Here is a 71,309-nt window from a genome sequence, read left to right on the forward strand (position 1 = left end):
TACGTGATATATTACTGACTTTGCATTGGCTTCCTCTTTTTCTGAATACCTGAATGGTTAGTAGGACCTCCATCAAAGGTCATCAAACCTACAGCATTACATTTACCAATTATTAAAAGATGTATAATGAGACAGTCTTTCCTCATTAAATCTGCATATAAAGGTTCAATATGAAACCTCAGTAACTTCCTTCAAGAAAAGCCTTAAGTTGTTTCTTGTTGCCTTGCTTATATTCCATTGCAATATTCCATTTACTAATGTTTTATTGCATTTTAAATTGTTTGTTTGAGACCTTTAGTTTCTTTTTAATGCAATCTTATGTAAAGTACTTTGAGGTGCAGCTCATGTATGAAAGGTGCTATACAAATTGTTTTGTTATTGTCTTCATTTGCAGATAGTTTGCCAGTTATCATGGAATTGCTGATGATCATAAGTCCAGTTATTTAGTGACTTTGGAAACAGCTACTATATTGACCTTGTGGTAAAACTGTCAAGAATGACCATTGAATCTTAGTTCCATCTTCCCTATTCAACACCCAGTATGTGAATGTAGTACAGAAAGAGTAGATTTCTTATTCATGAATATATTTTAATTCTGTATGCTGCTGGTAGATTATAAAAGGTACATGAAATGGCCGTAATGGAATCTGATGACCTTGAACACATCGGGGCGTCTGTCAAGAGAACGCCGTTATACTGCAGTGGGCGAGTAACGTCTGTAACAACATGTCTTGAATGAGACGCTGCCATAGCTACAAGGAGTTCATATAAATACAACAAGTAGATTAATTTTCAGATTTTAGACATAAAACAATCTTCAGTTCACATCCGAGGTGGTGGAGGGACAAATCCTTACATCAATTAAGTTTCCAAGCTTAAAGATATAGTGTGGCTGATTGTCCTGCTGTTATTAAGGCCTGTTGTTACGGTCTGAATTAAATCCAACTAGTCTTCATCCATAAAAAAATAATTATACAACTATAAATTATAACTAAACACATATCCAAAACACTGATTATGGTGCCAAAACTACTTAGACACATTTAAGCAAACAAAGGACAACAAATGCTGACATAAGATGAACTTGGTGAACTTAAGTTTGTAAGACTGTTTGCAGTGTAATAAAATGATACTATTGCTTTGGTGTGTTTCCACAAAGAAGAGAAGAATTGTCCATGTGAAGAGTGCAACAACAAGGTGAAGAGAGGCCAAACGTTATCTCACAGTTCTGCACTTATTCCCTTATGGACTTACTGTAGCCTCATCTTAAATACACAGTGATACCTTGTTATTTTACAGGAAGACACTAAGACATCCCTCCTCTCCTTAGTTGTTGTCTCTCTCTGCTGTGTTGTGGTGGTCAGAAGCCGAAGATATCGTCCCCAAACGGGCTGAGACCGCTGGGAGTGTTTCCGTTGGTCCTGTCCCAGTCAGGTTCAATGAGCCAGTCCTGGGGCGTCACCCCAATGTCCAAGACCTGGGGGTTAGTACGCGACACTGCCAGGCTGAAACAGACGAGAAAAAGATGAATGGGTGATTGGAAAAAAAGAGAACTCATAAGAGTTCTGTTCCAGTTTAAACAATGTTAAAAACTGATGAAAGTAGAAGGCTTGCATTATATAGTTTTCTATTTGTCACCAAATCCCATTGATAGACTGAAACTAACACTTTACTAAGATCGGTAACCCTGTTTGTGCCACCCAAAGTCAATCAGCTCCTGCTGAAATCGTTACACATTTACAACACAAATAGGAGTGAAGAGTGCATTTTTGGGCGACTAGTTTTAGCCACAGACCGACTTTTGGTGTGCTAGTTGAGTATTTAGGATTTAATTATGACGGTTTATATGTTAAATACACGTGTAGAGAAATACAATGTGGCGTTCTGCTAAGGCAATGCTAAAAGACAAGTATGAAACATAAGGATTACAAAAAAAAGACATAAAAAAGGTATAAAACTTCTAAATACAAAATGATAGATATATGTAAAAAGGAAAAATTCCATATGACAGAAGTGCAGATTTGCAATGTGTAGAGTAGTGCAGTGGAACATAATGTACTGGACAAGGATATATAAAAATGTCAGAGTTCATCACCCTGATGGCCGGAGGCAAGAAGCTTTTTCTGAGTCTCTCTGCGATGGCGTTTTCCAGAGCACAGAAACTGAAATAATCTATTGCAGTGGTGGTGAGGATCCTTCATAATTCTACTTGCTCCTGTTCAGCACCTCACTCATGCTTTTATTTCTAGTTGTTTCCGAAAAGTCCATACAAACACTACAGCTAGTTCGTTTACAACAGCAGGACGATGTGTGAGGAATTGACTCAAAATAAACTACTGTGCCACAGAGAAATATGATCAGTTATACACGGGTAATACTTGTTAGTAAGATCAATTCATTGTTCATTTTAGTCTTTTCTAGGATTTGTTGACAAAAAGAAAAATATAGAATATCACAGTCGTATCCTTAATGACAACAGAATTAATAAAGTTATGACATAATCAAGATTTTAAACTTGCCAAAATGGTGTGAGATGAAGTAAATCTAAACATCCTCTAGAGAACGTGTGAAATGTAAAATGTTCTGCACAGAAACCTAAGACTGAGACTTATTAAGACAAAGTATCATTTTTGCCAACGAGGGTCATAATGAAGGGGCCTGGGATAATGATGAACATAATAGAAATATTTCCCAGAGTACGAGCTGCACGGGAGGCGGGTGGCGTCTTCTTGGCTGAGTTAAAGTGGTATCAAATAATCAAATTACTCAATAAATAGAAATAATATGCTTTTTTCAATTAGTAACATAAGTACCTGATGTCTTAATATTACCTACTTCTTCTCTTACCCCAGTGCTTTTTTCTGGACTTTAGTAATAAGATCACTTAGCTTAAGGTATGTGTTGCTCCTTAGCTTTTCCCTTTAAAGTCTGGCTCAAATAGTGATTTTAATACTTCCTCCACAGCAGTCTGAGCCTCCCAGACCTGTCTGTATGACTAAAGCTTCAGTCTCTCCTAATTAAGATCCCTCAGTTTGGCTGCGAACTGCCTTTTGTCTCTGGGATAATAATATACACAAAGTCCGGGCAGAGGTCAACAGGATTACTTCAAGACATTCAATTCATTTGAGTCGTGGGATAAATGGGTTGACGTGACCCATTGCTCCACTTTTACACCGGTGACCACTAACTGAATAACCACACAAAAAAGCGCTTGGCGTAGTGGAGACACATTATTCCCTCTGATTCACTCCATTCATAGAAAGACAACTAAGACTATAAAGAAAGAGCCATGGGGGGGGGGACCCAAAACAATTTCTAGTGATGTTGGGATGGGAAGGGACGAGGACATTTTTCACTTTGACTGAAACTCAATACTTTGAATCAGCTTTCTTTTCCGAAACCCAGTCGACAATCTTTTCCATCTGGGAGGAAATGGAGGACACAGGAAGCTGTTTCACACCAACATTACTGACCTGTAAACAGTGGTATTGGGTTTGGAGGTGATTGAATGGAATGGATTATGGTTAGGTTAGTAATTAGGACTACTACACTAAAGTAAGGCTTCTAACAGTTGACAGTAGTACTCAACTTTACCTGGAAATGAACCATAGCTATCCAGAGCACAGCTGGAGACACAAACACACAGTAAATTGAGGACAGATAAAGGTTTAGCTATCAAATTATTTCTTAGTTATTGTGTAATTTCTCTACATTTATCCCTTCATTTCCTCACTATCTATACAATCAGGGACTGGAGGATTTGTGTTCTGCAGTACACAGAAATCATCAGTGAGTGGCGCTGTAATGCCAAGCAGTATGAGAATGAACTACAGTATACTGAAGGATTTGAAAAGGCAGAGTTTGGTGGTGGGGTATTTTATCTTAACAAGCAGCAGAGAAAATCAACTAGGATTAATTTCACTTTTTCTGCTTTCTCTTTCTCACTATTAAAGGTAAATATCTCACCTGGAGAAGGCATCATCCAAACCATCTTCTATTTCCTGGAGGAAGAAGAAGAATCTTTGCTTAATTCACCCAGTTCATACGTATGCAGTCTGGAGCAAACAAGTTACTTCATATAACTGCATGTAAGACTGTATGTATGACCTATTAAGACTATTTTAAGTTTTAAGCTTGTCCATAGATATATAGAACCAGAGGAGGATCTTACCCAGGCAGGGTTATTGTTGGCCTCAGATGGCCTGTGGTTATCCAACTGATCCTCCTCTACATTCCCATTGGTCTCCACCGCCACGTTCCCACTGTCCTCAAAGTCCAATAGGTTGTCTGTGGCAACATCTACTTGAGAGGAGAAGAAAAGGACAACTCATTTATGTTGTAGTATACACAGGTAATCAGTCTACAGAATGACAAAAAGTCTATAGCCATGCCAGTTAGCTGTCCTATAAGACAACTAGCTGGCATGGCTTTAACACTAGTGGAGCAAAATGTTTAAAAATTGGCTCATGGGAAGAAAGGCTTCTACCAAAAATCCTTCATTTTTCTAGCAGGTGGGATAAGATAATAATGACAATGGCATGGCAAACTTTTATTATTTCTTTCTTTTCTGCAGTCATGGTATTTTATACGTAGAAGTGGAAGGTGGCTATTGGCTTTGGGTCTGTATTTGTGATAATTTCCTGTTATTTAAGGTATTTTATTGCCATATTATAAAGAACTAAGACAGACATGTTGGCAAATATCTCTGTGTTTGATGGTTGTGTGTGTGTTACATGTGTGGACGCTGGCATTCAAAAGAAAAAAAACATATAAAAAGATATGTGTACACATCGATTTTTGTGTACACATATCTAGTATTTTGTGTATGTGTTTTTACCGGTTCCCTTCAGGCTCCCCAAGCTGTTAGATCTCTCTGAATGGGAACTGCTGCTGGCATCTCCAGCTGAACCAGACTTCACTCTTTTTCCTTTCTCTAGAATGGAGAGGAGATGTACAAAGACATAACACAATTATGTCAAAAGCTATTTACTGCAACCTTACAACTGATATCTACGTCCTTGGAGCATCAAGGCAGATTCAGTACGAACACAAGCACACTGATAAAACAACTCCTTGAGATGGTCTGTGTGTCATTTCCAGAACTTGGAGGGTGAAGAGTGCAGCGCCTACCTTCTTTGGCTACTTGCCAGAGCTCAAATGCTACTGTGAAAGCCTGGGCTACTGTCAACGCCACTGCCTGAGCCTGGAGAACAGAAGAAAATACACTTTGTTACAGAGCACAGTTGAAAAAGAGTGCATTAGTGTTTACCAACCCCAGTGACACTCGGATAAGACCAATGATAGGCATGATGAAAGACTGAAGAGCTGCTATCGCAGAGGACAGAAGGAGGTCATCACCACTGTCTTCGTAACCATGATGAGACAGAAGCGAGTATTAAGGAAGTAGGGTATTATCATGCTATCCTGGGAGAACAGGGGATGAGTGTGGAAGCAGGTAAGATGAGAGGAAAAGTGCCCTTCTGTTTTTCAACACACAGGAGCACAGGAGGATGACAGACGCCTTGAGGGGCTTGCCTTCTAGGGTTTCCTCTTAAGAACGGGGGATGAGTAGAAAGGAGAGCTACAGAAGAGAAAGACTGAAAAAGAGCAGGATGAACGGTGTCTATTCCAAAAAGTCAAAACTCACTGCACTGGATTTTAATCCAGCTTCATCTTAAATTAAACATAAAACGCTGAGACTGTAGACCAACAACTCACCACTTTCCTCTTAGAGCAGAGGTAGGCGTGGCACTCCAGGGTCCCATTGAGGGTGTTTTGAGCGATATAAGCAAACACTTTATCATGCAGTTTGTCCACTGTGCAGTAGGATATTCTGCAGACCAGAGGTGACAGGTTAGAGAAACAGCACATGAAGAAGTCAAGGAGAGTTCACAGGGTGAGCCCCATGCCACATCAACAACAGCTTCAGAAGAGCAACAGCACATTTATCTTGGACATTTATCCGCCAAACGTCTGCTGCTCTGCACATACCTGTATATGGAGACATTTTCCAGGATTTTATTGGTCAAGCTGTCGCACAGGACGATTCCCTGAGGGGACACCTTGAGAGCAACTTTCTGCGGCTTCTTCCCACTGGCTTTAGCCTGTACAGATACAATTATTAAAAGAGAAGTTTGTTTTACAGTTAGTGTGTCAAACTATGGGATCAATTACACACAAAGAGTGGCTTCAAAATTATTTAGACCAGTGTGTAGGATTTAGTGGCATCTACCAGTGCAGATCACCTCTTCCTTCCAAGCGCAAGGGAGAAACCACAGTGAGTGTGAAATGAGCGAAAAACATTTAAGGCCCTATATCTAGTGCCAGTGTGGTTTTTCTGTTCTGAGCTACTGTAGAAACATTGTGGTTCAGTGTGGCAGACTCCATGGAAGGCAACCTATGGCATCTGAACCTCAAAATCAGATCCGTGTGGAGTGATCACAAGATTCTGTTAAGCTCTTACAGGGTTCCCACTCTTAAAAGAAATCCTTCTCCAGGATATTTTCCACAAGTTTTTCTTGACCATACAGGACAGCACTTACTCAAAATGGTGGTCAGCTTCTATGGGACACACTTTAGTGGCACACTTGGCTGTTCGGTGTCAGCAGAGCATAAATAACATTTGAAATCGAGTAGAATTTATTTTACTTTAAAGAAAATGTATCTTCTCACCTATTAGCCTATTAAAAGATGAGGTAGAAAGCGTATGACGCATGTAGTCAACCACAACAACAAATGTAAATGTGATCATTAATAACTGGCTGTAGAGCGTAGATATGATTGTTCAGCATTTCCAAAATATACTTGAAATGAAAAAAGGAGCATTTCTGCTTTGTGACCAATATGGATGGGAATGTACATTAATTCAAACTAAGAAATGACATGATCCTTTGTGATTTGGGAAATTCCACAAACCCTCGGCTTATTTAACATTTGAAAACCCACTGGATGAGCTTTGAATGTGATTAGGGGGATTAATATAAGCTGTTCTGGAAAAGTATGGATGTTGTAGAGACACAGTCCTCCAACAATGGCACTGTTTTATGTGTGAAACAAATGCATGTAGATTTACAGATAAATTAACATGTACAGATAGTTAAAGTAGCAGTAATCCTGTTGACTGTATGACATCCTGAATGACACCATCATTGTTACTCCAGCTCTCACCGTGGCAACAATCCTCTTTACTGCAGCGGCCGACAGCTCCTCTCCCTTGGGCTGGTCCACTAGTGTCATGCCCAGGTGACGGAGGTTAAACGTCATGCCCTCCAAGATGGTCTCCCGTGTGTCAGTCCAGTTCTCCGGAAGCTCTACAGAGAAAAACACATTTTCAAGGAAAAAGTGGGTCAACACATTGATCAACAGTAAACTGTTCTGATAATCACGTTCTTGTTGTACCCGTTCGTCAAATTAAAAGACATGAAACATTTGTGGGTTATTTGCTGCTTTTCCCCTTCCATTTCATGTTCCAAAATAAATAACATTACTCGTGAGAACATTCAAAGAGCTTGAGAAAAACACAAATCAGAGGAAGTGTAAACAGCCCATGTTGAACTTAAAGTTGAGCCATTTCATCTGCTCGCTCCCTGAAGTGGAAAGGCAAAACAGGATATCTAGGTCAGAGGTACTGTCGATGTAAAGTAAATATTTCAACTCAAAAAACAACTTATAGGGCCTGACAATAAAAAGGAAAAGCAGTTAGAAGCAAGTATACATGGCCTCTGACACACTGTGATAAGAGAAAAGTGTGGTTTCCCCTTTCTGAAAAGAACATAACAGATCTCCCCCAAACTAGGCCATCGATGTGTCTCTAAAAAGTGCATTACTGTCTCAAGTTGTGTTAACTTTCAAAGAGTTCAAAGGTGAGCACGCTGATCTGTTCGCTGAAAAGGAACGAGGAGTGTAAAAACTGTAACTGCTGAAGGAACAGCTGCTATCTCCATGTGGTTTCTTATCAGTTTTTGTGTGGTGCCGGCTGGCCCTGACCCTCTGCCTGTGTTTACACTGATTTCCTCTGAGTAAGAAAAGGAGGGGAGCGGGGTAAGAGAAGGCAAAAGCAGAAAAACATCCCCATTACCTAGAAATTCATCCTGCTAGCATTCACCTCCTCTGGGATGTAGGGCATACCACATACTCATGCAGACACATGTTCACACACACGTGCATGCACACTGTAAACGAAGGAGGACTGCAGCTGAAAGACGATGTGTTGTACTGAAAATATGACTGAATAATTTAATTTCATGCCAAAAACTTTGCCAACAAAATGAAACAGCATTTAGAGCCCTATGTGTAAACCTTCCATTGAAAATAGTTTTTTAAAAAAAAAGATTAAAAATTTGTTTTTTGGATGCCACTGATTCATATTCTTCATTTTGAATAAATTCTACATAATGTCCTTCTGCACTGTACTGTGAAAGCCTGGAGGAACAGGTACATGTATATTGTTTAGCTTATCTGCCATCTTAGAGTGAGTGGCGTAGTTAGCATGCTAACATTCGGTAACTAGCACTAAACACAAAGTACAAGTGAGGCTGATGGAATTGTCAGCAGTTTGCAGAAACATGAAGGAAAGACAAACAGGAGAAACTTTACTGTGTATGTATGTATGTATGTTGTGTTGTATGTATGTATGTTTTGTATGTTGTTGTTGTATGTTTATTATTATTTTTTATATTTATATTTTTATGACCTGTGCCAAAGTTCCTGAAAGTTCAATAGCAGATACTTAATGTGAACCCACCACTGACCCCCTCTCCACTATACCGCCACACTACTGCACACTGACCTGGACTATTTAAGCCCCTACACCCCAACACATAATTATACTGTCCTACTGATTATATATATATATATATATATATATATATATTATATATATAATGTTTATTTATATATGCGTTTTTACCTGTTCCCAGGGATATATCATTTTAATATATCCCTGTACATATGCACATTACTCTGCACTTTTCTGCTTTTTGCACTTCTGATTAGACGCTTAACTGCATTTCGTTGTCTTTCGTTGTACTTTGTGCAATGACTATAAAGCTGAATCTAATCTAATCTAATCTAATCTAATAGTGCTAGAGGAAAAGTCAGGGGATCACTAAAGCTGTTACGCCTCATCCTCTGGGGACCATGAAGGTCTGTGCAAAATTTCCTCACAATTCATCCTGTAGTTGAGATATTTCAGTCTCACCACATATAACATGTTCTTCTGTGCTCTTCTTCTGTAAAAAGCTTAAGCCTTGTTTTTCACGGTCGACATACCAAAAAATGCAACACTCCTCATGCCACAAGACGTAAAGTTACAAATTCGCATGATGAGAGTGGTAGAACCAGGGATTGTTTGAGGCAATCTGCGGTAATGTTTTCGGCTCTGTAATGTCTGCATACTGGCTTTCATTGTGGCTGTAACTGGTGATTTGGCAAAGCACTTGTTGCTGTGAAGAAAGAATGATTGATATTTCCTGCCAACACCACAGACAAAGACACAAACAAGTTTTCGCATAATACAGGTTTTTGCCTGGGTTTTGGACCCTAAAGCTGACAATTGCAGAGATTTTGTTTTTAAGTTGAACCACCGTCCATTACACAATTCCAAAAATGACTGAGTATTCACGGTCGATGTCTCTCAAACAGCAGAAAACATCATGGAACAACAAAAGTTTCCATTTAAACCCAAAAGAAAATCATTCTTTTAACAGCTCTTTTAAGTCGTTTGTGGAGCAGATTTAATTGCGGGTCTTACAGCCTGGTCATTACAAACCTTGTCACACTATTCTGGAGTAACTGTGTGGGGTCAAAGCCATCATAATGGAGAAGGACAGCAGTGAATGGTCCTATTTTTTTTTAAATAAAATGCCAGCACAGTTTTCAGTGTTGAGAGAAGCTGCTGTTACATGCACACTTTTATTTGATTCTGATTGAAATCATTTTGATTGAACTTTCCGGGTCAACTGTTTACATGGGATGTGATCTGATACGGCCTGGTGATCGCATGCGCCGATGCATTTGATGCATCTGTCTTCCTCAGTGGCTACTAACCCATTCAGAAAGAAATGCATGTGTTTGATCAAATTTGTTCGCTTCAGTATATACCGGCTTTGTTAATTTTTTCATGGACTTGTTTAAATAGGTTGTTACTTATTTTCTGACTTTCTAGCTGCCCAATAATGTTCAGTTCTTCAAGGGTTTGTATCAAAAACAAACTCTCCGCAGGAGGTCCAGTTAAGTTTGGAAGCTTCCATTTTCTGGAAGTGGAGAAACGTACATCCCCACGCATTTACATCAAGACGGAGGGCATGTGCAGAAAGTATGCAGCCAGAAAGCAAGTTGTTTACATGGTACCATCTTTCTTTTGATCGGGCTATGAAAAGGAAATTATTCCTCTGGCCTGTTCATTCTGATTGAGGTGTTCATACGGAGCATTTTTACTCTTTTTGGGCTTTTAAACCGCTTATATTTGGGACATTAGGCTCCATGTAAGCACAGCCAAAGTTGAGAGAACAGCTACAGTGCAGGTACCAGGCACCGCTCAGCCAGAGAATGTGGAGGGCTTTGTGATCCGAGGTTAGCAACAGCGATGCTTGAAAGGCAACAGCTGTGTGCACGTGTGAACTGAGACCGAGTGAAACCAGGTGACCCCGCTGTAAATACAGCTCGACCTCACCATCTGTTAGTGTCAAGACATTATTTACTGGGTGTGGAGAAAAAAAAAGTTTTCTGATTCCAGGGTAAGTTGAAGTGTTAAATGACAGAGGGAGATAAAGACAGAAAGAAGTGGAAGTTTAAGAGAAAGATAAAACAATACTACAGTCCTCAGCTCCTTAGTCATCGATCAAATCCAACACTAATGGATGAGTGCAAGAAAAGCCTTTGTTGAACACCGTGACAACAAAACGTGCTGATCCAAAAGGGTCCGACTGACAGGCAATTCACGTCTGGGCTGATTTGTGTGTCTACACCAAACACTGAATCACTGTGGAAACCACCAACTGTGGCCCTACAACTAAGGACCACTCCAAGACTCAGAGACAAATACACTTAAAAAAAAAAAAAAAGCCAACTTCTGCTACCATTTAATTTTTCTTTTCACCTTCACATCCAAATAATCTGTTTTCAAGGAACCCGATTTCATCTGAGTTGAGGTCAGGGTTTCTACTGATGCAGAAAAACAGAAAGACATAAATGATACTGTGTTGGTCTGGAAGTCTCTGAAGATGCAACTTTAAAACAAACATTCAGGGGCATTTAGTTCACTCAACAGGCTGTGGAGTTGATAGGCCAAATAAACAGAGCAGGATTCAAAGAAGACTTTCACTGTTTTCACAGAAGTTACTTGGTTCAATTGAATCTCATTGCTACTAGAGAATTCATATTCATAATATTTTGTATTCTTGAATTTTGAGAAGACCTGCAGGACCCTATAGGTAGACCTTCAGTTTTTGATTCTGGGGAGAGGCAATGCAAAGTTGAATTCAACTGGTTCTAGCAGCCATCAAGGATACCATCTTGTCAGTGGAGTATCTGGCTGAATAGTAGTGTGTGACTGCAACATGCCTGCAGTTGACTGAACACGGTTATCATCTCCACCGTCACGAGAACGACAGTTGGTCTAACTAACTGTTAGTCCACATAGGATGCATGAGCAGTGTGAGACGGCTGCAGCTGGCACGCCTGTGGTGACCACACACAGAGCGTTTCAGCCATATCTTTCTATACTGAGTTTGCCTTTGATACATACACTACAATAAAAGCCCTGTTAACAAATGAATGGATTCTATCCACAGAAATGTGAAAAATATTATATTTTTTTCATTCTACAGATATATACATTGCAAAAGTAGTAAAAAGTGTATATGTTGTTGGTATAATGTCGACTGCAGGCAGTGTGGCTGCTCTAATCTGTTAACATGGCTGCCGAAATAAAACGCAAGAAGCTCCGCCAAGCAGGTAGTGTGGACCGGGCCTAACAGTTGAAAACAGAAGGAGAAAAGGCCTGATGTGTAAGCAGACTCACCACTGAAGCAGTGCCATACTTTGGTGAAATAACTTCTTCATTATGGGGTGGAAATATTCCCATCCTGCCAGTGAGTCGCTATACTGAGCATCACCGTGTGTTGGCACAGTTGCATGCTTCCATTTGACGAGGTCCCCGGGAAAAAGCTTTGCTGCAGACAAGTACCCTCTGGCTGGTCCTCGACACTGGCAGCGTGCCGGTGTGGGTCGTCTAGGGCGACCAAGATGGGGCAATAAGAGCAGAGAAGTGGCCTTTGCCATTTAAAATGGGGCAGCCTCCCTGCGGCTGAATAGGTTTCTCCTCAATGCAAACTTGCTCACAGTGTGCAGATATGTGAAGACGGGTGGTTAAGCCTATAGGGGCCCATTAACGGCAAAATCTGTGTCAAACGCTGGTCCGAGGTTTCTACAACCCTGTGAGTTTTCTGTCCAGTCCGCTGTCAGCTGTAAGTAAGTCCCTGAAAAGATAAAAATGTAGGCTGATGCCGACTTGGTTCCGTAGGCCAGAGTAAGATCTGGAGGTCTGGCATGGGGGATGTGGGTCAGTGCTGGTGAGGAATGTGTGCCCTGCAGCCCAGAGAAGACCTGGTCCGAGCCCAACCAAAGTCAAAACTTTAAAACCTTTTCAATTCATAAAAGCGGTTAAACATTTTGAATTCGCTTCACGTGTTGCTTCATGATAAAAGTGATGGTGCACGTTGTAAAACCTCATTTACCAGTGGTGTGCTGTACATATATTCCAGGAAATTGTCCGTTAGATTACATTTAGAAAGAAAAGGGTTGCCCAGTGTTACCGCACGCACTGATAGCTGTGCAGAAGTAGCTACATCTCATCCATTAATACAGAAATGTGTCTGCATGTAAGAGTGTATCTCAGATTCCTGAGGCATTGTTTTTCCCCCCAGGTGAGCGACTAAGGTTACATAGTAATGGGGGGTATTTATGTAATCCACCCTGTATTTTCTAATGACCATATTTGCTTTCTGATGGGATTTAAAATAGACCAGCTAGAACTCAAGCCAACAGGGGCCGTGCACTGACTCGCAGCATTCCTGACTTATCCTCATGGTTACCGGCAGGGGAGATTTCAGGCAGCCTAAGCCACCCGGTCATTCCCCCAGAACTTTACAGCCAGGATCAAGTGAGATTTAGATTACAAAGTGGCCCTTGAGTCCTACAATGGGCTCCAGAGTGCCTTAAAGGAGGGCTTTTAGGCAAGACACAAAATCACTGTAAGTTCTAGCACTGACCCTGACCTCTGCACTTCCTCTGGTAGTGGGGATGGAAAGAGGACAGTGTCCTGGGAGGTTGGGATCATCCACAAATCCAAAGTACTGCTGTGGCAGAGTAAAACAACAGGCGATAAAGTATTGTACATAGCAAAATCGGTTTAAAATATTATTCTTAGAGCCTTAAAAGCTTTTTCTTAAAAACACGTTTCTTTCATAATAAAGTGTCATTCTTTGTTGTTGCTGTGTTCTGCCTAGTTTCAAAATAACATTTATTTCCGGAAAATTCCGGCATACAACGCATTTCACAATGCCCACTCTCCACAGGATAAAATAGTGTCATTTCCTCCGATAATAGAAACGAAGGAAAATGTCCCTCCTTAAAGTAGCAGTGTTTGTAGTGTCATTTAATGCCTTTGACAAACAAAATGAGACCTGCTCTGGTAACTTCAAAATATGTCAAACTTCATCTTTGTAACTTTGCGCCGACAGGCAACACTGGTGGTCAACATGATAATATTTTGGTACTTTTTCGCTTTTGAAAAAGGAAAAAAAAACCCGCTAAACTTTGGTAAAGTTAGTTTACAAATGTAATGTTACCTCTGCGTCATTGCGGTAAGTTAATTAAGGTAAAATGGCACAGCGGTAAGCAGAAGTCAACTTCGGCACGGTGAAACTGGCAAACGAAGCTAACAGTTAAAAACCTTATTTCTACCATTGTTTCTTACTTCTGTGTCTGCCGGCAGTCCAGGACTGTTTCGCCATACTTGGGCTCCGGATAATAGCTCTCCCAGCCGACTTGAGGGCATCCATATCGGTGTTTTAAAAGCAGAGAGTCGGTGAAGTTTGCTGGTGAGTCCTGAGGAGAAATGTTGTTGACCAGACTGCTGATGGGGAGGATGGACTTGTGGTGCCTTCCAGTGCTGTCAGAAATACCGCTATTTACCAGGTCGGCGCACGTGAACGAGCCCAACAGAGAAGCAATGCTGCATTTGTGTCAAATGGGACATTAGAGAGCGTTAGATTTCAGGTGGTTGTTTTTTTTTAAATTATTATTGTGTATCAGTGTATTAAAGCCAAATACTACTTTTTTGTGGCATAATACTGCTCAGAAAGTAGTGAGCCAAAAGTCTAGAAAATTTTAAAGTTCCCCCTCCACTCAAAAAAATAAATGTTCTTCTTGTTCCTACAGTTTATGTTTGAGCTTCACTGTGCAAAATGATGTGCGTGCGAAGTTTGACACTATATAGATGTTTTCACATTCAGCTGCTGAGAGTGAAGAGTTTCTCTGTGCTCATTAAAAATCAGATTTTTAAAGGGCGGGGCCTACAAGCATGATATGTGACATCACAAATAGTTAGGAAGTCAATTGATGAGAACAGCTATATGTCACTTTCTTGTCTTCAGAACGACCACGTCTCCTTTTGGGTGAAACAAGCTGTAAAAGTGCCTAGTTGTACACAAACAATACAAAAAAGACAGTTTAGAAAGGAAGAAAAGATCTGTGGCTTTAGGCAATCCACAAAGAGGATAAAAGGGTTACTGAGTAAATGAGGTGTGCCGATTGTAACTGTAGATTGAAGAGAATCAGTAAAAAGCCTTAGTGATGATGTAAATAGGTATTATTGTTATTACTGTTACTGACTTTACAGTGAAGTAGGAGACATCTTGTGTCCAGCAGGAAAACACAAGAAATTGAAGAAATTTGCATATTTATAGATTCTGGGATTTTTAATGAGGTAGAAAGAGTAGATGCCTTTTTAATGGTTTTGAGTTATGAAATTATACTTTCAATGCAGGAAAAAACTAATTAGAAACACATTATTGTTCCAAGCAGACTGCTTAGAATGCTATTATTTCAATAGACATGAATGCGTCATAATTGTTGAGATGTGTCACTGTGGTAGATGCAGCCATGAAAGCTAAATCACTAAATTAAAAAAATGAATATTTTGATTAAAATTTTTATTAATGCAGATTTCTATTTTCTTTGAGTTCAGTTTCAGATGTCATCCAAGCCAACAGGCCTTGTGTTGCATTATCTTCCTAGAACTGAGCAGCTTAACAGCTGAAAATATTTACCTACCAGCACATACTGACACACACAACACACACACACCCTGAAAAAAGGCTTATATAGTAGTTTTGTCTGCCTATAGCAACCAAATGCATCTTGGTCCATGATTTTCTTAAGAAATAGGCATTTACAAGGAGTACCTGAAGGCAGCATCAAACCAAAAGGCAACCACATGTTTTTCTGACTGTAACCACTGGTGGAACAAGGAGGTTTGAGGTATAGAATGTCAACAATATTAATGTAGCTGGCTTGCAGGTCTGGGAGGGGACAAGATAAACTCAATGCTTGAAACATGTATGAGCTGTATGGCAATACGTGCAACTTCCACATTATTAGTCTGGCAATTTAGAATTTTTTTTTTACAAAATAAATATAATTTAATTTGTCCTCTGACATTAAGGTTCTATATTTAGACAACCCAAATGATATAGACTACACCGTCACCATCTTGTGGCTGATTCCAGGTAAAAAGTTTGGCCTATTGCTAGTGTGACAAAAAGGAAAACTAGACACACAGATCATGACACGTACACAGACTGAACAGCTTGCGTCGCCACCAGCAAGACTTTCTTTAATAGTGATGGCCAAAGTGAAAAGTGTGACAAATTCACCATCACTTTGGGTAAAGAAAATAAACATAGTGGAACAATGAAAAGATAAAACAAAGCACGTTTTTTTTTTTTTAAAACCTTCTCTTCCTTCTACACAAACTTGTTAAAGCAACTTGAGAACTGAATTCACAACACCAGAGCGATCCACGAAAAATACTTTTTCCAGGTAGGCAACATGACAGCACAACATGGTCAAACGGTTCAGGGGTAACCTTTTCCCAACACAACACATTCACAGAATCCTTCCTGGTAGAAAATATAGGAAATCAACTGAATATGATGGGAAATATCAAGGAGGTGCCACTCAACAAAAGTCTGTAACAAATAAATAAATGAGTGCATAACACCATCAGTCCAACTGACCACCTGCTGCTTCATCATGATCAGTCCAGAACCTTGTAAACACAACACCATTCAAATATGTTCTAATGACAACAAAAATAAAAATAACAGCACTCTTCTGCAAACATTATGCAAGCTACATCGATCAAAGTATGGATGGAAACCAAACATCAACACTTGGCACTTTAGAACTGAAATGAAATAAACAAAGAAAACATTCCTCAGTAAGTTAATGTACATTGTTGTAAACAACTAAATGCCAACTCTAGGGCACGATAATAGACAATCAGTTTGGTTGGTGTTTGGCATACCAAGACTGTGTCACTATGAAATGACATGTCCAGTGTTATGTTTTCCCTTCAAGTGTGTAATATTGTGATCAATTTGTTAGAGAAAAAAAAACCGATTGAATGCATCTGAGGTGACACTTTTTAGCCTTTGAATACTGAATTGAAAGAAATCTTGAATGAAAAGCAGGAGAATCAGAGCGAGAGAGAGAAACGCGGCTTTGAGGCTTGATGCTTTTAGATCCCAGGATTGCAAAGTATGTGGTTTTTGCATCTAAAAAAGACAAACTGCAAGGCACTGTAAAATCTGCAAATAATGGTAACGACCGGTTACCTCGACATCATTAAATCCAGTGTACGATATGGCCTAACAGGTTCTAATTTGGTCCAGAGGGAGAGGAAAGGCGTCTGCAGCAAACAGGTGGACGTTAATATGACATTTTGGCAGTGCCAGGTCGAATCTAGCAGTAGCGTTTTTTTTTTTCCCCCAGGATACAACTACATCTGCTCCATCCACTAACTGATAATCCTGGAGGCTTCGCTTTTCCAGCACTAAGACAACAAATTGTATTGGAATATCTGAAGAACACAGCAAACATATCACCATTTTTTAAGAAGAAATGCACATTGTCATAACTGAACTGAAACATTACAAAACAATCACCGATTTAAGTTAATGGTGATAGCAAAACATGAATAGTTTTACATTCATGTATCTCTCACAGGGCTTTACTTTACAGGTGAGTGTCAGACTCAAATCTGAACTGAAAACATGTCTTCTGCCTTGATGTAAACCATCGTGAAAAGCCAATCGTTTTTTAAATCAAAAGTCTGGGTGTCAGTTCAATATAGAAGAAAATATGTCTGTGGGGTTTTTTTTTTGTTTTACACTGACACCAAAAGAAGACTGACATGAAGCGATGCATGATGGCTCTTCTGTAGACATCTGGCCAACAAACTGTGTGTTCCTTTCTCTGCTTTCAAACAGATCTCACTGTCTAATGGCTAAATCCCAAAACTCAAAAAAAAAAACCCAAAAAACCCCACAACCCCCTCAAAATATAATAGTTCTCATAATAGAACCAAAAAAAGTAGCCAAATACACATATGTATGGAGGGGTTGTGTGCACTGTGTGTGTCTGTGTGTGTGTCATTATGTGGTACGTTAGAGTGCACAAACTGTCAGGGGCTGAAAAACTCAAAAATAACCCAAACCAGAACCGAGAGCTTCGCCAAGATAAAGAAAGAGACAAAGTTCTGTCTGACAAAAGTGTGGGTGTCACAGTCACTTTTTGAGGGGCTGGTAAACTGAGGCATTGGGGTCCAGGGAGGAGGGACTATTGTCCATGAACTTGGAGGAGTAGTGCGGGGTGACGGGGCTGAGGTTGCTGCCATCTGATGAGTAGGACAGGCTGGGCATCACTGCCATCACCTCTGCTATCTTCTGCTTCAGCTCCGCGATTTCCTGCTCCCTCTGGTGGATCTGGCCTGGACGGGACGAAGGAAACAAAGACGTTCATATGACAGGGTTGAGGGCAGAGTAGGGGGACATTTGTTCTGAAGTGCCCTAGAAAATTAAATCCCTGACAGATCTAGGACCACTCTTCCTGTGGAGGGGGGTAAAGCGAGCCCTTCCTACATGTTGGTATAGAGGTGGGCAGAGGAGACTCATTCCACCTGTGCTTTTCCTGCTATGACAGGTCAAAATGTCATTTTCCAGCTGGGTTATCGCCTCAATATTTTGGAAACTGTAGTTCACTGATGCGTTATCACCACCATCAGTGGAGAGTTTTCACAACGCAGCAATCTAATAGAGATTCTCTTGAGCAGCTGCTGTGGTATCAACATTATAAGAGAAACACTAAACATACCACACTATTATTATCTGTTATTGCTAATATTGCATGAAAAGAAAGAGCTGAATTTCCCTTTGCCAATATGTGAAGAGGACTTTGGGAAAATGTGACAAAATCTATAGCTGAGATAAGATGGTGAGTAGTCAATTATAAAGTTTAACAAGATACTCTAATATTCACATTCAGAATTTGAATTCCTGACTTGATTTTACCTGTTGGACACAGGTGCAGGTCTGTTATAGTGTAACAAAATAGTAAATCAAAGAATAGGCAATGGTTCTATCCTTGGGGGGGGAAATCACATAATGTTTCTATGATCTATATTTCGTATTTCCCCTGCTTTTGTTTGGATTTGAAATAAACAAAGTGTGTGTGATCTCTGCTGTGAACAGTGGTGGGTAAAAGTACTGAATAGTAATCACTTGATCCCATGGGGCTTTGGCACAGAGAGCAGCCGAGAACATGGAAGAAAACACTGTAGGTGCCGCGAGCAAGCTATTAAATGGAAACACAAAGAGGGCTGCAGTGGTTGTGGCTTTGTGGTGTGGTGGTAATGGCTATGGGTCATTGATTCCATTTCCAACAGAGAAAAAAATTATGTTTAGACATTAGGCTACAATAGTTTAGAAATAGTTAAGTTTAGAATTGATTTGGTGTCACTTCTGCTTCTTTGTTTCCTGTGGCTATTTTATATTTCTTTCTCTGATTCCCTGATGTTGATGTTGACGAAGGCTTAACCACAGCCAAGCGTCCTTTACCGCCCTCTCATAATCATACAAGGATGGAGGAGCATTTACCTGTCTCTTAGATAATTTATCCCTTGCAAACGAGTGAGTTTTGACAGGCACTCCATTCAAGAGCTTTGCACCACTACTAAATCACTGCATCCCCACAGCCAACAGCTACCTTGTGCTATCTCCAGCTGCCTCTTTGCATCCCCCAGTGCAGAGAAGAGGTCCAGTTTGATCCTGGTCTCAGCACTCAGGCTGTTCTCCAGGTGCTGGGTCTTCTCCTGCATGGCCGACAACGCTGACATCAACACCTCTGTGTCCTTCTCGTTCTCTTTGTACTTCCGCAGCTCCTGTATGTGACAGGATAGGAAAGGCAAATTGAATTGGAAATGAGACATGAAAAATTACAAGCAACTGAATGGTCTTATTTTCAGGAAAAAAGCTTTTACTGTGCTAAATGGCTGATGCACTCAGAAGGCACAGGGGGTCTATTTATTTAATTACATCAATTACATGAACTAAAATGGCATATCATTTCAGTGATTACATTTGTTGATGGTACATTTTCAAGTACTGAAGCAGCATGTTAACTTCAGAGGAGATTAATCCCAGTTACAGTCACAGCATATAGATAATGTATTTTACAGCGTCTTTAATGACCTACCTAGGAAGCACCCAGATACTAACTCAAAGCATTATCTTATCAGAAAATGAGTTCATTCCTCTCACCTGACACTTGCCCTCCAGATCTCTAATCTGCTCCTCCTTAAGTTTCATGTCCATGCTGAGCTTCTTACACTCCGTCTCCAGCTCTCTGATACGACCACGCAGAGAGTCAGTCGACTCCACTCTGTCGGACAAGGGAGAGGAACAGCACTTTTAAGAGAGGAAAAAGGTGACTATGTCCAAGAGTCTACCGAACTTTCACTTCCTGTTCAAATTCAATGTTAATTTTGATGACACAAAGCTGGGCTGGTTACACTAATCTAACCAGTACCTGGTGGCCGCGGCTAATGCTACGGCTCTGGCAGCGGTGGCCTCTTCCATCTTCTTCCTCTTCCTTTCTTCGGCCAGCTGTTTCTCAGCGAGGGCGCGGGCCTCCTGCTCAGCCTTTAGCCGCTTTTCCAGCTGGGAGATGGTCTGCTTATCCTTCTGCTTGGCCTGGACGGCACTGTGGAGCCTAAAGTGTGGATATATTCAGAATATAGTCAACCTGGCTGGATCATGAGATGAACACACTTTGCACTGGCCATGAGATGAGATATGGAGTATTTGGGATGTTTCACCTCTGTGGGATCATATTTTTTATTTTGGTAGGGAGCCTATTAAACTGGTATTTTAATGTGGGAATTGACTGAATGTGGAGGGGGAGAAATATGGTGCTGTTCATGAGACACACACAGGTCATTGATGTATTATAAGATCAGTAAAGTTATTTTTACAGTGAGTGTAGTGGTCTCCGCAGCTGTGAGCATAAATGCTACAGTTTGTGTGGCTTCAGTTAGCAGAGGTACGCAGAGCTTTCCAACATCACAAACCAACTTTCACATATTCTGCTTTTACTTTTTTATAGTATCGCATCTATAACATAATATACTGTAATGTCCATCAAAATACAGCTATTAATAGGACTCAGGCAGGTCTGAAATGTGTTAAAAGAATGTATGACTCTTATAATAATGTCGAACAGGTGTCACTGAATGTATCTGGGACGAAACATCAGTACTGATGTAATTTCTAAATCACATGAGGCTCCCTTGTAATACTAGTCCTGTGCTAATAGGGCTTTAGACAAGATTAAGCTTTTAGAATACTTCTGTAATTGATCACACTCCCATACTAATGCAGCCTCTGCCCTTCTTTCTTTATTTACTTACTTATGTAGTGTCAGATCCTGCCATTCCATTTTTTGATGCAACTTAAATGAAATCATGTGACCTCATCTAAAATTTTAACAACTCTCTCTGCCTAAAAAGCATTCAGATGTGCAACCTTTTTCACAGCCTCTGCCCCTTTTCTGGCAACTCTAACTCAAACTCAGATCCTACAAGAATGGTTGTAAATCACCTCAGTGTCATCAGGGTGTTTTATCAGTGAACGTGAAGGTTAAACCATTTAAATCTAACAGAAAGCAATGTTTGTATACCAAGGCTTAGCCAGAGACCTCTGGAGAAGGAGACAGGTTATGTTGTTACACAACTTACTAGTCACTGATAGAGATAAAGGTCATAGACGCAATACCCATTCAAACCCCCTGTGCTTCAAATACAGTGTATTTCAAATAGTGTATGCAATGTGTATGTGTCTGTCTTCACTTCAGTAGTAAGTATAAGTATAAAATCAGCCTATAAAAGCACTGTTACAAGGTTAATAACTGAACAGAATAGACACATTGTTGTTGTTTCTGTGGCTTGGGTGGTTTTCGAGGAAGTAACGTGCTGTGAATCATAGCTGCGCTGACAATGGTGTTGTCAGCCACCAGTGACAGGAGCTCAACTGGTGATACCTGTCAGGTAATTGAGTATAGTCAGCTGAGTGTTAAAGAAAGATCTGATGTTGAAAAGGTGTTTGACAGGTGAAAGCAGGGTGTTCAGACACTATTCGACAAGCGTTCAAGACTGTCTCCATAAAGGCCGTCCTAGAAATGAAAGCTCTGACACTGACACACAACTTATGCCTCGGATTCAATATGCAAATCAAATTAAATACTGTATGTAAATGAAAAGCACTGTGATTATTTCACATTTTAATAACTTCTATCTGAACAACTGGCCAGAAGCAATAGCCAATTCCAGCTGGCCTATAAAAAGGAAAAATGCAGAGGGGATAAAGATACAGGAAGAGTGAAATAAAATGCTCCACCAGTTCTAGTAAAATGCATTTGTAGAGATCCTGTTCTTGCCACAGGACACACACACAAAAATCTCTAAAACCCAGTACTTGAGACCTGAGACCGCCTCAAAATCTTCATTAATTAACCAGCTACCTAACCTACCTAACACACGGTCAAGGAAATTATATTTATTGCATAACAAGTAGAGTATGGCCGTTGTCAGGGTTTAGGTGAGAATACCATACTCTCATACAACACACTGTACATGCACCCACTTGTTCTGTAGCAGCTCGTTGTCTTGGCGGAGCTGGCCCAGCTCAGAGCGAAGGCTGCGGTCCTGGCTGCTCAGAGAAGAAAGCTGACTCCGCAGCTCTGACTCCAACTGCCTGTTGGCCTGAAGATCTGCCTTCAGACGCTTCACATCCTGCTCCAGCCTTTCAGAGTAGAAAAAGGGAAAAAAAAGGCCACAAGGTCATCAAAAGGCAGTCACAGGAAACCACAACAGCATAGGCAAATGAAGAATGGCTATTTGAAACGTGTGTGTTTCTTACCGTATGAGAGCGTCCGGCTTGCCCAGCTGGTTGTTGGGGATGCAGTTCTCCACTGGGTCCTTCTGGCCCTTCCCTGCCCCCTTCTGCTTCTTCTCATTCTTACTGGTCGAGGAGCCTGGTGGCACGCTGCCATTTGAAGAACTATGATTCCGTGGAGACGAGTTGGAAATGTTACCCCCACCTCCGCTGGCATTTTTGTAGTTCTTTCCCGCCCCCCCCACTTCCTCTTTAGAAGCAGAGTGTGTGTTGGTATCGGCGTGAGTGTGTTCTCCTGCCAGGTCGTTATTCAGTCTCTTTGCCCCAACGTAGTTCTCTATGTACTCTGTCTCCTGTAGTTTGGAGTCCAGTGCGTGTATAATACTGTTGTTATTGATTCCAATCGTGTTTTGTTTTTTGCCCTCACGCTCTTTTCCAGTACTGTCCTTCCCTTTTTCCCGGTACTCCAGTTCTGGCAACTGGACTGTGGTGTTTTTCTTCCCAGGCGGTGCTCCGTTTTGGGATATTACTGAAGGTTCTACCTCTGAGATCCCTTTAGCTAGAGCAGCTGGAAGAGAGCAACAGTAGGCAGAGTTAGAGCAAGAATAAAAACATACTGGACAGAATTAACCAAATTCCAGAGGAAACTGGAAACATATTTGACCATAAACAGAGATTGAATGATGCCATTGTGAGTGATGAAAAACAGAGAAATCACGGACAAATTTCATAAACAGGCTCATGCCAGCAGACTGATACAGGAATACCTCCCTGCTTTCCATTAACTACAGAAAACAGAGTAAAACTATTCGGGTGATTTCACACTGAACTTTTTTGGTGCAATCAACTGAAGTCTGCTGCATTTGCCTGTTTGGTTCAGGTTGTTTCGGCTGGTGTGAAAGCTGGCAGTCGAACTCAAGTGCGGACAAAAGATCCGGGCTGAGACTGCTTAAAAAAAAAAAGACAGGTCAAGGTCTGGATCTATGTTTGTTGTTTGTAAGCAAAGCAGACCAACAACAAAATTATGTGATAGTTAATGCCTGAATTGAAGGAGATAAGCTACTATTAAATTCACTCACTGAACTTTCAAGAAAGCAACCTGTACAAGCAATGCATATTTATCTATGCAATATCATCTAGCAATCACGGTAACAGGTGTGTCATCATGTAAAATAGTGAAAAAAGGACAAAGGAATTAAAACTGGTGTGTGTTGATCCTGTGTCGTACTATTTTCACTTTACAATCTGCATTGTAATGTAGTGAAATGTAGTGTAGCAGACATTCAATAACCACCCCCTCCAATTTTTACCTGTTTGATAAAATGTTATCTTTGAGGTTCAGTTACAGTCTGTACTATTGCTGCTCATAATCAACTATTTCTTTATGAGCTGTGTGTGACAGCAGGGAAGATAAACAGACACATAAGGTTTAGTTAAATGCAACGTGACCTGTTGTCAGTCACTGGAATTTGATTTCCCCTCATGCTGGTCCATGTAGCACTGATGATGCGGGATGACATCACCAAATCTGTCCAATGAATGAGTTACTTCTCAGTCTGTATCATGTTCACTCTTTAGTTCGTGGTTGTGTTGTACTAGGCTGCATTGTATTAAAATGTGTCTCTAATATACTTCCCCTCCTTTTTGTAAATGGGGTGGTAAGAACATAGGAAACACCACTGACAGTGGACGCTGCTGTCATTCTTGTTCCCCGACCATGAGTCCAGACAGTACCATTTCTACTGCTATTTTTGCTTGCTCAGTCTATTGTGTTTGACTTTCCTGATAAGGATTAATAATAAGTAGTGCAACATGTTTTGTGTTGTTTGTATCTGTGTCTTACCCTCCTCCGCCTCCCTCTCCTGTCTCTGCAGCATCTGTTGCTCTGGAGGTAAAGCCTGCTGTAGAAGCTGCATGTAGAATTCATTCTCCTTCTGCACTTCCTTCTGTTTCCTCAGTCGCATCTTGTAGCTAACGTAGCTCTTAAAGCCGAAGCCCAGAGTCACCACTGGGTAGCCGATACTGGTGAAGGTGAAGAGAAGGACAGAGACGGCTTTTGATATAAAGGTATCCTTATATTTTCAGGCAATAAATATTTAAGGATGTCCTATTTTTACCATGACTTTTACTACTTTATAAAAAGGCATTAGACTCTGCTGTGACGTTTACCAGTGAGCTGCAAAGGGTCGACACAGGTCTACATGAAAGTTCTTCAGATCTTTGAACCGTATGGCGGCTTCAATGTACACAAACAGGATCCACAGCGATACAGTGGGTAGACAGACTCCTCTCTCTGCGTGAAAGTAAGAAAACACAGCACAGCAAATCAGCACTCTTGAAGAAACTTGGCAGCTGTGAATTTCTTGTGCATGAGGTGAAAGTGGCTGTTTGGCTGGCAGAGATAAAAACAGCCCACAAAAAACTTGGACTAACCTGTGTGCCAGACGTACTGGACCCATACGTAGGTGCTGGCAGCAAAAAAAAGCCATTGGACGGGGATGAAGAGGAGGCAGATGATGTCTGACGTAAACGCCACACATACAAAGAAGACAGAGAACGCCTAATTGTAGGAGGAGAAAGAGACAGACAGTTAAATATGTCACAACTGTGCAGAAATAAAGTAGTTTCTGTGTGGAAAACATACACATTAATGTAGAGGCAAGTGTTCACATGCATGGTCCCTTTACACTTACACATTGGCGTGTGTGCTGTAAAATACACTCATAACTTAACTGTCTTGCTATTTCCCCATCTACCACCACCATGTTTGACAAGTATACTCCCCCAGCAACCTTTATCCCATTTGTTTCTTTGCTGCACCCACATTCAGTACATAGGTTCTTTCCATTGTGTCAGGGTCATACAAACAGGCTCTTACCAGTCCCTGATATCTGAAGGAGTCGTAGACACTTCGAATGAAAAGCCAGAAGGGCCACAGGTACTCAAACCTGAACTCCAGCACAAAGTCGGCCAGCAGAACTAACACCCACACCACCAGAAACTTCAGGTACAGGAACGTACTGCGGGAGAAGACAAGATAAAGAAATAAAGACAGAGAAAAATGTTAAAAAGAGAGACAACAAAGAGACAAAGAGGGGATACTAAACAACATTTACCACGAATTTAGATGGTGGATGACAAAGCTGTTGGGACATCAGATTTATACAACAAGACTAGTGTTTATACGAACGACATCTCCAGTGTGATTGTACACAATGTTGCCTCAGGTTCCTGCTAGATTTTATGGCCGATAAATGCCAATTCAACAGTGAGCATGAATACAAATCTAGATATTCCCCACAAGTCTAATTATGTTTTTTTCTTTTATAAAAATAACTGAAAAAAGATAAAGGACATCCAAATAAGTGTGAGAGAAGGTAGAGAGACATAGATAAAGATAATATATACTCTGTCATGTCTGGACATGTTCCTTAAAGCACAGCTGGTTTTCTTTTTCTGGCTTGCCATCAACTCACCAATCATCAATCAATCAATCAATCAATCGGTAAATGCGTGCTATTTTTATATTACAGCTCCTTAAATCTTACGTGCGCTTTACGTGTTCCAGTTGGACCTGATTACTCTGGTGGTTATTGTTTCACTGGCGTATTCAACCTCTGCCAGACAAAGCACAGGTGTGAATCCCGCCGTCGGCATCACCCCGGACTTCAAAACGAGCGCCCCTGACATTGCCGCTGTCATCTCAAGCTCGAGCTTGATTTTTCAAAATCATGCTATCTTTATTTTAGCTGAAGAGATTTCCATTGAGCTGAATGTCTTTCAATATATACTTAATGCCCACATAGTCTCGCGGCTACCTTTCATTTTAATTAAGCCAGAAATTTAATTTAAGTACCCAGCCAGGGACAAATCATTTACGAGATGCACACACAAGTAACGTAAGGCCTATAATTTTAACCATACGCTCGCTGGTGTCTTAATTTAGAGCTCTCTGTAGCTAAAAAAAAAAAAAAAAAACCCAAAGCGTGCTTAAATATGAATGTAGCAGAAGCTGGCAGCCCTGTCTTGACATATGCAGAGAGGCGCCATTGTTATACAATAACGTCCCTCCAGCCCCTTTCTGTACCTGCTATATATACCCTCGGTGATTCGGTTCCGTTTTAACGGCCGTCGGAGTTTGCTGCAGTCCGCATTGCGCCGCTTCATCCTCCCCCTGTTGATTCACTTGTGATATCGGTCTGGTAACTGGAACTGGAAATGTCATTCGCTCATCCTAATATTCACACTTCTTCAATTATCCACCATTGTTGTTGTTTTATGCACATGAAACAAAGAAATAAATAAAAACAGTCCTCCGAAGGCCCTCCCCCTTTCACGACACGCTGCGTCTCATTCCTAACGTCCGACGTCATTACGTCGTCCGAGACGTTGGAAACATGGCTGCCCTCTACGAGTCGCGACGTTTCTCTCAGTTTTAAATATTTAATATAACTTTCTGAGCGGTAGGTGTGCTAATAAGAGCTTACAGTGATATTATTTTACTTTGTGCGCTGCCACTTGTTATGTTAAACGCCACTGGTACGTAAAATAAGCCTATATACAGATGGCGTTACATGGTAAAGACTTATCCATGCTGACTCCACGTTTGTTTGTTTAGCCAGGCATTTAACCAGATTGCTCTCAATAGGAATGTATTTAGTCTCAAATGTATTCCGCTGTAGTATCACATTGTAAAAGGTAAAGCAGTTCATATGCTTAAGATTGTATGTTGAGGGGTTTGGGTTGAATAAATGGAGCAGGAGCCACGTCTTTAGTAATGAAAAGAAAGCAATGAAAGACAAAAACTATCTGAAATGTCTGAAAACGCATAGTGTGGATGTAACTTTATATATCATAATGTTTTATTTTCATTTTTTGTTGATTTTGTTATGTTGGATGTTGACAGTGAGAAGTTAATGTTACCAATCTATCTATCTATCTACGGTGGCTCTATGTTTTAACAGATAATATGGACGAGGTAGAGAAAATGGTTCCATCTGCTGAGGAAAAAGAAAAGGAGGAGATCGAGGAGGAGGAAGAAGGAGGAGAGGATGATGCTGGAGGTGAGGAAGATGATGAAGAGCAGGAAGGTGGAGATGATAAGGAAGAAGAAGCAATTCCACAGGCTGCAGATAAAATTGAGAAAACTGTCCCATTGCCTGTTCAGCCCAAAGAGAAAAAGCAGGATGAGGGCCTGAACCTCAACAATGAGGTGGTGAGGATGAGGAAGGAGGTGAAGAGGTTGAGGGCTTTGATCATCAGGAAGCTGACACGCCAAATTGGTGCCCTGAAGAAGAAGAAGGGGAAAGATATGGAAATTGAAAGGAATCAGAGGAGAGCTGCCAGACTGCTGGAGGAGATCCATGCCATGAAGGCCCTCTCACCAGACCTGGTAGGTTTGGTTTGTTTGTTATTTTTTGGAATACATTATCCCTCAGTGTTTCCAGTACAAATTCAAATGCATGAAAAAGTTACTCAAATTGATTGTGCCAATGATAAGCCATTCGGTGAAATGCCTAATTAGATAAACTGTTTTCGCTGTTGCCAGGTAACCAAGACAGCCTTGCAGAAGAAGCTCAACTTCGAACAGGAGTGCAAAAACCCCAAGTCTACTATTTCTGACCGGGCCATAGCGCGCATCGCCACCCACCCTCAGTTCAACAAGAAGATTGAGGACATCAAAGCTGCCGTGAAAGCCTTCAAAGACGAGCGGATGAAGGGTGGGAAGCTGGTAGTGAAGGAAAAAGTGCAAAATAAAGTTGTAACGGTAACTGCGCAGTCACCACCAAGCAAAAAGGGAGAAAGGAAGAGTGAGAAAGAAGAGGAAGACATTACAGTGGAGCAAAAGGAAATTGCAGTCAATGAGGAAGGAGATATTATCCTTAAAGACACTAAAGATGCAACTGTTGCTGAGCCTGAAAAGGGAACAGGGGAAGCAACTCATTCAGCTGATACTACTAAAATACCTGAGTCTAAGAATGTAAGACCACCATCTATAAAAAGTAGTGAAGTTAAGGACATTGTGAAAAATAAACCTCAAAGTAAAGATGCAGAAAAGAAACCCAGTCTTAAGTCTGCACCTGAAGTGCTTCAGAAAAAGAAAGTCGAGGTAGAGAGTGATTTAGATTCATCAGATGATGAAGAGAAAGAGTACTTTGATGACAGCACAGAGGAACGTTTCCATAAGCAGTCCTCCCACTCTGAGGAGAGCGACGATGACGACTTCTTTGTTGGAAAAGTGAGCAAATTCAAGAAGAAGAAGCAGAAAAGTGTAGAAGGGGAGAAGGTGCATGAAGTGAAGGCGGACCCAACAGACCAGGTCCAGAGTAAACTTGATGAGCTTGAGTCCAGGCTGAAGTCTAAAGCGACCTCCCTTCAGTCTGTATTTTGTTCTTCCCTCTCTGCATCTAAGCCTGGTGGGGGCAGAGGTGCAGGCAGAGGGAGAGGTGGGGATAAAGTTAGGGGCCAAGGCAAACCAAGGGGTGGCGGGGGTCTCAATAGAGATTTTAATAAACAATCCAAGTTTCAAAATCAGGAGAAAGGAACAGAAAGATATTCAGGGTCCAAGTACAACAAGTCAGAGTCATCAGAGAAGGGCTTCCCCTCTGTCGGCAGAGGCAGAGGGCGAGGCAGGGGCGATGTGAGGCAAAATGATCGCAGGGGTGGAGGTGTCTTTTCCCATCAGGCACCACAGCAGGCACTGCATCCATCCTGGGAGGCCAGTAAGAAAAGGAAGGAGCAGCAAGGACAAATCCTGGCCTTCCAGGGGAAGAAGATCAAGTTTGACGATGATGACTGAAACTTTTTGTTTATTAACGCTGAATATATGGCAGTGATTGTTTTTATCTGGCACACTATTGAAGGTCATGGTCACTTATTCCGTTTGATGCTCAATCTCAGTATAGTTCAGTGTTGCAACTGTATGTCTGGTAAAAGACCACAACCTTGGAGATTTTTTTGTAAAACATCAATAGAAATATATGTTTTATTATTACTATATGCGATTTAATTCTAAGCAGTGAAATGCATCACCCGAAGCAAGTCATTTAAGTTTACCAGCTAACAACAGTTTGAGGAACTCATTTGTAAGAATATTTTTTTATTTATGTATCAACCTGAACACATTTTTTCTGCTTTGTCCAAAATGGTGTCGGTTCAGTGTTGCAGAGTACACATTCTCTGAAACTGATATATGTTGATACACATGCTTATTGATTATCTTTTGCAGCAAGACCTTAAACCTGTGTTTTGTACCTGTCCCTCACCACTGTATGTGTTTAAACAGTAAAAAGTTTATATTGTAGTTATGCTTTTAATGTTTTTTTGATGTAGTATCTTCATTCCAAGTAAACTTCACTAGATGCATTATAAAATGTAGATCATTAAAAGAGAAATGCTGCACATAAAGTAACATTATTACTTTGCTGTTCATCATCAGCTTTGTAGCCATTGGTCGGCTACAGCTGCGTCACACGGTGTGACAGCCAATAGTAGTTTACATGCAAATCTGGTTTAAAACTATCGCGGGGAATCGGAGTTTGGTTCGTTGAATGTCCTCGTTCTTTATGAGCTCTCGGTCATCTTAATGATATGTATCTGCGTTATAAATGTGGATTTTAAAAAAGATGAAGATGGATACGGCTCGTTTTATAATATACAAGAGGTGAAAAGTGATATGCTGGCAGCCAGCAGTCAATACGGAACAAGATGTGAGACGTGGTCTCCTCGGTCTCGGAGAGGTCTGGCGATATTCACGCTGGGTGTCCCGAGAATAGCCTAACCACGGACCATGAGCTCTCGCCTTGCCTGGGAAAGACCGGTCCTTCGAGCCGACAGACGGTCTTAAGTACGCTACACCCTCCGGTCTCTGAACATCAGGGACACGGCAGAAATACTATCCCGAACGAGTTCAGGTAACTTACATTAAGCTCATTTGTTTCACCAAATCTGTGTGGTGCTGGTTGTACTTCAACAGGACACATAATGCCGATATAAGTTAATTACCAGGAGGCTGCTGGGTAAAACTTAAGCTAATAATTAGCCGGGTAACTGTTTACTTGCACACAACATCACCCATTTAATCTCAATTTACGCCACGAACGACTTTATCATTTAATAACTTTACCTCTTCTGACTTGTCCTTCTCGATAGACTCCTTTGTTCAAAGTATGTCGTATGCTTGGTGACATATATCTTTCTTACCAGTGTGTTTTGTGACATTAGCACCATTGAAAATCTAAATGTAACTTTAGTTAGCTGCGTCAAGCCCCCGCTGGTTAGCGGGGTTGTTAACGGAAGTGATACATTTCTCTTCAGAATAAAGTCACATTGTTATTCAAAGTGAGTTTAACTTAAGCGACTGCTTTTGATTTAATGATCAAAATTGCAGTGTAATGTTAATAATACGGTAGCCATTGTATTAGTGAGCTTGACACATTGACATGATACATTTATGAATTACAGCAATTAAACGAAGCATAATATTTAATGTTGACTTTTTAGGTGGGTGGAGTATGTTTAATTGTGAAAAAAAATAGCTTTTTAAAATAAAATAAAGCAGTGCCAATATGTTACGGACAGATGAGGCTGTATTAATGTCCACTGGTCCGTTGTAGCACTGACCACTATCACTGTGTACTATTATATTTGAGTTTTTTGCTATGGATATAATTATGTCTCGCCTTAATATCCCGACGTTGATAGTAACATTCATGTGAAAAACAAGTATGCGCTAATGACATGCATTTATTTTGAAATTGAATTTCTGACGCTTTGTCTACATTTATGTATTTCCGGTAACTTCACACTTGTGTTACCTTTGGCTGAGGCATCTTACCGCGCCTTGTCCGAGCATACTTTTGCAAACTTTGGTCTTCAAGTGCCGCACACGCTGACAGCGCTCTTTAACAATCGCGCTTCTGTGGGAATACACTGGAAAGGAGGTAATGGGAAACTGTATTGTGTTCATTATTACCAGAAGCGAACTACTGTGCAGGCCTTTGGTGAGCATGGGAGGGGGATGGGGAGAAGTTGCTCCAACTAGCTAAACACACTGGTGAGGGAAGCTAGCTTCTGTCCCAACCCCCAGGTAGTATAACAACTCAATAACCAGCTCCAGAGGACAATATGAAGCTAATATTTCACGTAGAGACGCATTCATGGCTTCTGTTTACATGCAACTCAAGTCACAAGTGAATATAATGGATTCGTGATATGTTTATACTGTATTATTGCCCAAAATGGCTGCCCTGTGTGCCACAGGATTGAATGAGATAACTGGAAACTAAAAGCCTAAGCATGATGTTGTAACAGGAAGTATTTTAAATGTACATGTTGCTTTCTTTCACTCAGGCTAAGAGAAGGCTGGAGCTGGAAGCCGGTGACCCTCAGGACCTCCAGGATGGTGGTGGGGCCGCCAAGAGGCCGGTGGCCTCTCTGTCCCACACTGGAGGAAAAGGTAAGATTTGGTTCTGTAGGCTTATCCAATAGCCCATGTTCCAGTGCTGGGGAAGAGGTGGTACATGCATAACAGCCTGTGTTTCTACGGTTTATGTGTCAAACTGTCATCCTCAAATGAATGGTGACAATTTGCAATGCCTCAAGTGGTGTTGACTGGTTGTCCACACATATTCTCATGGTGGTGACTGAGTTTAATGGGCTGGTCAGCTGGTTTGTCCACAAGCCCAAATTCAGTTCATTTTCTGTATGCACTATCCAGCTCCACGTTACAGGGTTTTTTGGGTTTTTTTGAAGCTTTTGTAGTCTGTTGTAAGTTTTCCAATGTTCCTTTTAGTCTGCTCTGTTTTTCTTGAGAACCTGGTTCTGATCCTCACCTTTCGAAAGGCCCTCCATACACTTCTTTCTTCTTCCTGCTTTGAGAGCCACATTGCCAGGGAAACATTTGTCTCTTTTTGAAGGACTGCTGAACTGTGGATCTGCACTTGATTTTCATAACTTTAGCAAAAGTCTGTCCTCCAAACTGTTTGCTTTTCAATGTCACTTTCACTACTCAATGGACTTAAATACAACAGACTCCAAACTACACTTCCTTTTTTACTTGGAGTATTCAGTTTAAAATGAATTTATGACGGTGAAAAGTGTCTGATGTCATATGGCATTGAACTTTTGAATCAGAATGGTAAAAGTTTGAAGAAATATAATCAAAATAAACACACTACAGAATGACGTATTGAAATGCATGTAGGAATAATTAAAATAATCTTAAGAGGAATCATCACAGATTCCAACTTTCTCAACCCTCACCCATTTTTCCAGCTCCCGCCCCCAACCCCATAGCAAACAAGTCCATGTTCGAGAAGTCGCGCTATGACACTTCGCTCGGTATCTTGACGCAGAGGTTTGCGGAGCTGGTGAGGCGCTCTGCTGATGGGGTGTTGGACCTAAACCTAGTCGCCAAGGAGCTCAATGCCCCTAAGAGACGCGTGTACGACGTCACCAATGTCCTGGAAGGAATCCATCTCATCAAAAAGAAGTCTAAAAACCACGTCGAGTGGTTGTAAGTATGCATGGATGTAACCGGTAGTGTGTGGGGTGCGGAATTTAACTTGTACGGCGCACATCATGACTGACTTAGTGTTGTTGGTATATTGTTATTATCTTTGTTAGCTTTGTAGTGTATGTGTTCTTAAGACTGGCAGTTAACAGCAGATTATATTACCTTTGAAAAATGGTAGCAGGTGATGGAGGATACATGGCATTCTACTTCAGCCTCTAGATCTCAGAGTTAATCCTTGACCGTATTATTTTATGTACAGGTAGCATTACAGTTCTTACTATTTGTCTTATTCTTAATTTACTCACGATCTGTACACGTTTTAATTTACGTTTGAGGTCTTAAGTTAGTTATGGTGTTAATTTCGTATTGTCGCTTGGATGTTTGTGCACAGGGGCGGTCAAGAGAGCCTACACAGTGATCAGGAGCTGAGGGCTCTCATTGAGGAGGAGGAGAAGCTGGACGAGCTGATCAAAAGCTGCACGCGGCAGGTTTACCAGATTTGTGAGAACCATTACAGTCAGAGATATCCTTTGATTGAGATTTCAGCTACATTTTGCACTGCTGATGTGACCCAGATTCAGTTAGGTAAAATGTGGACACCCCAAGCATTATAAAGAATTATTGATAGTGGGTCTAAAGGCCAATCCAAATCGACAGTTTTTTGTTTTGGTGTGGATTGGACGGATTAATGTGTCACTTTGGAGCTTAGTCATTGTGTGTATCGCCAGCTTTACACAAGCACCAGTCCAGGTGTATTCCTTAACCTTGAGGATCACATTTGCCTATTTGACTTACGAGGATGTCCAAAGGATTCCCAGCTTGAAAGAACAGACAGTGATTGTGATTAAAGCCCCTGCAGAGACAAAACTGGAGGTGCCACACCCAGAAGAGGTACATACAATTATTTATCTTTTGTTTGTTATGAAACTCAATATTATGACTTGGAAACCCCCATCAAACCATACAGAGTGGTCATTGCTTTGGTTTAAAGGTGCAACATTGGCTAGAGTGCAGTTATTTTCCTGCTACATCCTCTCTCACACTGTTGTCTCCTGTCTGCTCATATTCCAAGACCATTTAATAAAAGGTCTCTATTGCCCCTGTGCTCAGAGCCTCCAGGTCCACCTCAGCAGCACACAGGGGCCCATTGAGGTGTTCCTCTGCTCTGATGAACCCATCCCTATGGAAGTCACTGATGGCTCTGTGGGCAATGGCAGCCACTTAAACTCATGCTCCAATGGGAATGGCTCTGTGTCCCTGTTGCCTTACTCATCCTTTGTCCAGGTGTCTTCCAAAGGTGAGTCTTCCTCACTGTATTTAGTCCTGGTTCTACATTTTTGGCTCCACTTTACTTTTTAAACGTTGATTGTTGAATCTTTCGTCCCCATTGTCTCCTTATCCTCACTCCCTTTATCTTTCCAGACCATGCTAAACCTAATTCTGGAATCAACAGTATCTCCAACCCGCCGACACAACTCTCATCACCGGCTTCCGTCTCCCCTGTCTCCCCCGGGCCCACCTCCTTGCACCCAGCCTCTGAAGATCAGCAGAGCTTTGTCACACTCACTCCACCTCTGGCCTTCTCTCTTGATGGAGAGGAGTACCTCCTGAGTCTGGCTGAGGATGAGGGCATTACTGACCTCTTCTCCTCTGTTGACCTGGACCACTTGCCCCTGGATATGCCCCTCTGAACAGCCGTTTTTGAAATGCATGAACTTTAGAAGCTGTGGCCATCTTCCCACGAACAAGATATCAAGGGGGTTATAGTAAAAGAACAAACTGCTCATTTGAATGTAATTTTTCGTTTTTATATTTACGTTTTTCCTAACCTGGAGGATGTGACTGGGATTTACTGACACTCAGGTCTGTGGAGGAGGTTGTTTCCCAAAAGCATCACATTGGAGTGTTCTTGCAATAGCTTTGGATATGGAGAGACCAAGTGAGATCTTTTTATGTCTTCCTTATTGTCTTTAGGACATGCACTTTGTTTCAGACCTTTGATCTATTGCATTTCTGTGTTCTTCCTAAGTGTCCTTCTCAAGTCTCAACACAGGACTTATTCTTGACCCTTAATGTCATGACATCCCGTAGTGATGGTCTGGAAAGATGTCATGGGTGACATTTTGTATCATGATTACAAAGGAGCCTTTACAACAAAGCCTGATGATTTAGCACCTATTAGTGTGAAGAGGTGTTGATTAAAAGCATTAAAAATGCAAACAACTGATGTCTTGTGTTGGCTCTGCTACGAGGGATGCACCTACCCAACTGTTTGTTGCCTGATACCAGTTCCAAACCCTAAACTATATGCTCACAGTCCCGGTCGGTGATTTTTTTTTTTTGCAAGTATAAAATCTGTATCTCACCTCACTGTGGAATTCCCTGGGACAATTTGGCCAGGGATTATTGTGGTACTTAAAACTGAGTTGGCAGCCTGCCATGACTGAATGAACTGACATTGGATACACTGAATATTAAACCACTGTAAAATTCCATATCCATTGGTCACTTCAAGACTGATACCTGATCCATTTATTCAGGTCATTATCAGGCCAATATCAACCCCAGTGTATCGTCTCTGTGTGAATCGAGTTTTGGCTTCATAGTTTCCTCTTTAATAGAGTTCCCCAAAGTTTGACCTTTAACCTTTTCGTAAATTGCTTGGTTATTGGAGGTGGTTTGTCTAGTTGTTAATTAGTAGAGATAAATGTAACGTGTAACAACCTGTGTCGGCCGTTGACAGCCTTCTGATTGCAAACATTGCAAACACTGCAAACTTACATCCTCCATGGAGCATCTCAAATGAGTGCAGTAGACTCGGAGCTCCCAGAAGTCAGTATTTATAAAAACTAACTTCTGTGGAGGATAAGATTATCTTTGAATTAATAGCAATGACTTTATTTCTCTAACTCATTTGTTTTTTAATTTTACTCTCAAAACCAAATATGGACAGCATCAGACCATAAATACCAGTCTTATGGTTAAGGATGTCGGCCATTTTTGCTCTTAACAATCCACTACGAGGCAATGAACAACATCTTTTGTTAAAGTTTTTTTGGACCAGTCGGGAGTAACTTAAAACGTAACGTTAAAATGATTACGTAAAGTCCATGAGCATTCTTAAAATTGTGACACTAAGCTAATCTAGACTAAAAACACTCTGTTCAGAGCTTCATGTCCTAGATGTTCCTTTTTTATATTCAATTAGCTGTCAGATTATTCCTTACTTGGTAAACCACTTGTTATACTATACACCAGATTTGTGCTACCCAGAAGACCTTTAGGGCTAAATGGCTTTTATGTGTTGAAGCTCAAAGGGTCAGTTCTAGGTCCAAAGTCAATACTATCAATCGAAGTGAAATGAATGGAGACATGCCTGATTACATGAGCTCATGTTCACCAGTTTAAAATGCATTCTGAAGTAAATCTTTCATTGTTTTTAAACAACTGCCCATATTATACATAAACTATACACTTTACAAATTAATAAAACAGTTCAATTCAGTTTTAATGGCAATAATGAAGTTCAAAGCTTGGTCCGTTTATATTGAAGTTGCAGTTCAAGCCTTTGTGTATTTCCTGAATGCCATGAAGCTAGATTTTCCACTACTCTCACATTGCAGTGTTAATGTAGTATTTTACCATGCTACACTGACCTGAAGATTAAAATACGGAATTATGACTTGTTGATTGAAATACTTCATCAGTCATCATTCACCCCCTCCTCATCTCCTTGAAATACAGATACCCTCTACATTAAGCTCTTTGTTTTCTTCAGTCTACTATTGAGGTCACAGTTGTGAGTTTGATAAGTTAATGTAGCATGATAGAGATAGGGTAGAAGTGTCCTGTGTTAAATTGGGACAAACTGCTATCAAAAATTAGGAAATGACTTACTTGGTCTGGCAAGCAGAGTGGATAATAAATGAATCCTCCAAGCAAAGGAAATGTTTCATTAACTAGCAAATGTTTTATATATTGTATAAGTGGTTCATTTTGTTGGAACTAGTCGATTGATTTACATCCATTGGCATGGAAAAATATTGCCATTACGATGTCATTAGAGTCATTAGAGTAGCTGGAAACATTGTTCAGTTAGTTGTTAAATAAGTCATATCCTAAATGAGGTTTTGATAACAATGGTGACAGGTTCTACATGTTGGAAAAGATGTATTAACATTAACTATATGTTTACCTGCTTATAGCAATGTTAAATTAATTGAAAATGTGATTTCATTTGGGTAATCCAGTGGATTATGATGAATTTATTTCAAGTCAACCGATGATATCTGTGTTCTTTTTTCAGTACAACTTTCCAAATCCACACAAACTGAATCACTGCTCCATGAATGTGTCCCAAAGCGATTGACTTGACCAGATAAAACGTGACTAGAAGAGATGAGAGGTTTTCCTTTTGTTTTAAAACTGCATGCCAAGATGTATCAGCTTGAAGTTTCCTTTGTCACTGGCCTGCTGCATGAAAATAAGTCATCGTGGTCTGTGCTTTCATTTGGGTGTTCATTCAGTCCATCACGCAGTACTAATATAGATGGCGACACTAGGAGGCAGTGTGATCCCACAGAATCCTTGCCGGAATCAGCTGGGATGTTTTTAAGCTATGTGACAAGGTGTTAACCACCTTTCTGGGAATTTAATGAATGTGGCATCAAGTGGAAATGTTGTTCAGATACCTAAACTCAGTCGTACTCTGTTTGGCTGCCATGTCAAAACATGACAAGAGAAGCGTTTTAATGTTCATTAGTGGAGAAAGTTGCAGAAAAACAATTGGCTCTTCAGATTGAACGCACATGAGTAGGGTTTTTGTCTCAGCTACAAAACTTCACATCCTGAGCGAGTATGGCTCCGGCAGGACAAACACTTGCTGACAAGGTCATGTGACAGTTCGTCCTCTCATTTAGGTCTGAACATTTTGAGCATTACTGGTGATGAATTACATTTTAAAATAAAAAATCAGGTCAAACTACTGAATGAAAAATGCTTTTAGAATATAGGTATACAACCTGTTAAACAGCAAAAGAGAAGCCTGTTAGGAAAGTGGTGGGGGCTTAAAACCCAGGTTTGACTGACATCATCGGCTCTGCTGACCTCATTACTATTCCTTTAGGCTCTTTAATGTACATACATATAAAACAAAAGACTGGTGACTAGCTTTGTTAAGTAGGGTGGTGTGTCTAGATAGTTTTGACAAAATTATGTTCAATATATTTATACACATTATAATAAATTTGAATCTGAGTAATGTATTGCCAACAGATAAAAAGTATTGTGACACAACAGAAAACATGAGATCTGCAATAATGATTTTTAGGAGAAGACTGTCCGTTTGGAAGGAACTCATTAGCCCAGATGGCAATTATTGTCTGTTGACAACAATAACAAGTCATAGATGTGATTTTTTTTTTCAAGATGTGTAAAAAAAAAAAAAAAAAGAAAGAAAAAAGGCAGAACTGAATCTCTGATGTGCCATTTCCTGTATACATCCTCATCCACTTCTTTTAAACTTTACTCTCCTGTGCTGAATCCAACTGTCCTTGCTTCTCTTTGTCTGAGCCACAGCATCTGAGAAAAACACATCAGTGCCCTCAACATGATGATGTAATCTGTCGGGAGCCTGCGGCATCCAGACCTGTCTATAGATGGCAGTGTTGTACCTCAAAACCCCAACTAAACCCTGTCAACCCAGTTCCCCACTAACGGTGGCACACACTTTGAGTTCATGGAGAGTCACTGGATCACTGCTATTATTGATTCATGTGTGTTTCTGTTGTTTTTTTGTCCTCTCTGTGCCACAAAGATTTGCACATGGAAAGAACAAAACAAAGTGAATATTGAAATGGTTCATATTGAGCAGGGCCTGATGTAAGTCCCCTCCCATCTCAAGGGCTCCGTTAAAGATCAGTCAATGTACCTGTCAATCAGCCGATCAATTGGTCAATAAAGTTTCATTTTTAGAGTGCTTTTCCCTGTCACCTACAAGCGAATGACGTACAGTGGGAGGACTTTAAAACACTGGACAAAACACACAGATGGCTGGGCTTATAGGGCGAGAAAGGAATAAGTCACCACTTAAGACTCGGTCCCTCAGGGGGTTTAGGAGTGACTCGGAGCAAGTGCAATCCGGTCTGAAAGTGTAGCTTGATAGTCTTGTCCAGCTGTCCCCTTTCCTTAAACTATAGCACTTGTCTCTACGCTGCGTTCTCTTCTGCCAGGCTGTTGTTTTGACTGCTGTAATGCACTGAGGCAGAGAGAGAGAGAGAGAACAAAAATGAGAGAGGGTTAAAGAGGGAGCATGAAAGCAAGAGAGAGAGAGGGAGAGAGTGTACTACTAGGCTCTCATTGGCTACTGAGAGCACGCCGTCTTTTTGCGTAGCGCGCTCCTAGCCAATCGGCTGCCTTAACAATATTTTGGGTTTATGAATGAAATGAATAGTGAGAGAGCAGGACAGGAGTAGTTTGATTCATCACCCGTTGCTCGTGGTGCTGCAGAGTATACCAAAGAGATAGGTGTGCTTGTTTGCAGTGCAGTCCTACTAAGAGGGCCTCTGGATGTGCTGGGGGAGATCAACAGATGACCATAACGTTGCATTTAAAAAGCACGTCCATCTGCCTTTAGTAAAGAAGTCATTTCAGTTTAAACAGCAGATATTTCAGAGCATACCTGTGGCGGGGTGGGGGCTGTACCAGTCAATTTTTGTAAGTTTCTGAAATTGACAATCACACCCACATTAGGGTAGGGGGTTTACATTGAGATTGGCTGGTGTGTGAAGGAGAGAATGCTTGCAGGATTTAAACTTTGCTCTCAACCAAGTGCAATGGGCAGCTTGAATGATTATGAGGAGATCAAAAGTGTTTGCTGTTATCCGCATTTCAACAGTTATTGCATCTCAGCCCTTGCTATAATATCAGGCTTCCGAGTGTGGCTGTTCAGAACAGCTATAAACACTTGCATTCGGACATTGTCGGACAACACGTATGACGTTGGTTCTGTAAAGCATACCTTGGCCTTGGGGCAAATTTGGATCCTCCCTGTTACTCCCCTGGCCTGTTACTCGCCATTGCTACACCTACTGAGGCCTCATTATCATTAGCTGGAAGTTCAAAATGACAGTTCTGGGCAACATCTTGGCCATCTGTGAAGTAGGGAGACTCGGGGGAACTAGAGTTGCTGTTACAGCTTGCAGTTGAATGTGAGCGCCCACGTGGCCAGTGCAGACAGATTGATTGTATTGATTAAACTGAAGTATACCTTTTCCTACAGATGAGCATGAGCCACACTGAAAAATGTGCCTGATGCACACAGAAACTGGGAGATATGGAGCTATGTTAGGAGCTGTGGGGGAGTGTCAGTTGGGCTATACCTGGGAGTGGAGGCTTGTGAGTTTGATGCATTTTTGTATATGTAAAGGGTGTTCAAGCTGAAATTGGGTGTTATGCAAGTTCCTCTTTAGTTGTGAAGGTCAAGACCACATACTATGTAGTTGTGGCAAGCTGGGAACATGCTGTCACAATAGTTCTCCAAAAAGCTTTCTATTTCTCTGTCCTGGGTTGCTAATGAGACTTCACACAGGTCATTCAGGAGACACATTTGTGCCATCGAATCCTGTCCTCCTGTTTTTACTCCAACTGGAGGATTTAATACAAGTGAAGGGTGCAGTACAGCTAATAAGCTATGGTAGCTTCCTCCATGTTGGGCTCTCTGTTCCCTAAAAGGTCAGAGCTGTCAAGATTAATTGATGGATTGGTGGATTGATTGATGATTTGCTGATTTGCAAAGACACAGATTCTCATGTCAAAGTTCAACAAAGTAGAGCTTGACCAGAAAATGAGTGATTCCATTGAAATTAATTTCACAAGTAAATTTCGTCATTGTAAATGATAGTGTGAGCGAGCATCAAGTATAATCGCCATATACATAACAAAGAATCATAAAAAGATTTTCCTTTTTTCTTCAGCATCTTCTCAAAGAATATCTTATTACTCTCACATTCTTTAGAGATAAATGAGTTCAAAAGGCTAGTGTTTGTGGATTTTTCCTGTTTAATACACACAAACAAAGCTTAGTACACTACAAGTTATCTAAGGTGATGTCAACATGGCTCATTCTCATTCTAGCTGAATCACTTCAGGGGGTGGCCTTGAGAGAACTGAAGCCTAGAAACTGAGACTGCTCATCCTCCCCAGGGGAGTTTACGGGGGATTCACTATAACATCACTGCATGTTCCCTCTCCTATAGCCTCATAGAACTGACCAATGTAGAATGAGCTTTGGGTTACTGAAAATCTTCTTGCATGGCGTGCATGGTAGGTCATCCAGTATCCCAAAACTAAAATCTTGTTGTATGCTCAAAGTAAAAGGAAGTGCAATACATTTAAATGTATGCAAAAAAAAGAAACCATAGTTCTTCTAAAATCGTCCATAGCAGAAGCTGCCACTGGTTACTTTCCATCCCTGTTGATGGTTGAGTGAGGATGGAGAAGGATCAATTAACTGCTCTCCGTCTGAAGGGACCCATACTGTGGGTCGATGTATGGACTGAGCATTAGAGAAAGTGATTTTCCTCTGTCACGTAGCCTTCAGGGGCTTGTCTGTACAAAGGTTTGACCTCTTCGCAGGGGGCTTTGGCTTTAGATCCACCCTGTCAAGTGTTAATAGGACTCTGACCAGATTGCCATATTTATATGTGGGCTTTAAAGGGCTCGATCTCAGAAGTGAATATATGAGGCATGGCTCCAGATGATGTAGGAGTTGGCTGGATCACACACAGCTGGGCTTTGGCTTTGGTGAATGTGGAGCGGTTGGAATGTAATGTCTACTTCCCTCTTGTTCTCTGGTTTGAGGTCTGTATTTTTCCTCTCTTGCACCGGGCCACGCGGTGTGGGTGTATAATGCTTCAGCTGTTGTGATGACAGCCTCCTGACCTCTTGTGAACCTCCATCCTTCTCTGCAGTGGGTATTTACTTTCTTTAGTTCCACTTGGATACATCAAATATTTGCATAGACAAAATCAGACGTGAACCCAAACCCATAGGCTCTTACCCTTTAGCCAATAGAGACAAAGACCGTCAGTTGTCATTTGCATGTAATTTGCATTGGATCCCCCCGTGACTGTTTGCAATGTCAGGAGGCCAAATTAACCAGTGTTCCGTTTTAGCCGGATTTGCATCTCATTTGCATCAGAGTTGCTTAACGAGGGTTACTTAGCTGAGTGACCCCTGTGGAAACTCCTTACCTCGTGCGCCGAGGAGGAAGATAGTGCGATTGGCTAATTTCATTAAGGGAAACAGCCGTTTGACTGAGAGAGTGCCTTTGGATGTAATCATTAAAAGGGACGAGGGCTTGCAAGCTGTTTGTAATCAGGCTGTTTTTGTGTGCATATGGACATTGTGTCATATTTACTGTAAGGATGAAAGATTAGGCATGGAGGGGATAGCGGGCAGCATCAATCTCACTCAGCATCTTAGAGCGGGCACATTAATCATCCCATCTACGGAAAATCATCCTCATCAGACTCGGGGCCACAGTGTGCACACATGGTGATGATCACTGGATGCAGGAATGGACAGAAGGAGAGTTAGTGGCTGACTGAGCCGAAGCACCACAGCCAATACTTCTTCATTGATCCTAGGGACTTGGACTGGATGTTAGATGGTGTTTTTGTCCCGCTAATGTGGTCATATGGCGGCGCCTGGCTGCGTAAAGCGTCCCAGTACGCCAAGTGGCTTCACACGTGGGCCAAATCATTTAAGTTTTGCATCCTCCCCAGGTTGATCGGTGCCTTCTTTTCCACAGAGGCTCCTGTGGTGCTTCCTTTCTCCACTCAACACTTCCATCCCATTTTTTTAAAATTCTTTTATTTATAGAGAGCAAGAAGGCTCTCTGGGCAGATGGATTCCCTCAGATATTATTTGTGGATTTCAATAAGGAGAATCAATTCTGGCTTTGTTTGTGGAATCAACCCACACTACACACTAATACACAGATGTCAGCCAGGGCAATATATCATCCAAAGAAATTTCATCATGTTTGTTTGCTTTGAAAAGAAAAAAGGGCAAGGAATGGAAGTTAGAAATCAGGTCCATATTCCATAAGGAATTGTTGCACCGTTGCTCAGTAGTGTTTTTCTATAAGCATTACCTCCAGTCCTTCCTCTGTTATTTTCATGAGAAGAGTGTTACATCCAGAAAATGTGATTAAATCTCAAGAATTTATCAAATGCTTTCATACATATTGTATACATTCTTCAGGCATGGCTCAAACAGCAGTTTCTCTCCTGTTGAGTAGTTTTATTAGGAAAATGTGACTCCCGTTTTCTGTATGTGCACTAATCCCATCTATACAGGGGAATGAAAATGCCCTTGTTTGCTAAATCTGCAATTATTCCCTCTGTAAGTGGACTAGCCAGCACTCACACTCTCATTACCAGTGTTTAGTGTTGTATGAGGTGCTTAGCCGTGAACATGTACTTGCACGCGCGCACACACACATACACACACACACTCTGCAAGGCTGGTAGTAGGTCTAATGAGGGAGAAGGCCTTGAATGGTTCCTATGCTGTGATGCATAAAGGCTTAATAACCTGTCCTTTCTGCTCGCTCTTAAGAACATGCTCCAGAGCTGATAATTGGAAAGATATTTGCCTCTTTCTCTTACTCTCTCTTGTCTCTTTTGTCTAATGGCTGCTTTCAGTTCAGTTGGGTCTATTATTTGTCCTTGAAAGATTATTCCTCTTTTTCCCAAGTCATATCTTGGCTCTTTACCCTTAGCTTACTTTTATGGATGAGGTGAAAGTGGCATATTTAGTTCTTTAGTGGTTGCCACCCAAACATCTCTCACATTTAGCCTCAACAGTGATGGGAAATGAAAAGAAATCATTCAGGAGTCAGGAGCCATTGACATTTTTTATTTAATCACGTTAAATCTGCAGTAAGCACTGAGTGAATATAAAAATGGACCTATATTAGTCTGCATCATAATACAAAAATAATGCCATCCTCTCTCCTCAAGGTACTGTAGATGTCTTATTTCCCCAAATGAGCCACTGTAGCCCACAAAAAGTGACTCAAAACTAGAGCTCATTTTCTATATGGAAGTAGTAGTTTAACATAAGGTCAGCTTACTAACTTTTGTAAGGGCTTTCAACCCCAACCCTTGTTGAAGCTACTGAGCTTGCATCTCAACAGATCCCCCTCCATGACAACTGAGCAAAGTCCATTGTTGGTGAGGACCATGTTCAATGGGGGGAAAATCTCTGGGAAAAGCTAGCAAGCTGACCTTCAGTTGGGATTGTTTGGTCAAATTGTCATTTCCACGAGTTATTGATTAAACCTTAACTGCCACTGAGCTTGTGTGTCATCAGATCCATCACCATGACGATTGAGAAAAAACTCCATTCACTGATGAAGACCATGTGATAAGGGGAAAAATATCTGGAAAAAGCTAGTTAGTGGATACAATGCCTCCAGTACTAACAGGGTAAAATTAGCTCTCAGGGACAGTCTGGAGCTTGACCCACACAGGGGACTAAAGGTCACGATATCTTGACTTTTCAGCTTTGATTCTTTTTCAAATCTGTCTCTTACAAGTTCTCCTGCTTTACAGTATTGCAATACCCTTAAACCATCAACAGCAGCTTGTTTCTTGTTAAACGGGGATAGTTTGGCGAGAACCTTTACGTGTCATTCTTTCCTGTGTGACTGTCATCCACTGAGCATCACCACCAAAGACTGAAGCATGCTTCTCAGACCAACCCTAGAAATGGGACCTGAAAATAAGCTAGTTCATGCCCTGCTGACAATTCAGTGACAGTTGCAAATCACTCTTGTGTCATATATATTCCATACCACGTTCTTCTGTATGTCTTACCTCCCAATGTTTACGCCCTCAGCTGTGTTCCTGGGACCATTACTGATGAGAGTTAAGGTTAACATTCGTGCCAGTCAGCGCACACACCCCACTGCTGGCTGCTGGCTGCTGGCTTCTTAGATGTAGGTCTGTGTGTGTCCCTTTATGCTGAGGATTACAATAAAGGGCAACTTTATGTGTTGACGCCCTGAGCAGTATCTGTATGGCTCGCAGTAAGTGCCTAATGTGTGGTCACAGTTGGTAGAAGCCTGTCCACATTGCTGCGTCGCCAAGGGGCCGTGGACGACGGCACAGTACGGCTGCTTGTTTAATGCGCTCTGACCCAGAAACTAACAGCCTGACCTCTTTAGCTTCTGCTTATAGAAAATCTCCCTCCCTCCCTTCCTCTCTCTCTCTCCCTCTCTCCTCTACACCTCTTCCTCTCTCTCCCTCTGCGTTGGCCTTCTGTCCTCTTGTGATGTGATGTTACGCCCTCAACCCCTCCCCTGTGGACTGTCTTTTTAAATCAGTCTTTCTAGATTTTTTCTTTTTCTCCTTCCTTTCATAACACCTTTCCTGCGACCCGAATGTGGGTTCCTCCTCCTCCATTCTGTTCCATTTCTTTCACAACAAACAGCAACATCATTACTTTTTTAGTGATCAACTAAAAAAAAAAGAAACACATTTTAGATATCTTTATTTTTTTTGAAAGATTTTTGGTATCTTCTTATCTCTCTCTGATTACCAATTACATTAGCAAGTTAATTAAATGACCTGTCGTACCTCTTCGTGATAATCGCTTCGGGAGTGACAGCACTCGATAGCCAGAGAGCCAATCTTGCATGGCTGTGATAAACAAGCTGAAAAGAAGCCGCTTAATTCATATACGTCTGTCTGTTTGCTTGTGTGACGAGAACATTTGTGTGATTCGTCCATTGTAGTTGAGTCTTTATAAACACTGGACTGAAGTTTATTCGTCAAGACACTTAATCCGCTGATTAGTTGCCCTCTTCAGTCCACCAGCTTAGATGATAAGAGATGACAGAGTACATTTTCTCTCGGTTGACGCACTTCACTTCTTCGGTTTTTCTGACTGATGGAGTGGCAGGAAGCCAAAGTAAAGTTAAAATGTATTTCTACTAAGAAAACAGTATACTGATTACACACATACAGTATGTTTAGTCAAAACTGTGATTAGCAAAGAGAAGATGCAAAAAGTTTTATTTCTTTTTTTTTTTTTTTTTTTTTTTACTTACGAGCGACTTGAACACTCCTTACACTGCTCCATGAATCTGCATGCCAGTTGCTCTGTGTCATGATCTGTATTGTATGGAGTATCTGCTGAGGTTACAGGACTACATATAGACCTGTGTCACAGCAGCCATTTTGACATGAAATAGTAGGATGAATACAGGTATTACCAATGATACTAATTAATGTTCAGTTCCATTTAGGTCAAACAGAGTCAGGGTCCTGCGTTTGTGCATATTGGCTCACTGGAAAGATTCTGCTACACTAAATGGAATAGGGCCTTAATTAGTATGTAGTTCATAGGCTATAAAATGTTACAACGTGCTCAACTCACCAACTGCACAACAAAGAGCGACAACTTGTCTCTTAGCAATGCTGCTTCCCAAATGTCATTTCCCTGCTGCCATGGCAAACTCCCACCCAAAGGCTTGAAGCCGAGGTGCTGTTTGCACAAACGGTTTTATATTCTTTTGAAAAACTGAAAATTATGCACAGCAGCTGCAGTGATCATTACAGTTTGTACTTCCTTACCCAAAAAGTTCAAATTTCAGTTTGGCTTTAAATCTCCCTCTTACACTGAACAAAACACTTTTGTTTTTGCCCCCATTCATCATGAGCTGAACTTAAAGATCTAAGACTTTCTCTATGTACACAAAAGGCCTATTTCTCTCAAAATCTGTGTTAGTGAGCCCTTCTCCTTTGCCGAGATAATCCATCCACCTCACAGGTGTACCTTAGACTGGCCACAATAAAAGGCCACTCAAAAATGTGCAGTTCCATCACACAGCACAATGCCAAAGATGTCGCAAGTTTTGAGGGAGCGTGCAATTGGCATGCTGACTGCAGGAATGTCCACCAGAGCTGTTGCCTTTGAATTGAATGTTCATTCCTCTACCATAAGCCGTCTCCAAAGGCGTTTCAGAGAATTTAGCAGTACATCCAACCGGCCTCACAACTGCAGACCACGTGTAGCATCTTCACCTCCAAGATCGTCTGAGACCAGCCACCCGGACAGCTGCTGCAACAATCAGTTTGCATAACCAAAGAATTTATGCACAAACTGTCAGGAACCGCCTCAGGGAAGCTCTTCTGCATGCTCGTCGTCCTCATCGGGGTCTCGACCTGACTGCAGTTCGTCGTCGTAACCGACTTGAGTGGGCAAGTGCTCACATTCGATGGCGTCTGGCACGTTGGAGAGGTGTTCTCTTCACAGATGAACCCGGTTTTCACTGTACGGGGCAGATGGAAGACAGCGTGTTTGGCGTTGTGTGGGTGATGTCAACGTTGTGGATCGAGTAGCCCATGGTGGCGGTGGGGTTATGGTATGGGCAGGCATGTGTTATGGACAACGAACACAGGTGCATTTTATTGATAGCATTTGATACCGTGACGAGATCCTGAGGCCCATTGTTGTGCCATTCATCCACGACCATCACCTCATGTTGCAGCATGATAATGCACGGCCCCATGTTGCAAGGATGTGTACATAATTCCTGGAAGCTGAAAACATCCCAGTTCTTGCATGGCCAGCATACTCACCGGACATGTCACCCATTGAGCATGGGATGCTCTGGATCGGCGTATACGACAGCGTGTTCCAGGTCCTGCCAATATCCAGCAACTTCGCACAGCCATTGAAGAGGAGTGGACCAACATTCCACAAGCCACAATCAACAACCTGATCAACTCTATGCGAAGGAGATGTGTTGCACTGCGTGAGGCAAATGGTGGTCACACCAGATACTGACTGGTTTCTGGACCCCCCCAATACAGTGAAACTGCACATTTGTGGCCTTTTATTGTGGCCAGCCTAAGGCACACCTGTGCAATACCCATGCTGTCTGATCAGCATCTTGATAATCCACACCTGTGAGTTGGATGGATTATCTCGGCAAAGGAGAAGTGCTCACTAACACAGATTTTGACAGATTTGTGAACAGTATTTGAGAGGAATAGGCCTTTTGTGTACATAGAGAAAGTCTTAGATCTTTGAGTTCAGCTCATGATGAATGGGGGCAAAAACAAAAGTGTTGCGTTTATAATTTCGTTCAGTGTATTTAGTTAGGGAGAGTACAGTAGAGGATACATATGTTTAATGTAAGTAATAATGTTTTTTTAAGATACAATAATGATGCGGAAGAAACAATACCTGGTATGTGGGTATTGTGCCTTGGTATGATAATTTTCAGTTATTATTTAGACAATTATTGAGAAAAACTACCAGAAAATCAATCAGTTGTCACTCTGAAAATCTAATTTATTTCTACACACACACACACACAGATTCCCACACACACACACACATCCCTCTTGCCTTCTCTCCCCCTGCTCCTGTTATTGTGACTTACATAAGCTGTGTTACTGTTTGTGTTTGACCTCTCACTGTGGTGACAGTTAGTGCTGTGAGAACGCCGCCCAGTCCCATTCAATCAGGCTCAACAGATATGTGTGTGTATGTGTGTGTGTGTTTGTTCATGTCCATAAGTTGGAGGGCCTTCTGAAATATTCAGCTCCAATAGGGCAAATAATACTCTGGTAAAATAGTTGACCAGAAGTGTGTGCGCTCCTATGGGACATTATAAGTAGAACATAAGAATGCTGAGAACGTTAAGGGAGAGCACAGAACTTTGTAAACGCTCCAAGCCTCTAAAATTAAATAAGACTTTGACTTTGAAAACTTTGACTGTTGAAAATGGTTTGACGTTCTTGTGGGCGTATGCATATGTTTATGAGTATATATGCTGAAACTTCTGTGAATGTATCATATGAATGAGTAGGAAGTGTACACAAAACCCACTCAAGTTATAGCCTCTTAGCTAACGCGAGTGTGTAGAGGTCTGAATGGGAAATAGTATGTGTGCAAAAGTGGAAATTCTCCAGGGACATTACAAAAGTTTATCCAAATATAATTAATTATAAGAACTTTCCTAAAAAATGTGAACGCTTGTACGGCGAATTGTGTGTGTGCAGGTACGTGTCTGCATGTCAACATGTTTTTGTCGCCACTCCGGACCCCCCATCTGACCGATCCTAAATGTCATCCCCCCCTTTGTGCGGCGCGGGAGATGTTATGCAACTTTATCTCGACGAATGCAGCTCTCGCGGCATCAACAAAGCCTGCCGGCTGCAGATCTGTCCGCGACAGCCTGTTGTTTTTGTTATTTTCTCTCTCTCTCTCAGTGATTACCGACTACATTAGCAAGTTAATTATATGACCTGACATGTACCGCTTGGTGAGAATCGCGTCGGGTACGCCGGCACTCGATAGCCAGAGAGCCCATCTTGCACGGCTATGATAAACAAGCTGAGAAGAAGCAGGTTAAATGACATCTGTCTGTTTGCCCGTGTGTCTGCTGTGACAAAAAACTTGTGTGTGATTTGTGCTCTTTGTAGTTGAGCTCTCACATGCCCGGGCCAGGGATTGCAATGTTTGATGCTGCTGAAGGCCCACTTCTCTTAGTTCTCTCTCTCTGTTTATAGCTATGTAACCAGTGGCCTGGTTGTTGGGTTCTTGTGCACTGAGTTCACCTCTCTCTCTCTCTCCCTGGATGAGTCATCGCAGGATAATCAGGCCCAGAGCTTTACGAGGATAACTCAGCCCGACAGCATAGACACGCTCTAACCACCATCACCACCCCATCAAACACAAAAAAACGATAGATAGAAAAAGCGAGGGGAGAAAAGGAAAGAGATTGATTAAGAATCACGCATGAGGCGGATGAGTTTATTTTGTCTGTGTACACACAGATTTCCTCTCTCCTCTACTGACTTTGTGTATGCATGCATGTCTTTGCATAAATAACCCCGTGCATGGGTATATATATGTGTATGTGTGTGTGTGTGTGTGTGTGTGTGTGTGTGTGTGTGTGTGTGTGTGTGACAGTGTGTTCCTCCCCTGCTGGTTTTGGTAGGTCATCGGGTGCAGTGAGTTGGCACATCAGGGTTTTCCCCAGGTTAGTGCCAAGGCCAGTGCCCAGGATAATTATGGTATTATTGTGTGCGTGTGTGTGTGTGTGTGTGTGTGTGTGTGTGTGTGTGTGTGTGTGTGTTTATTTTACCAGAACATTCTCTTCTTCCCTTCATTCCCCTCGCATTCCCGCTCTACACTGTGTCTGAAGCCAGTGGTGCCATCTGTCAGTTCTGTGTGTGTGTGTGTGTGTGTGTGTGTGTGTGTGTGTGTGTGTGCGCGCGCATCTTGAGCTTCAGAAGGAGAGAGTATATTATGCAAATTAGAGAGAGAACGAGGAAAAAAAGCAGAGGGTGGCAGTGAGCGGAAGGGCGGAGAATGGGGAGAAGTGGAATGGAAATTATTCTGTGTGTGTTTGTGTGTGTGAGAGAGACTGCAAGTGTGTATTTGTGTGTTTGAGCGTCTGCCCGAGAGCTGCAAAGTCAGCCATTAATTTGACCCCTTCCTGGCAACGTGAGTTTGTTGTGGTTTGACACTGTGTGTGAGTGTGTCTGTGTGTGTGAGAACTGGAAAGTGGCTGGTAACACCAGTTCCTTTACTGGAAGCACACTGTGAAGCTGGAGCCCTCCAAGTTTTATTTGGTGTGCAGAGGTGGAAAGAGCACCACCAACAGCTCCAAAATGTCCCACTCCTGTTGAAGTGAGACTTTGGTTAAATATTACTTGATTAGAGCTGAAGTTATTGGCCTCAAAATGAACCAGTGTTGTTATTGAAAATATACTTAAAGGTCCAGTGTGTAGGATTTCGTGGCATCTAGCTTATGCGTATTTGCAGTTTGCAGCTCGAGTAGGAGAAGCTACGGTTGTTGCGAAATGCTTGAAAATTGCCCAACAAACAAACAAAAACATAGTTGTGCATATTATATTGCATTTCTGCCAATAGAGCCACCTACATAGTACACACTGGACCTTTAAAAGAGTAGGCTACTCCACTGTTGTAGCATTGCACTCCTAACATTGTCGGTCTCACAATGAACAGTTTACAATAAAGAATGAAAATCAGTGCAGCAGTATTGGAGTTAGACTTTTTATTCCCTGGGTTCCTCTTCCTTTTCAAAACATGCCGCCTGTATTACCCACAATGCAACTCGTTGGCGATTTCGTTGTCTTATGGTAGTAGCGACTAATGTAGCCTCGGGATGCAATCCTCAAGGAGACTGGTCTTTTAAACGTTCTCTTTTCACTAAACTAACATTATTTTGTATCACTTGAGCACAAGAAAACCTGTAATCGTATTGATCTTTTATGTTTGACTCTACTTAAGGGATTACTCTAACAACCTTCAGAACACACAACTGCGTTGTTATGAATCCTAAAACATGGTAGATTGCATTTTGGGAATAAAAGGTTGAGCTCTATCATAAAATACAACAAATAGCTGATTTTTAAAACACCCACAAATTAAGCTGGATAAACAACCAAAACTGGAATCAGCACAATTGACTCAATATGATTGCAGCTGGTCAGTTAATGACGTGTATGAAGAGCCTGCAAGTAATTTGAAATGTAGCAAAGAAAAACATTTTTTTTTTCAAAACATACCTAGGAGCAAAATTACTAACTAAAAGTACAAAAAAAAAAAAAAAAAAGCCAGTCAGTTGCAGTTGAGGAGAGTTATTGAAATTTATTACTTCCACCCTTGGGTCGGCCCGGGCTACATCACCGCAGCACAAGCCCTGTTTGTTGCTCCCAGTGGCAAAATGTGGTTTCAGCTTTGGTCATGTCAAACTGAAAACATCTTACAGTAAGAACTACTCAGAGTTTGCCACATCCGCCCCTGGGTTGTTTTGACTGAACCATTAGGACTTTGTTGCTTCTCATTCTGCTTTTAGACCTAAGGGGTAATTACATGAAATGCAAAAAGCTATTCCTATTGACATCTGAAGTCAAACATCCTTGATCATTCGGACTCATCCGGTGTCGAGCAGATATATTTACATCCCATATAATTTACAGACAGGTGGCAAATGAATGGAAAAACGAGAATAAAGGACTGAAGAAACATAAAGAATGCAGTATGATAGTATGAAAAGAATATGCTATAACCTTCACTGTCACCAGATCTCAACCTAACTGAAGACCTATGGAAGATTATGGAACATGTTATACGGCACTCTCTCTACAATCATCAATACACCAAACGAAGGATTATAATTTGGAAGAAAGGTGTTCCAAAGTCCTCCAGAACCACATGTTGAAGCGTCATCTGATCTGACCCCCCCTGTTGGCAGGACAACATAATTTACTTCTGCCTTTCAAAACTGTTGCAAATGATCTGACACATGGTTACGGTTTGGTTAGGTTTAGTTACAAAATTGTAGGGACAGATCATAGTTCGTGTTAAAATAACATGTTGGTTAAGGTTAGGGAAGCATTGTGGTCATGAATAGAAAGGTGTCCAAGCCAACGCTTACAAGCTATAAAAACATTAAATGAAAGTTTAAAAGCATCTGTACTGCCTGTTTACTCATCAGCTGATAGAGAGCCAATGTTATACCTGCCGATGGCTCTTCCTTTAACCAGGTTTTCCCGCCCTTGCCTCTGTATAACAAACGCCACATTATCACAACCAAATGATTGGAAATTATTTGGAAATGTTTGGTCACAATAGGCGAGTCATAATTCCTGTAGCGGCCAGAGGTCTTTGCCCCTTGACTTTAATTATATGTCGTATTAGGAATTTGAATTTAACTGATGCTTTTGTTTTTCTTGGAGGACAGTCTTGTTCAATCCCTCCAGAGTTTCAGAGACTTCCTGAGAATCTGTGCCAATGAGCAATTAAGCTGTTCTGGAGGCCTTGGTGACAACAACAATAACAACAGAAATCTGTGATTACTGAGCAAATTCAGCTGCACAAAAGCACTTTGAAAAACCAACAGTAAAAAGACAGTGACAGCAAGGTACGGAATGATAAAAGTAAGGAAACAGCCATGAAAGCAAGGTCAAAGATAATTAAAAAGATAATTACATGACAGCTACTGTGTAAAAATGAGCCAGAGCACTAATCTGGAATGATGGTACACATTTAACATCCCCAGCTCCTCAGATCCTGTAGGTTGATAAGAAGTTGGAGGGTCCAATACCCTTTTGATTTTAATCTTTATGTGCACAGTAAGTAAATGGAGATAAGAATGTTGAACTCCAGGCAACAGAAGTTTAATTAGATTATGAACTCATTGTGTTTTTACGGAATATGAAGTCATGCTTTATGTCCACAGTGGAGATGAGAAATAAACATCGCTGTGAGCAGATGTGGGGAAAATAGATGCTGTTACAGAGATCTAAAGGCATGAAACATTCGTTCTGTCACACAGAAGAGTAAAAGTAAGGAAAACCGAGAATTGTAATGACAATAAGGTTGGCATAAGGCATGTCAGCCTACGGGGACGTCATTAGATAAGATTAGCAGCAACAGAGACGTTATTTTTTTTGGCCTGTGGTTCAAAGTTGTCATCTGGCCGACCTTTGACCCTGGCAGTCTCCCGTGGCCACGGCCTATTAGTCGGATGTTGCATGTCAGCATCCACAAGTTTCTTGCTTTTTCAGTGACAATGAAAATGTTGATTATGTTCACTCCGCCGCCCCTCCGCACGCAATCTTTGAGTAGGAGTCAGCCTCACTAGACTGTCTTTTCCTGCAGAAGAGGAAATCTGATGAAGTGCTGTGGACGGACAGACACAGCTGGAGTCTGAAAGTCAGTCTTCCTCGTACAAAAGAATAGCTTATGGAGTGACATAGTTTTACTTGTTTCACCTTAACACCGCTGCTATAAGGTAATTCTCACTTGATTCAAGGAAGACAAATGCTAAGAACGGATTGTGGTATTCCAATATCAGTGGCAAATGTTTCACTTGCCTTTCAGAGGATTTTAAGATGGCACCTGACAAAGTGACTTTTAGCTTTCTGCAGCACACACACAGATTAGGATCACTGGAGATGTGACAGAAGTAGGTGTGTGTGTGTGTGTGTGTGTGTGTGTGTGTGTGTGTGTGTGTGTGTGTGTGTGTGTGTGTGTGTGTGTGTGTGTGTGTGTGTGTGTGTGTGTGTGTGTCCATATCCACATCCATGACTGGGCAGGCGATATTCTCATCGTCCCACGGGAGTGTCTCCCTCTTCCATTTTTACCCTCTGTAGGGGTGAACCAGTGAACAGGCCTGTAATTGCGGTAAACATGGAAATGCAATATTCACACCAGGACCGCTCAGCTGGCTTAATGGACAACTTCTGTCATCTGTCTCACACTCCCTCACTTTTTTCCCTTTATTTTCGTCTGATCTTTCAACACTTTCATCACCCCGGGATACCAAATGGCAAAGTCATCACCAGCCCAAAATTCGGAGTGGAACACTAACCCCTTTTTTTTTCTTTCTTTTTTTTACATTAACAAGACCCTTTTCAAGATGCCTGCATGTTGGAAAATGTGTAGAAGAAGACAAACCATGGCTTTTGCAATGGTCTCTACTCTCCAAGAATGACTTTGTTGTAATCACAATGCCAAAACCTCTGCTGCTGCCTGTTGCTCAAAATGTTGTTGATTGTCACACTCCAGGGTGTCACACCATATTGGGGTTTCCTTTCCACTTACATAGAGACATTAAATATGTTCACAGAAAGACAGACATTTCATGTTTTCGACTGCTTCCATTCTAGAAATGCTTAGAGGTTCCAGAAATGGAATGTAATATGCCATGTTTCCATTAGTGTATAATCACCTGAAAAAAAGAATCGTGTTTTTGTTACTATGAGAACTTAGAATGAGCCGTTTTTATCTACAGAGGGAGCGGGTCACCTTCCATGGAGTCCACTATGTTGAACTGCCATGTTTCTATAGTAGCCCGGACTGGAGCCAGTGTCTAGACAGGTGTGTACGAGTTTTTTGTGCATTTCGTGTCCACCATAGTTTCTCCTTATAGCTCTTGTTAGTTCACAGTGAAATATCAACAAATATTGGATGGATTTCCACAAATGCACCAGAATTAAAATATGCTTCCTGCTTGACTCTTACATATGTCGACACTGTGTGTGTTATATTGAGGTGACAAGCCAAAAAGTTCTGAAAGTGCTCCAGCAATTCTGACCCAATGCCCATTTATTGATGATCAATTATTCTCTAGTATTCCAGTTTTTAGTCTTACCTTGGTTTTTAAAGCAATTAATGGATACTTTGAGGCTGTAAATCTTACCTTATTGACTATGGAACATATAGTTAGATTTATAGATAGATTCCACTTTACTGTATATTAATTTGGTTCATAGTGTACATATAGCTACATTAATTTCTTCATATGTCCTTTATTGTTCATTTTGTAAGTTTATTCTTCTTCATAATTTGTTCATATGCATATACAACTGTTTACACTTTCTGGTTAGGTGCTAAGTGCATTTCATTATATTAGTACTTAATATGTAATATCAAGCATTTTTTACAGGTGTGTTTTTCACTCCTGCACATCTAGCCATTTCTTTACCGACTTGCCTCAGCAGTTAGGATGAACCCTGTTGTCCAGCTTCCTGTATGCTGCTGTACCCCTCTAATATCACGTATAGAGGAAGACAATATCATACTATGTATTCTCTGCATTACATTTGATGTCCACTTTTCAGTGAGTATTAGTATATTCACGTGTCTCAAAATCCAGCATTCAGAAACTCAATGTGTTCACATGTGAAAACGCACAACAGGAAACTGGATGCTAATGTGCATGTAAACTCATTCACTTGTTTTAGCGCCTTTAGCACGCCGTGCAGACAGATTTCATAAAACTTAACTTTCATTACTTTGTCACCCCGAGGCCTCGCGCCATCTCCCGCCTCTTCTCCTTTTCTTTAAGCAATTAAAAGAGTTAGCCTTGCGAGAAGGCTGTTGAGCGGCAGTTCGTTTGTATGCCTTGCCAGACAATAGCCGCTCTCAGTCACTTTGGCAGAGGCGCGATGCACAGTCGGCCCAGACAAAGGAGGGAAAAGACAAAGTGAGAGAAAGCACTGGAAGTTTGTATCAACAGGGCGATGAACGCTGCCTGTGAAGCACTCATCATCATATCTGATGCAGACAGCATCATTCTCAAGTCTGAAATGTGGAAGGAAGGTGTGTGTGCGTGCGCGTCTGCTCGCGGCCACGCCCCCCCTCCCCCTAATAACTGATTCCGATCACCGCCCCAGCATTGTCTTGTAGTTGCCTCTCGAGAAATAAAGCGGGAAAGATAAAAAATGATGGCAGAGAGAGGAATCCTAATTAATTGTGATGAATATGCAGATTGGGTTGAATCCTCTGGATAGCCGACTCTTTTCACCATGATCTGCTTCAATATTTAGACAGAGCTTAGGGACAAAGACAAGTCTACGCCGAGAATACAATCAGCCTCAATTTAACTTCACTGCTAGTCCTCGGACTTGCGTGTGTCGGAGTGTGTGTGTGCCTTCAGTCTTTTTGCTAGTCCTCCGTCTGCCTCCTCTGCTCTTTTAGCCACTGCAAACATTTTCAATTTTCAGTCTTTGCTTTGTTTTGATTATTTTTGAACCAGTGCAATACCTCTGTTTGAGGTATTTATTATTTAAACAGTCTTGTACGTTTCTTCCTACTCGTGTAATTTGACAGAATACTCTCAAAATAATTTGAATTATTTAAAAAGTCGCGACTTTGTTCCATCTTTCTCCCTCATTTCCTGTCATCTCTCCATTGTGGCTATATAAGACGTGCAAAAAGGTGCCCAAACAATATTTATTAAAAAAATGTCTAAAAGAGCCTCACTCTTTGTGAACCCAGTGGTGAAGTCAGACTTGCAGTCAAGTTTCTGTGATCAGCTGGTTGAACATCGATGGAAAGAATAGCAAAACATGAACAAAGGGATTTATGTGAGTGTAACTTCACCAGATAAAGTGTTGAAAATATTAAAGCTCAGAGCAGGTGGAGAGCAAATCCTTTCCTCCCACTAGGGTGCATGGGTACAAACATCATCAATGGAATGTTTCTATACATTTAAAGGACCGGTGTGTTCGGATTTAGTAGCATCTAGCAGTGTAGTTGCTGACTGACTCACCATCCTGTTTTAAGCGTGTATGGTGGGCCAGAAACTTGACCCTGTTTGGTTTGTCTGTTCAGGGCTACCGTGGAAACATGACAGTTCAACATGGCGGACTTCTTAGAAGAGGACCCGCTCACTCTGTTGATAAAAATGTCTCATTCTAAGGTAACAAAAACAACAACGATTCTTATTTTCAGGTGATATACGCTAATGAAAACATACCTATGACTATTATATTCCATTTCTGCAAGTAGATCCCCCTAAATGTTACACACCAGACCTTTAATGTTTATTCTGTTTTAAAACACATGCAACACAAAATGATGCATATTTTTGTTAGTCTTGTTGAACCTTCACTTACTTATTCATTTTCAGTCAGCACAAAAAAAATGCTCTGCAGACTTCCAGTTAAGTCATTAACACCAATGTGTGAATTAGAAACCAAAATTTACACTGAAAAAGCAGCATCATAACATTAACACAGTATTAGTTTTTTACATTCTGCAAGCATGTAAAAAAGTCAGCGTTTTATGTTGATGCAGACATTTTGAATTTGTTTCTGAGCCGAAATGAGACAAGCATCTGGTTTCTGCCATAGTTTCAGGTTCACTGCGTGTTCATGTTCTGCCTTTTTTTTTGGGCCAAAGGAAGTCTTTTAACCAATACCTCGCATTTACTTTGATTACATATGTGAATCTAAAACCTAGTCTAGACAAACCAAAGGCAGAAAACTTCTGGCAGCTGTGATCCATAAAAGGAAATTAAAATTAAAGCTACATTTCATTAAATGACTGTTAATTTGACTGTTTTTTTATTTGATGAAAAACAGCTATAGAGCAAAGAGCAAGTACCAAATGTAATGTGATAAAAACACAGGAAGACAATTTAAAGTAATGTAAAGGAATGCCAAAAATGAACCAAAACCTTGTGTCACAGTGGAGAGGTCCTTCAGCATTGATCATTATAGAGGAATGGAAAGAAAAGGAGATGAGGGAGCAGTAAAACTTTGAGGTCAGTAGGACCCAGACTTAACCTTTACTTCTTTCATCATTATTCTTTCCTTTATTTCAGTTCTTTCCATTTTTCCTTCATCTTTCCCACTCCAGCCAGCATAGACTGACTTCATCCCTACAGACGTGATGAGGTGTGTGTGTGTATGGATGTACTCCGTGTGCACTTGCACATGCATGTGACTGCGCTGAAGCCGGGTGAGTCATGTTAATGTCTGGAAGCCGTGTTGTGATCTCTGAACCACAGGCTGGCCGGCAAAAAGCAGCCAAACAGTTGGTCATCTGGTGTGGGCTGAGATATCGCAGCCCGGGTGTAAAACTGTGTGTGTGTGTGTGTGTGTGTGTGTGTGTGTGCGAGTTTGTGTTAGCGAGAGACATGCAGAGCCACAAGTGAGACTACATCGACTGGCCACCTGTGTACAGAAAGCAATGGAAGCTATGGGTCTCATTCCCAGGGATGACACTAAGTTAAAAAATGTTAAATGTTAAATCTGGCACAACTACTGACATGATGCAGTCCTTTTTTACTTTTGGTGATTTGGTGATTGTTTTATGGTAGTTTAAAGTCAGTGACACATAATCAGGGGTATTATATTAACGTATAAATGTCCTGTCTCCATTGCTGATTGATACTGCCTGCCTATATGCAGCTGCTGAAAGGAACTGGGTGGACTTTCCCACACTCAGAGATGTGATGTGGCTCTTCAGGTTTGTTAGATTGCTGTTTCTAATTAGCCTCAGTCTGCACAGAGTTTCTTAGATCCATTGCCAGCTGGTGTAAACTCGGTCAAAATGGCAGCATTTGATTGAATTTTTCCTCAGTTTTAGCCAAATCATTATCTAATTTAGCTGACCATTATGAAGAACATTGGTTGGATAATGAATGGTAGCCCTTTGGTACAATAACCTACTTCTGAAATACAACCACACCCAAGGTTATTGATGGTGCATTTAGCCAACGTTACCAACATCTATTGCAAACGTTATTGCCAACTGATTGAATTTTGTCAGTTCAGCTGTTGTATGCAATAGATTTGCACAAACAATATTTATATGATAAAAAATATATTTGACATAAGATGTGTAGATATTGAAAGCAAAACTGTCAGCATCTTACATGACAGAATTAAAGGATAAAGTTGGAGAATAGATTTCTTTACAATGGTTTGTCACAGTAAATGTGAGATCCGTTGATAATACTGTGACTAAAACTGTACTGTATGTGATTATCTTCTCCAGTCAGACCTTTCGAAACATTGGAAAAAATTGGAATTGCAAGACTTTTGAGGGGTGTGGATCTGCACCAAAAGTAGATTCCACTGGTGGATTTCTTTGGTATTTTTTAAAGTATTGGTCAAGATGAGCATGGAAGTGATTACTTACTGGAAGTCAGCAACAACTGCTATAATTAATTGTTTTTATTAACAATGGATCAAATGACTATGTGTAATGTGGAAGAGGTAGAGAGTAACCCTTGAGTTCCCCTCTACAGAGCTTTTTAGTGTCTTTCAGTTCATTGTTTTGGTTTTAAGGCCCAAAAATGTTTTGGTTCAGCTCCCACCAGCGTAATTTCTAGATGCAGCAGGCAGTGATAAAACTCTGATAAACCCACTGCATGTCAACTTCCCAGCACAAAACAACAGGCCAGCGAGGTAGTTTACTAGCCAGAGTTGGTGGAGACCAAAACAGAGCTAAAAAGCAGCTGAATGTGTAAATAAGCAAACAGGTTCACCATGCTGACGTGGTGATAATATGTCAGTGTTGTGTTGCTCATTTCCACTAGGGCTCCTCAGACTAAAGATTTTCTTAGCCGGCCAGTAGTCGTTAGATAAAGCCAATATTCAACTAGTTGTTTTGTTTTCATTCAGTTCATTTCAGCGCATTGATTGAGGATGTTAAACAGACTTCACTGGAACTATTAAGTAGGTGTCTTACATCGAAATGTTTCATGCCTCTCCTGTCCCTAACGATTTAGTTGGCTATTAGGGGGCAGCCCTAATTTCCTCTGCCCCCAAGTGGCCAGTAATAGGGTTTAGGAAGTGGATGGATGTCAGTAAATAATAATAATCAGGTGTTATTTACAATATAGGAAAAAAATATTTCTGGATTGGATCAGATTATTTTTTACCGTTTCTAGAAGGTAATCAGTAACTGGAGCAGGTGACATTTCATATGAATCCAGTCTCTCCCGGAAAGGTGTCTGAAAACACGAAAAATCACTCTGCGACTGAATAAAAAATTAGCTGGCGAGAGTTCATATCAAATATGCAGCTCTAAAGGGTGTCGAAAACAAACACTGAAGGACTGAACACTTCTGTTGTTCATTGTGTGTGTTTGAAATGTGAATTTCTGTTTTTGAGCCCTTTGATGTAATTATGTCTTTTCCCTTATGCCTCCCAATCTGTTTTTCATCATCATTATGCTTTTCAGTAATGAGCACTCTCTTTCTTTTGAATAAAGGAAAACATGCAATTCCACACAATGGAATATTTAGTAGTGTTATGTGTCCTTGGACGGGTTTGGTCTCCTTTGCTGGAAAGAGTGAATACGGTTCATTTTGTCCGTGCATGTGTGTGTGTGTGTGTGTGTGTGAGGGATGAGGCACAGCAGGGGGTTAAGACCTGAGATGGGGCGAGTCTTGTTGTCCTCCCTGAATTATTTAGTACATGGGGGAATATGTGAGTGAACGCTAACCCCGGCTATCACGGGAGACCGCAGAGCAGTCTGTTTTTATGAGCATGCGTCTTCTTCTGTTATGTTTTCATATAGTGTAGAGACACACATATTTGAGCAGTGCTGGCTGTATGAGTCACAGTTTACGGATGTACAGATGTCTCCTTAGATCATCAAAAGCACTCAGTCCAGTGAGATTGACCAAAAGCTCATTTGGCCTCACTTTGCCCTCTTTAATCCTGTCAGTTTCTGTGAATTTGACAGAAGGAACAAACAAGCAAATAGAAAAAAGGGGGGCGGCAGAGGAGTACACGAATGTGTGATCTTTTCTGGTAAAGCTTCTTACAGCGCTGCGGGTTTACTCTCCTGTCAAGTGATTTGGGGTTTGTGTGTGTTTTTGTTTTCTTTGAAATGTCCTCGTAAGGATACAAAGATGAGAAATATCCTTTTAATGTGGAGACTGTTGTTCTAAAATGAATTTTCTTTAAGGGTTATGACTTGGATTTGGAGTTACGGATTTGGTTTATTGCAAGTCTAGGTTACAGGATCAGGAGTGAATGTCAGTCAGTGCAATGTCCTCACAGACATAGTGCTACAACGTGTTTTCACATTTATTCCACTGTGTTGGAAGTCCCTGAACTTGTGAACTCTCATTCTAACCTCAGACCCTGAGGCACAAAACACACACATGAAAACACACACACTCCTAACACCCCTAAGGCTCCCTGCAGGTATCCCGTAGAGCCCTGAATGTGTACACTTGCTATATTTATTCACCTTTACACTCATTATACCAACATGTCTGCCTGCTTTTTCACCTTCATCATGCGGTTTTGGCGCTACACCCAGATTTGAAATGTTTTCTCATGTCATTTCCCGTCCTCTCTCCTTCTTTTATCCCCCAGTCCTCACTCTTTCTCTGCCCGGCTACTGACCCACCCACCCATCCCGCGTTGTTGGCATACAAACACCGTTTTTAGAAAGCAAAACAATCCGGGGAATATGACTGGAATATGGAAACGCTTAATCTCTGGATGGATGAGTATCAAATCCCCCAGCGAACGATCGAGGTAGAGAGAGACAGAGAGAGAGAGAGAGAGAGAGACTGTGGAGGAACACTGTTCATTTTGCCAGGGCCAGATGGTGAGGGCAGCTTTGGTGCTGCACGGCCTCTCTGCCTGTCAGGCCGTGACACACACACACACACACACACACACACACACACACACACACACACACACACACACACACACACACACCAACAGACACAATTACCTCAGCCTGTTTGTACAGCAGTGGTCTTCTGTTTGTGGTGGCCTAAGCGAGTCAGACTTATTAGATTAATCTTTTATTTGTCTCTGTGCCGTTATCACTGCTTTTCATCTCAATGTGTCGCTGGGATTAGGAGGCAGTTTCTGGTTTGCATTCCCCTTGTTTGGATAGTTTGTAATCTGTTTGTGTGTGTGTGTATGTGTGTTATTCAGCCCTGGGGAGAGTAAAAATATGTCCTTAAGCAGTACTGTGTTGAAACTTCTTTGTAGAGCTGTAGTTACTGGTGTACTGGTGCAGCTCATTGCAATGTGTTCTGGGTAAAAGTTGCTACAAAAACAATAAGATACAGTATCACACGTTTTTATTGACTATGTTAAGTGCTATGGACTAACACCGTGTCCTAACTGAAGGCAACATGAGCGAGCGTTAGCAACAAAATCAGTTCAATTGCATTGTTTTCTATTGGAATGTCCTTAGTGGCTGCGAGTGACGCAGTGCTACGCAGCACTCCGTTTTAAGCTGAACTTTTCTCCCGTTTCTTTGCTCGTGTTGAAAGCGCTGCATGGTAGGTCTGCACAAGTCAGCAAAATATTATCAAAAGTGTAATATCCACATAGCAAAAGATAAACATTTTGATACAAAAAATACAAATTTTGTTCTCCAGATGTAAGAAAACAAGTTTGTTTGGAACAGTCACATCATGATTTTATAAGTCAATTGTGATGAATAAATGACCATTTGCTTTAATGGTGAATCATATTGAAATTATAATATCCGTCAGAATAATTGCAACATGATTTTTTCCACCATATTGTGCAGATCTACTGCATGGATGGGAAACAGTTGATTCATGAAGCTGAAATGGGGAGTTATCTACACGATCTACTTGTTTAATTACAAAAACCTAAATGAAGTGGCAGGCGACTGAAAGGAGCTGGCTTATCAAGGTAAATATCAACCTTGCTGTTGGCTTTATTGTACATCATTTCCAGTAATAAAACATCCAAATATCATAATATAAAACATGTACTTTCTGTGTAAAAAGTATAAACGTAGGAAGATAGCATGTACTTAGCCATCTTTTCCTTGTGTGGTTATGTCTCTGATCTCAGCGCACAGTTGGTATGTACAGTTGATACCGTGATGAAATAATGATCTCATTGCGGTCATGCTTGTTTGGTCTCTAGCTGTTCATTCAGTGTTTTAATGCGTCAGTTCAGACTCACCAGAAACATTCAGACTGCAGGCAATAGTTTCCCAAATCCAACTTTTTTGCCCATGTGTTACCCATATCATTTTTTTTTATGACAGTCTAAACAGCACAAATCCGATTTTTTCAAATCCGATCCAGGCCACTTGCATATGTGGTCCTAAATCGGATACATACCTGATGTTTTTCAAAGTGACCTCAGTCTGAACGGTCATGACTTTTACGTCATTGAAGTGAGACAGACGCCTTCTGCGCTGGAGGAAGTGGGACGCAGCAATATCATAATCATAATTTTGTCAGCTCCAATTGCACAAATACTTCAAAATTGATACACACAAGTTGACATATTAACTGTAAAGTTACTATCATATTGCACACACTGTTATATATATCCTTTGTATTAATGATCACATGACACAGCTTGCCCATTTAGCCTTCATTGCTGTCACAGTTGTTACGGCCTTTTTTCATTTTGTTGGTACTACCAACACTAGTTGCCAAAGTCCCAAGTTTCCAAACCATACACATTGTGGCTTTAAATCAATACACATGCTGATGGCACTCCATGTGGTTTGAGAGGTACGCACTCTAGTGTAACCACAATCATGCCACACGAGGAATGGATGCAAAACCACTTGACGGTTGATTTAGATGATCTGAAGTGAACACAATAGCCAAGGGTAATGTGTCTGTGCCTGTGTCAAACTGAAATCAGTGTATTTTTATGTAGCTGCAGTCTCTCCCTCAAACTGGGCATGTCAACAGGCAAGTAGGCACTTTTCCCAATCCAAATATGTAATTATTGAGACAATTGAAGTAGCAGTGTTATCAGTATTGAGTCAGAAAAATAAAGGAAAAACTATCAATGATGATTGCTGGGTAAATTAGTAAATCTGTCCTAGGATGTGTCCAATAGGGACGCTGACAGTACCTTATACACTCATTAAAGCATACCCCTGCATATTACATTTCTGACAATAGAGTCCCCTAAATGTTACACACAGCACCTTTAAGTAAAGGAACACTTCTTTCATCCCTGTTTTTTTAACCAACTTAGTGAGTGACCTGCATATCTCAACTAACAAGCATGTGACTACTTTGATGCACCACAGATTGTGTGTCGAAACTAAATGGAACACTAATATAGTGGACAAATACAGGATTGTTTCACTTCAAGTGGCTACATTATACCTCTGGTGTAAATATTTCAACCAGCCACATTCAAGTCAAAAACTCTCTAACCTCCAGAATATTCCCATGAAGAACACAGTTCTCCGGGCCCCCTGTGTGTCATTTGCTTACACAATTGTCCAACCTAATCACCTTCAACGTGACGATGCGGAGATGAGATGGCCTGATGCCGCACTACGTATCAAGCAAAACTGCCATATGGAAAATTCACCCCAATCACCATTTTACAGCGTTTAGTGACACAGGCCTGTCGCTTCAATTCACGAACAGCAAGCTAAACTGACTCGAACAATAAATAAATAACATGAGCTATGCCAAATCCCCCATTTGCCACGAGGCCACGGAGAGACACTGAGTACACGCTGACCCCGGGTGACTTGTGTGGAATGCACTGCTGTTTCTGGGAATGCGGCCCGGAGCGTCAGCGCTGACGCTCTCACATGGTATATTTTAAGGGGGTATGGATGAGAGGCAAAGAGTATTTATCAACACAACACAGGCGGGCATTGTTGGGAATGTCCTAGTGGAAGACGCACACAATAATGTGGCTCGGGTGATGTTTGATTCCAGTATACAAAATTGAAAAATGATTCAGTAATTCTCTATAAAGGCTGATACCTTATCTGCCCGAGTCTCACTCGGCCAACAGCACATGATGTATTTTCTATGCATTCCCTTCCTTATTGTTGTGTATTCCTAACTGTATTGTCAAATTCGTTTTATTTTTTTTTATAAAAGGAAGGAAGGAAATACTGGGTCCTTGCAGTGTTAAAGTTAGTGGTGAATAATCAGCCTTGCCTGTTGTTCCTCGCTGCAGTCTGGTTCATCTTTTTTGGCTCAACAAAGACTCTCTGTGGCCCTGAGAGTTAAAGAGATATAATTTGTAATTCCTTGGCATGGAAACACTGTTAGTGCTGCAGAGGTAGATATTGTCTGCTCTGCTGATGTCCTTGTGTGAAGTGTTGTGTGTATGAATGTGTGTGTGTTGTTATATTTGGAAGGCTCTTATCTGTTCTGTCTTTTATTCCCACTGTATTTCTGGTGTGTTTAATCAACACTTGGCCCTGCTTGCACCGGAGCAGCCGCTGTGAAAACACACTTTAGTCTTCTCTTGCTCACTAATGCAGTTTTAAAGCTCGGACTTCCTCACCCCTTTTACAGTAGATAAAAGCGCTTTCATCCCATCTGAGGGATCTGGCTGTTTTAGTGCAGAATAATGTCCAGGCCCTGTATGAATCAGAGCAGGGGTCTATAGGTCTGCCTGCAAATGCATAACAAAGCTCAAAAATAGCTGGGCTCATTGCCATTCCAGACAGATAGGACTAGGCCCAGGGCGGTGTTGAGCAGAGAGAGACAGAACCAGCATGGGGACAGAGCCAAGGTCGACTCAGGATACACGCTCATCAAAAGGTCAATGATCCAGCACAGGTGACCTGGCATTGACCCCAAGAGTTCTGTAGCCGGGAGGGGAAAAGTGCTGTGTGTGTGTGTGTGTGTGTGTGTGTGTGTGTGTGTGTGTGTGTGTGTGTGTGTGTGTGTGTGTGTGTGTGTGTGTGTGTGTGTGTGTGTGTGTGTGTGTGTGTGTGTGTGTGTGTGTGTGTGTGGATATAAATTGATCTTGCTCTCAGTGTCTGTGTTTATGTATGTCTGAGAGATGTTTCTTCTGTGTTTTCTCAGTGAGAATAAACTTGGCCGCAGACACAGTTGGATGTAAACTAATGTGCTTTTGTGAGTTTTATCCTCATTCTTAAGTTCACCGTGTCACTGTAATAGTTTGACTGGAACAACACTGAAGATGACAATGATTGGAAGTCTTATATCTGCCAGTTAAAAATGTATTGTATGAAAATATGCCAAAATAGTGAACTCTGCAAAGGCAAAAACAACATATTTGGTCAAAATTGACTTATAATCTGTAGAATATAGTAAAACAGTCTGTAACTGACTTACTTTATTCACCCATAGAAAGACGACTAACTAGAAAGCTTAAGTAAGAGTGCTACATCAGGGGAAATGTAGCCTGTGAGATAGTTGCAGCTAGTCTTGGTTAAAACTAAGTTTAGTTATTATCTGTGAATGAAAAAAAATCTATTTTAATGACTTTACAGTTACAGCTAAACTTTTACTAAAGGTAGCTAGCTCAGCAGATTCCCGTGGCTGCCATCTCATTCTTTGACACTGGTGAATTTCATGTGAGTTGGTGGTTAAGCTACCTTTAAATTACTGTGCATACTTACACATATTAAACTGTAAATTAATGTATTTATTGATTTAAATATAAATAAAATTTTTACCCAGACAGATATAAACTTCAAACACAGAAACACTTGGACCTGAGTGGAAACATCAACAAATTGGAGGGAAAAAAAGCTTGACTGAGGTGCAAAAGTTACTGTATCAATAAAAGCAGAATGTGACTAAGTGCAATGAAAACAGACTTATCAAATAAATCATGATGTGCATGAAGCATGATGAAAAACCTCAGATCTGTGTGGAGCGGTGAGGAGACTGTAACTTTTCTCAAATGAATACATAAAACAAACATGAATGCCATATTTCCATCACGTTTACTACATGGTTTCCACCATTTGAGGTTTGACTGGCGCTCTTTTAATTACGTCATATTGTTGCACCTTTGTCCTTTGCAATGTATCACCTGACTATTCTAATGCACCCAACTTCTAATATTTGCATAATTGTAGTGGACGGAAACACACGTTCCTTTTTTTAAAAATTGATTTTGAGGAAATTTGGCTACAATTTGCACTACATTTGGATGGAAACCTGGCTACTGACACGCAGAAGGCATTTTAGCCACATAAGAGCAGAGAGTTTCATATTGTAGTTTTGTAAACTCCGGGAGTTCATGTTAATTAGCTACAGCTGAGTAAATCACAGTCGCAGTTTGCCTCACAGCTTGTTAAGACGTTGCTAATAAAGTGAGCTATAGCCTAATTATAATTCTGGCTCCTGCAAATGAGAAATATCACTCTTAAATTGAGATTATGATTTCAAACAGCTCATATAGAGTAAATAGGCCTTGTGCAGGTGTGACAGTGAGGCAGCATGCACAATGCCAGGACCCTGAAACTCATTCATTTTATTATTTTCACCTATTGTGACATGTCGAAGGGCTATCCTCTTCATCAGTGTGTGAACTCTACAAGTAAATGTTTAATGTTTTGACTCAAAATCACTTTATTTCCAACTTTCAACTTGAATCATGTTGGTTAAAAGATGAGCTGTGACCTGCTTTAATTACACTGCGATAACTCCTGAGTGGAACGTGTTAATGAATCACTTAAAAGCACGATAAGTTACATACCGAGTTGAAGTAAAGAAAGAGATATCAAATAATGTTTCTTTGTCTTTGCTGATGGTCCTTCAGCATTGCATTATGTTCACCATAACATCAGTGGTGCTGCAGAATGCTAATTTCAAATGTACACATGTTGACAGCTTGCTGTATTTCCAGATAAGATATCCCCATGGTAATTTACCTGGCAGTATAACCAGCAGTACTGTATATTCAGAGTGATCCTTTGATTTAATTTGCAGCCAGATTGATTGAACATAGCCTCAGGTCAGAGCCTGGTCCCTGCATAAACACATCCAGTCTATGTTATGTTTAATTCAGAGTCCTTCCACTGGAATGGAACCAAACTGATCAGGACTTGTTTACGCTCTCCGGCCCCGGCTAGCCCTGGCCTACTTTTAACAACTTCACTGCAGTTTAAACGAAGTTAAGTGTATGTTTCTGCGTGTGTGTGACTGACTGTCCGCTGCACGTGTGTGCACAACAAATTAGCTTTGCATGTATAATGCAGGACTCCTCAGCTATAGATCCATATATAGATCATCAGACTTAGGGGGAACCTCCCAGAGACCTGGCTGCACTGCCTGTGTGTGTGTGTGTGTGTGTGTGTGTGTGTGTGTGTGTGTGTGTGTGTGTGTGTGTGTGTGTGTGTGTGTGTGTGTGTGTGCGTGCGTGCGTGCGTGCGTGCGTGCGTGCGTGCGTGCGTGCGTGCGTGCGTGCGTGCGTGCGTGCGTGCGTGCGTGCGTGCGTGCGTGTGAAAGACTGGTTACATTTTCTCCTCTGTGCGGAAATATATAGCCTTGCTGTATGACCTCTTTTGGCCCTGAGATCTCCATCACTCAGAAAGACTTAGAAGTTGGGACGGATAACAGGCAGCTACGCACTTGATGGCTTATAAAATAGGCTGATAACAAGCCAGTACACATTCAAGATGTTCAGCTTGAACAGAACGAGACTTTATCAGTCCTTGTCTTTATGGAATTATGGCAAAGCTGGTTTATGTTAAAAGTACAATTATATAACTAAACGCACATACTGTATATGCTGAAGTAAAATCAGTCGCCCATCTGTCTCTTAGAATGTCTTCCTCTATCAGTCAAGCAGTGAATTCACACACACACACACACACACACACACACACACACACACACACACACACACACACACACAGCCATTTAACCACAGATTTAATGTGTAGACTTCTGGACAAAATCTCTATGGAGGTGTGTGTGTGTGTGTTAGTGTGTCCCTGACAGCCCTCTGTACTAACAGCCCCTGTAGCAGAGCAGATACCAGCCAAAGATTAGGATGTAATTACACGCCACTTTCTGCTCCATCTCTCTGCCCAGGAGAGGAAGAGAAAGAAATGGGGGGAGAGAGAGAGAGACAGACATGGAAGGAAGAGGAGGGGAGGTAAGGTGGAGATAAGGCTGGGCTGTGTGTGTCAGTCTTGTGGTGTGTGTGTGTGTGTGTGTGTGTGTGTGTGTGTGTGTGGTGGGGGGTGGGTGAACATCGTAATAGTGCAGACCCTCCCCATCCCAATTTAACACACCCCCCGAAAGAACTCGCAATCCAAAATACAAAACCCTTTCACCCTCCTTACCTCGCCCCACGCGCGCCAAATGTTTTGACACGAGATTTACCCCGCTGTGCTTTCATTGGCCGTCTGTCACCATGGTAACGTAATGAACACCACTGTCCCGTCCCACACATGCAGAGTGTGCGCGCGCCACACTTGTGCCCTAAGCGCCAGACATTAGGATAATCCCCTCTCTCATTTAAATGTAAAGTCAGCAAAAGAAAAAGTCCCTCTGGCAAAAGTGTTATATATGTATGAGTGTGTGGGGGGAGGGGCGGGGAGGGGGGAGTTGGTGTAAGGAAGTACTACTTTGCTCCCTGAACATGTGTCCCATGTGCACACCAGGAAGGTAATTTGCAGAAAAAACTTTAATGGCATCAAATGTAGCTCTTATTAGTTCCCTTCTCCTTCCGTAATATTCACCTTGTTTCTCTCGCGTCACCGTGTGTTTTTGTTCCCGTGGTGACATTTTTAGGTCACCCCTCAGTCACTTTCATCATCTTTACTCTGGGATGTTGCATGCACATGTGCAAGGCGTATCTGTGCGAGGTGAAGCCGGTGGGAATGGGATGCAGGAGGAATCCCTCTGGGGAAACATCAGGGAAACGATGATCTCCCAGCATCCCTGTACGCTCCTGCTGGCTCCCTTTTGAAGATGGGAATGCTGGTGTTAGAGGAGACAGCTGTCACAGACACGCAGACACCTATAGTACAGTGCAGCACCTATATATGTATATACATACACACCTCCATATCCTAATTATGCGTTCCTCCTGATTCTGGATCCGTCAAAGTTTTTTTATTTTTGATATAGGGAAGGGAGAGATTCCCCAATCAGGAGCAACGTGGATGCAAGCGGATTTTAATCCCACTTCTGACAGAGAAAGAGAGAGAGAGAGAGCGAAAAGGGGGAGAGAGAGAAAGAAAAGGGGGAGTTCCACATTTCTGCAGGATCAAAAGCTTTCAGGGGATTTTGGAGCTTGGAGCTGGTATCTGTGCTTGTGTGTGTGTTTGTATGAGAGGGGGGGGGGGGTCCAGGGGGCTTTGACACAGATGTGAATATAGAAAAACAAAAACAGCACACACCCCTCCCGCATGAACATGGCACATTCACAACACATAATCATAGACAGATAAAAGCACACACATTTTCTCGTAAGAACCACCCACCCCTTCTTCCACCCCCCCTCCCCACTACTGTACAGACACACGCCTTGCCCTCGCCTACAGACATCCTCAAACACACACGTAACACACACACACATATATATATATATATATATATATATATATATATATATATATATATATATATATATATATAGGCCTATATATATATAAACATCATATATCAACACACACACTTACAAACTGTTAAAATCACAGCTGGATTAGCTCTTAAGTCTCATTAAAAACAAACATATTTGATTAAACAAGCCGCAAACCTCTTGTAAAAAGGTTCAGTAAGGGACCCCAGGCGTCTATCCCCCAAAAATTTAATTTAGTTAGAATAGAACCTTTTATGTTGTTTGTTGACTTGCTAGGCAGGTTGAGAGCACTCTTTGCCACAATCATAACCGCAATCACAGCCAAGAGTGTGCTCATCAATTATTCCTTTTGCACGTTAGCCATCTGACTTTCTTTAGCATAAGCATTTACACATGAGACACGACCATAAATAATAATAATATTATATTCTGCTCTAACGTGCTAGCCCCAACTGAGTGCTAACTAAGTGCTAGCTAGAAAATTAGGTAAAATTACGAGCATTAAGCGTCAACTTCAAATTTCAAGCTCCTTTAAAAGTTAACAGCTCAGCTAACATACGTTCTCTGTGTTTAAAACAACAACAATGTTATCTCAAAGTTATTGTTAGCTAACATACCGCTAAACTGCCAGGTCTCATGTGGGTTATCCCTTCATTT

General features: G+C 41.3%; 4 protein-coding genes across 9 annotated transcripts; 2 read left to right on the forward strand and 2 right to left on the reverse strand.

Moving 5' to 3' along the window:
* Nucleotides 1-568: 568 nt before the first annotated feature.
* On the reverse strand, nt 569-14,182 carry ldlrap1a (low density lipoprotein receptor adaptor protein 1a). 3 transcript variants are annotated; one of them, XM_051390535.1, is made up of 9 exons: nt 13,979-14,175; nt 7,168-7,310; nt 5,992-6,104; nt 5,719-5,833; nt 5,131-5,203; nt 4,838-4,933; nt 4,172-4,302; nt 3,967-4,001; nt 569-1,505 (listed from the first exon to the last, which is right to left on the reverse strand). In XM_051390535.1, exons 1-9 carry the CDS (start codon nt 14,061-14,063, stop codon nt 1,361-1,363), a joined length of 936 nt encoding a protein of 311 aa, XP_051246495.1. In that variant the 5' UTR covers nt 14,064-14,175; the 3' UTR covers nt 569-1,360. The 3 variants fall into 3 exon arrangements, with proteins under 3 accessions (XP_051246495.1, XP_051246496.1, XP_051246498.1); XM_051390536.1 differs by having other exon boundaries at nt 4,172-4,299; nt 13,979-14,173; XM_051390538.1 differs by lacking the exon at nt 569-1,505 and adding an exon at nt 3,212-3,626 and having other exon boundaries at nt 13,979-14,182.
* Nucleotides 14,183-15,864: 1,682 nt separating this feature from the next.
* maco1a (macoilin 1a) lies at nt 15,865-26,854 on the reverse strand. The gene is made up of 11 exons (XM_051391356.1): nt 26,602-26,854; nt 25,393-25,534; nt 24,948-25,074; nt 24,684-24,807; nt 24,358-24,536; nt 22,539-23,082; nt 22,263-22,421; nt 20,152-20,334; nt 19,884-20,004; nt 19,330-19,504; nt 15,865-18,055 (listed from the first exon to the last, which is right to left on the reverse strand). The coding sequence occupies exons 1-11, from the start codon at nt 26,679-26,681 to the stop codon at nt 17,853-17,855; spliced, it is 2,037 nt and encodes a 678-aa protein (XP_051247316.1). The 5' UTR covers nt 26,682-26,854; the 3' UTR covers nt 15,865-17,852.
* A 9-nt stretch (nt 26,855-26,863) lies between these two features.
* On the forward strand, nt 26,864-29,817 carry srfbp1 (serum response factor binding protein 1). 4 transcript variants are annotated; one of them, XM_051391359.1, is made up of 3 exons: nt 26,864-26,977; nt 27,479-27,906; nt 28,063-29,817. In XM_051391359.1, exons 2-3 carry the CDS (start codon nt 27,484-27,486, stop codon nt 29,311-29,313), a joined length of 1,674 nt encoding a protein of 557 aa, XP_051247319.1. In that variant the 5' UTR covers nt 26,864-26,977; nt 27,479-27,483; the 3' UTR covers nt 29,314-29,817. The 4 variants fall into 4 exon arrangements, with proteins under 4 accessions (XP_051247319.1, XP_051247317.1, XP_051247318.1 ...); XM_051391357.1 differs by having other exon boundaries at nt 26,895-27,053; XM_051391358.1 differs by lacking the exon at nt 26,864-26,977 and adding an exon at nt 27,017-27,091.
* Nucleotides 29,818-30,385: 568 nt separating this feature from the next.
* e2f3 (E2F transcription factor 3) lies at nt 30,386-37,309 on the forward strand (the record flags this gene model as incomplete). Its single annotated transcript, XM_051391275.1, has 7 exons — nt 30,386-30,427; nt 31,866-31,971; nt 32,790-33,030; nt 33,422-33,553; nt 33,807-33,921; nt 34,141-34,327; nt 34,453-37,309. Coding segments are annotated over 7 exons (1,092 nt in total), but the record flags the coding sequence as incomplete, so codon positions are not given.
* Nucleotides 37,310-71,309: the final 34,000 nt, after the last annotated feature.

Source organism: Dicentrarchus labrax, unplaced genomic scaffold (assembly GCF_905237075.1).
Source record: "Dicentrarchus labrax unplaced genomic scaffold, dlabrax2021, whole genome shotgun sequence".
Lineage (NCBI taxonomy): Eukaryota > Metazoa > Chordata > Actinopteri > Moronidae > Dicentrarchus > Dicentrarchus labrax.

What these genes read in the sequence shown, in the direction of transcription:
- ldlrap1a (XM_051390535.1), bottom strand. Translation starts at nt 14,063, where the DNA reads ATGGATGCCCTCAAGTCGGCTGGGAGAGCTATTATCCGGAGCCCAAGT. An exon ending in TCTGCTCTAAGAGGAAAGTG is followed by an intron (nt 5,204 to 5,718) that starts GTGAGTTGTTGG and finishes TCTGTTCTCCAG; the next exon opens with GCTCAGGCAGTGGCGTTGAC. An exon ending in TTGGATGATGCCTTCTCCAG is followed by an intron (nt 1,506 to 3,966) that starts GTGAGATATTTA and finishes CGTCTGTTTCAG; the next exon opens with CCTGGCAGTGTCGCGTACTA.
- maco1a (XM_051391356.1), bottom strand. Translation starts at nt 26,681, where the DNA reads ATGAAGCGGCGCAATGCGGACTGCAGCAAACTCCGACGGCCGTTAAAA. An exon ending in ACCGAGGGTATATATAGCAG is followed by an intron (nt 25,535 to 26,601) that starts GTACAGAAAGGG and finishes CTTCTCCCGCAG; the next exon opens with TACGTTCCTGTACCTGAAGT. An exon ending in GGAGAGGGAGGCGGAGGAGG is followed by an intron (nt 23,083 to 24,357) that starts GTAAGACACAGA and finishes GCTCTCTTCCAG; the next exon opens with CTGCTCTAGCTAAAGGGATC.
- srfbp1 (XM_051391357.1), top strand. An exon ending in AGGCCCTCTCACCAGACCTG is followed by an intron (nt 27,907 to 28,062) that starts GTAGGTTTGGTT and finishes CGCTGTTGCCAG; the next exon opens with GTAACCAAGACAGCCTTGCA.